The sequence below is a fragment of the Panulirus ornatus genome, chromosome 1, assembly GCF_036320965.1.
Source record: "Panulirus ornatus isolate Po-2019 chromosome 1, ASM3632096v1, whole genome shotgun sequence".
NCBI classification, from domain to species: Eukaryota; Metazoa; Arthropoda; class Malacostraca; order Decapoda; family Palinuridae; genus Panulirus; species Panulirus ornatus.
The window spans coordinates 94,596,641-94,662,356 of record NC_092224.1 but is presented as its reverse complement, the minus strand read 5'-3'; the positions used below and the strand labels follow the sequence as shown (position 1 = coordinate 94,662,356).

Genomic DNA, 65,716 nt, shown 5'->3' with positions numbered 1-65,716 from the left:
ATGGGTGATCATGAAGCCTTGCATGGCATGCCACCTGACACGGGTGATCATGAAGCCCCGCATGACATGACTCGGGTGATCATGAAGCCACACATGACATGACACCTGACATGGGTGATCATGAAGCCTTGCATGGCATGCCACCTGACACGGGTGATCATGAAGCCCCGCATGACATGACACTTCCTGACACGGGTGGTCATGAAGCCCCGCATGACATGACTCGGGTGATCATGAAGCCACACATGACATGACACATCCTGACACGGGTGGTCATGAAGCCCCGCATGACATGACTCGGGTGATCATGAAGCCACACATGACATGACACATCCTGACATGGGTGGTCATGAAGCAACACACTTGTACACCGTGGTCTGCAGTAGCACACCTCCCTTTCCCCCAGTTAATCATGAGTGTAGAAATCATCATCAATCCATCACTTTAGTCGAGATAAAACAAGTCATCTTCCAAAGACCCCATGACACCACCGCGACCCATGCGCCATACTGTAACGTAACGGCACACACACACACACACACACACACACTAGTTCTACCACACCAGTGTCCACATCGCTGAGGTGTACGTCTGTACATGTTAACCCAATTCAGTTATCCAGGCAGTGTAATCTGGACGACTTTCACGAAGTGATCCTTTATCATCACAAGGGAAAACCGTATAGCTCTGCCGACGTGACGATCCAGTGAGCCAACCTAGTCGACTGTGAAGCTGCTTGTTATGTCGTTAGGTGCTGTTGTTTGAGATTGAGCCTCCCTACACCTCAGGAGGTGCGGGCCCTATGCTCTAGGGCGGCCGGCCGTTGGTGAGGGACCTATGCAATGGACCTAATGAGTTGGGCTTGTTATCCCAGCCGGTACACCCAAGAGAGCCAAGCTCCCTCCTTCCGTCGTTAGGTGGCTCCGTCCAATCCCCCACGACAAAGTGGACCACTGTCGTCACAGTGTTGCCCAGGCAGTGGCCAGTGGAGGCAAGGGTGAGGAGGACACGCGTGTGTGGTGGTGTGTGATGATCAGGCAACGCTGGCTCTGACGCATCACCACCAACTCGCATCTACGTAGCCTGCGTCAGATGCGCTCCTTCAGCAGTGCGTATGTACACTGAAACCTTCGTGTGTCGTATATGGCGGGCGGGAATATGATCGTGAGAGTGACTCTGTCTTTAGCGAAAACATCACCTCGGGGCGTAAGATCAGTGAGTAATATATGAGGAAAAAGATCAGTGTAACATATGAGGAAAACTCACACGTGACAGGTTTAGGTGGAGGGAAAAACGAAGTTGATTTCGAGTGTTACTAACATCCACTCTTTTATGGGCCAGTGATATTAGTGAATGATATAATGGACAAATCATCACTGTGATACATCGTGACTAGTAATCATTGATTATTATAGTGATTCGTGAATGATTTAGTGAGACATTGTGATATATAATAGGAATGAGAAATGACCGGTAGAATAAAGCCTTCAGAAATTATATACAAGTCCTGGATGTAGTATAACTGGAACATTGGTGAAGTGATTGATATTCTCGGAGTCAAGTGATGAGAGATTTTGGCTTCCTTGGCTTCCTACATCTGTCGGAAGACTGGAGGTAAGTAACACCCGTTTGTCCATGATTCTACAAGGGATTGTATGCGTGATATGTCCAGTGTTGTTTGGCCATATTGGTACAACTGGTTATAGGTGATGTGTCCAGTGTTGTTTGGCCATATTGGTACAACTGGTTATAAGTGATGTGTCCAGTGTTGTTTGGCCATATTGGTACAACTGGTTATAGGTGATATGTGCAGTGTTGTTTGGCCATATTGGTACAACTGGTTATAGGTGATATGTGCAGTGTTGTTTGGCCATATTGGTACAACTGGTTATAAGTGATGTGTCCAGTGTTGTTTGGCCATATTGGTACAACTGGTTATAGGTGATGTGTCCAGTGTTGTTTGGCCATATTGGTACAACTGGTTATAGGTGATATGTGCAGTGTTGTTTGGCCATGTTGTTACAATCTGGGGTCCGTGTGTACTATCACGGGCTTCGAGTGCATGGTGGCTGCGTGTTCCAGGGCTGACTACCAACTTTGTCTGTAGGTTGGAGCAACCATATGACAACGAGTAAGACCTTGGGTGTGGAAAGCCAACCCCGACCTTCCCTCATCTGTTTGGTCCACTGGGCCGTCTATGAAGTATGCTACAGTTTCTGCAGAAGTCTCAGTGGCCATGGCTGTCAAAGTCAGTCTTCTCAGGTCCTCCTACTGGAGGCCGGACATCTTGTCTCCCAGTGCTGTGATTGCGAAGGTGGCTGGCTGGTGGAGGGTCCCAATGGAGGCGGTACACTGTACCAGTGGTGCGGTGTATCCTCCGTCTCCAGTGTGGGGTGCCGCCGCTTGAAAGGCTTGGATGGCATTGGCCGCCTTGTGCGTCCAAGAGGTTCCCCCGTTCCCTGTGGTCTAAGTGGAGGGCGGCCCGAACTTTGGCCTTCGTGGTGGAGGGCTTCTCTGACCTGCAGATCTTAGCTAGAGTCGCCGCTGTCGTCTGCTTGACCCTTGCTGCTAGGGGTGGCAGTCCAGTCTCCATCTGCAGGTTGCAGATCCTAGTCCACATGGGAGCTCCCAGCATGGGCCTGAGTGCATCATTTTGGATAACCTCCATGTTGGTCACCTGGTCATCATCCCTCAGTGGTGGAGCACAGTTGTCCACCAGCGATCTGATGGCGGCAGTGTAATACGTCTTGAACGCCTCCATGTTAGCCCCGGCGGCTGAGCTAGACAGCGATCTCATGATGTGTCCTCTGTGTCCTTTGTCGGAGATACTGAAGCTGCGTCCTGAAGCTGAGGTTCCTGTCAAACCACACTCCAAGGCTACTGGCGTTCCCTAAATAGAGAGTGTCCTGTGCAGCCTCGAGGAGCACAGGGCCATCGCCCTTGTTTTGCACTCGTTCTTAACCAACTTGAGTGCGTGATGGGCGTTGGCGAATCTCATGCGCCCTCTCACTATCAGATGGAGATCATAGGCGTAGAAGCAGAGCTTAACCAATCGTAAGCCTGAAGGGGAGCTTCACAAAGTTCTCCATCAGGACGTTGAAGAGTGTTGGGCTGAGGATGCCTCTTTGTGGTGTGCCGTTTTCGAGGGGCTCGTTTGACGAAGCGACTCCTTGGAATTGTACTCGTTCTTGACGGTGCGTTAGGTAGTCTTTGATCAACCTAGAGTCTCTAATATCGCCAGCGGACTAGCTAGAATGAAGGTTATTTCCAGGTCCAGAAAGACCATTACAGCCGGCTTGTTGTCGATGGTGCTCAGAGAATGGGCTGGACGTCTGCCTTTTTCCATTACAGTGGAAGTTTCTGTGCTGTTCACGAGGCGTTGATGCCCTGCAGCAGTGCCTCGTGTCCAGCTTCTCCAGCTTGGCGTAGCATGGAGTAAGTTATTCTGTCGACCCCTCCCTGGTGCCGTGTCCCTGCTCCGTTTCATTGCTTTTCGCAATGTCCGTTGAGTCTTTTCTGCTGTTTGCTTCCTGTATGCGTTGTATCCTACCCTGTCTAAGTTGTTCTTGTGTTTCTTCTGTCAGTGTGGGTAAGATGTTTGTGGCTGCTCGGTCGGAGAAGAGACCCGCATGTCTCTCTGCCTTCTCCCCTGGGAATGCGGTGAGCCGGTGTTGGTGGTACAGTCATACCAGATGCTCTCTTGATCTGGCCCCACATCCTGCCGAGGGTGGTGTGTTCGTTCAGCTCCGAGCACCACTTGAGCTAGCTTGATTTCTTGGTGCTTCTGGTCTCTTCTCTCGTGTGCTTGATTGTGTCCTGCAGAAGGTGTTTGCCTCGGCGGGGGCGTCTCCTGTAGTTTTTTTTTTTTTTTTTTAAATCAGTTTACCTATTTGTTGACCTCCACTCAGCTGCAGAAGTACCAATGGTCTTGGTGTCGTCTGGCTGGGGGTTTGGTCTTGGGGATGGCCAGATATGTTGCTTCTTGAAGGGCTCGAACATGTTTCTCGTGTAGGCCAGCTACCCCTCGTGAGTGAGTTTGATGCCCGCCTGCTTTCTTGCTGCGTTGATATCCGGGTACTTAAGAGGCAATGAGGCCAGGTCTGTAGGGGTTAGCTATTCCCAGAGGGAATCAGAGACGTCGAAGTCGAATGTCGCAAACTTTTGACCTTCTCCATGCTGTTGGACCTGAAGTTAAGTCCGTAAGAGCGGCACTTTTTATAGAAGGACTCAAGTCAGGTCATCTATAATTACAGCGGCAGCTTTTGATCTGAAACCATGGACATCGAGTGTGGGTTTTAGGTATGAATACTGCAGGTGCAGATGTGAGGATGAGCCACCAAACTCATTCTACTAGGAGTGTTCGGTCAGGTGAAGTGAAAGGCTGTCCCTTGTAACCTGATCAAGGCGTCGTCATCACGGTGATAATTGTGGGGCGACTGTGGGAGCGCTACAATGTCACAATCCTCCACACACACTACCCTGTCATTATTCTCCACACACACACTGCACTATCATTATCCTCCACACACTACAGAGTCATCATTCTCCACACACACTATGTTATCATTCTCCACTCATTATTCTCCTGGCACCTCCTAATTGTTGAAGTATTTCGGGGTCAATGACTTTTTGGAGAACTAAGTCGCTTGATCAACAGGTTAAGCTTGGCATAACCACTCTCTTACTCTTTAATCATTCATTTCATGATTGACGTCATGGTGGTATTTTCATAATATATGATTTCAGGAGGAAGGAGATTTGTAGTGTGAGACAAACAAGACAACACATGAGAACATCGGTGAGGTGGGCAAACGAGGAAACGATAGCAAGAGACAGTGTGAAGTGAGAAGGAGGAAATAGAGTGAATTATTTTGATGAACTGTTGAATGTGTTTCATGATACGGCAGCAGATGTAAGGGTGTTTGGGTCGGATGGTGTACAAAGTCAGGGCATATGTTGTGGTGGAAAGTGTCGATGGAAGCCTTACATAACGTGAAATATGGTAAGGCAGTTGGAGTGGATGGTATTGCAGTCGAATTTCGTAAGAAAAGATGGTGACTGTTGTGTTCTTGGTTACGGTATTTATGATTTTCAAGTATGTCTGTAGATCATGGTGAGGTGTCTGAGGATTGGAGGAAGAGCATGTATCGTGCCACTACATAAAATCAAGGTAGAGGCGCAGGTTATAATGTTCGAGTTATCGAGGTGATATATTCCATTGTTTTTGTTTTCGAAGTGTAAATCATCTACCGCAGTTCTGATAGAATGAAACGAGGTGTAACTGTATGGAAGACAAGCCTGTACAATCTATGTCCCAGATACAACAGATGCACAGACAAATGAAGTCAAGAGACGCTTTCACCAAGAGTCAAAATGTGATCAGAAATAGTGAGGGAATTTATATACATACAATGTTTTGATTTTGATTCAGTAAGAAGAAGAATAATAGAAATTGTCGACCCCTTAATAAGGGAGGTCGGAGATGTCATTGATCACCCGATCATTAAGAAGTCAGACGTACAACACCGGCCGCTCAGGTCTGGCGCTGCTGCAGACGACGACGTTCAATTGCAAACTGTTCTTCAAGGAACTGCCTGAATCGCGCCCCTGAATCCTCTTCAGAGTCCTCATCGTCTGAATCCTCATCGTCAGAGGAGTCCTCATCGTCAGAGTCTCATCGTCAGAGTCTTCATCGTCAGAGTCCTCATCGTCAGAGTCTTCATCATCAGAGTCTTCATCGTCTGAATCCTCATCGTCAGAGTCCTCATCGTCAGAGTCCTCATCATCAGAGTCCTCATCGTCAGAGTCTTCATCGTCTGAATCCTCATCGTCAGAGTCCTCATCATCAGAGTCCTCATCGTCAGAGTCTTCATCATCAGAGTCTTCATCGTCTGAATCCTCATCGTCAGAGTCTTCATCGTCTGAATCCTCATCGTCAGAGTCTTCATCGTCAGAGTCTTCATCGTCTGAGTCTTCATCGTCAGAGTCTTCATCGTCAGAGTCCTCATCGTCTGAATCCTCATCGTCAGAGTCTTCATCGTCAGAGTCCTCATCGTCTGAGTCTTCATCGTCAGAGTCTTCATCGTCAGAGTCTTCGTCGTTAGTGTTTTTATTGTCCAACTTCGAGACGATTGCCTTCAAACCCTCCGCTCGCCGAGACAGGTTCTCCAAATCCAGTGCCATGTCGGCAAGTTTCTTGTAGTCGTCGTCTGAAGACTTGAACTTTTCAATCTCTTGCTCCAGGATGCCAGTCAGGGATTCCATGCTTTTCTCCAAATTCACTATATCTTGGCGAAGCTTTTCGTTCTCTTGCTCAAGAATTTCCAACTCCTTGCGTTGGTTTTCGAAATTCTTGTCAATATAACTACGAATCAACAAATTCTCTTTATGTATGGACTGCCATAGTTGGTCTCGCTTCTGTTCTTGTACGTGATCCAACCTTGCGAATTCCTTCTTGATTACTTCGCTCACTTTCTGGACGCGGGTTTTAAGTTCCTCCCGATTCCTTTCTCCTTCCTGGGCCATGTCTTGTACATGCTTGCGGAGTCTGACGCTGAATTTACGTTGTAAGTGCAACACTTTCGACGTTTCCTTGTCCTCCTCAAGTGTCTTAAGGGGTCTCAGTGACTTTTGAGTGGGGTGGGGACGGAGATTTTGCTCGACCTTATCAGAGGCTTGAGCCAGCTGGAGATCTCTCGTTAAGACTCTGAAGGGGTCGTCGAAGGATCCCTCGTCGTCGAACCTTACGCTCTGGTGGTGGACGCCTACGTAGCGGGACTCCTTGGCCCATACTACAGAGCTGAAGCACATATAGCCTACCAATGCTATTAAAAGGATGTGCCTGAAATGCATTTTTATTATTATTTATTTTATTTTTAACATAAAAGTCGTTTTAATCTGAAAAAGAGATTTTTGAAAAAATGGATAATGCATGGTCGCTGACGCCGTCCATGGTTGAGGATGGTGAAGAAGGGATGCCTGGAAATAGATGGGATGTCATTGAGGTGTGTGGTGAAGTTTTTGCGTTGGCTGGGGTGTTGGGATGTCACTGAAGTGTGTGATGTATTCTGGGTGTTGGCTGAGGTGTTGGGATGTAATTGATGTGTGTGGCGTAGTTTGGAGGTTGGCTAGGGTGCTGGGATGTCTCTGAAGTGTGTGATGTAGTTTAGGTGAAGGCTAGGGTGTTGAGATGTAACCGAGGTGCGTGATGTTGTTTTGGTGTTGGCTGGTGTGTTGGGTTATAACTGAGGTGTGTGATGTAGTTTGGGTGTTGGCTTGGGTGTTGAGCAGTAGCTAGGGAATCATGAAGTAATTGGTATATTGGGCAAGGAACTTGGGTGTTGGGTAGAATTCAGAGAACATTTGAAGTAAATGGGGTGTCTGGCTTTAGCTGATGAATCATGAATTGGGATGATTTCCAGTAGCTGGGGAATCATGAAGGAATTGGGGTGCTGAGCAGAAGGCGGAGAATATATGAAGTAACTGGCGTGGTGGGTGGTAGCTGGGGAATCAATCATGAAGTAACTGGTGTGTTGGGCAGTAGCTGGGGAATCATGAAGTAACAAGAAAATGCAGTAGTGGCCCACAGCTGACAGCAAACGTTTTATACTAACATCAGTTAGAAAAACAGCAGCCGTTGCCCGTATCTCCTTCTCAGATTTAAAACATAGATTGAGATATGAAAACTAAGGCTTTTTACTCGTATAGATACAGACATTAAGTACCTAAAGTAAGGTCAGATCAGAGACTTTGTTTGCATAAACTATTGAAAGGATTCATTGGTCACGTGGGGGAAGGTGGGGGGTGGGGGTTTTATTCCTTGGGAACCTTTTCAGTTGCAGAGGCTGCTGGCCTAGGCAAACGCATCTTTATCTTAAGCAAAGACATCTTCACCTAACAGTCCACAAGCTCATCTTCGCTACACCCCTCACAAACTCATCTTCACTATACCCTTGAAACAATCATCTACACTTCACACTCTACATAACATCAGTGCACAAACTCATCTTCACTATACCCTTGACACAATCATCTTCACTTCATCCTCTACATAACTTTAGTGCACCTTCGACAAAAATCATCTTCACTACACTTAGTGTAGTGTGTGTGGATGATAATGACAGTGTAGTATGAGTTGAGAATAATGACCTTTGACAAAAATCACCTTCACTACACACAGTGTAGCGTTTCTTTTAGGGTGTGGTAAAGCTGAGGTTGTCGAGGGTGTAGTGAAGATGATTTTTGTCAAAGGTCATTATTCTCCATTCATACTACACTGTCATTATCCTCGACACACACAATACACTGTGTGTAGTGAAGATGATTTTTGTCAAAGGTGCATTCAAGTTATGTAGAGGGTGAAGTGAAGATGATTGTATGAAGGGTATAGTGAAGATTTTGTGAGGGGTGTAGCGAAGATGAGTTTGTGAGGGGTGTAGTGATGATGAGCTTGTGAAATATTTGGTGAAAATGTCATGAAAGAACACTTGACATGTAAAAGGTCAAACTGGATGCACGTCTTATCTTTCACCAAGTACCCAGAATGAATTCATCCACCTGATGGCATCCAGTGTTCGCCAGAGTTTACTGAGAAGCATTCGTAGAGCCAAGTACTATGGTCTCATGTTCGACTCGACTCCTGATCAAGCACACTACCGTGAGCAGTAGTAAGGTACGTGGAAGTTGATTTTAAGAGGAAAGAAGTCTGTGTTAAAGAGGCCTTCCTTGGTTTTATGAAGGCAAGCCAGAAGGATGCTGAGAGCTTGGTTGAAGACGTCTTGAAACAGCTAAAGAAAGACAAAATTGAGCTACAAGATTGTCGGTCACAGTGCTATGACAACGTTGATGTGATGGCTGGGCATAGAAGTGGTGTCCAACAAAGAATATGTGAGAAAAACAAGTTGGCGGTGTATATCATTTGTCATAATTACTCGCTCAACTTGGTAGTTTTACATGCAGCTAAGTAGAATCCAATGATGGTCAGTTTTTTGTTAAGTCAGAGTCTGAAACCAGGTACAGTGGAAGGACAGAGGCGGTAAACCTCGTCAACAAGTACCTTGATGAGATACTGCAAATCCTCCAGGATATGATAGACAATAAAGATGAGACCAGTGAAAGAAGAAGTGAGGCAAGGCAGCTGCATAACCGCATGTTCAGTTTTGAGTTTCTGACTTTGCTAGGCTTTGGGGAGAAAATGCTCATTTGCATTGACCGTGTTCAAAAGAGGCTACAGGATCCTAGCTTGAACTTTCATGATGTTGCCCTGGATTTGAAAGCCCTTGGAGATGATTTTGACGAAAACGAGAAGTGTGGGTTAGTAAGTCACACGAAGAAGGACTTAATTAATCTTTGTCAAGAATGGAATTTTGAAGCAGAAAAACGTCGGAGACGAAAGAAACGAATGGCTGATGAGAAATCAAGAGACGCTGGGTTAACATAGAAAGAGGAAATTAAAAGAGTCATGAAGGTAACACTGGACCGTCTTCACAGAGAAATGGATGAAAGGTTCACTCGTTTACATGACACAGATACCAAGTTTGGGTTCCTTCTCGATGTCGAGGGACTGTGTTATAGTGTCGACAGCACTGACCTAAAGAAGAAGTGTGAAGGTTTATGTGAAATGTACAGCTCTGATATTTTTGGACAGCAGATATGTGAAGACATTTTCGATTGCAGAATGCTGCTGTCAAGTCGTACCAACTTTATATAAAGATAAGTCGACCTGAAAAAGTTCTCAAATTCATTGTTCAGTGTGGCGATGACAGTGTCTTTCCTAATCTTCGCATTTCTATTCAGATAATGCTAACCATCGACGTTTCCTTTGGCAAATGTGAGAAATCATTTAGCAAGATGAAACTACTACTTTCATATCTGAGAGCTTCTATGGGTCAAGAGAGAGTCTGTGGTCTTGCTCTGCTCTGTGCAAAGAGAAGAAACTGAGAAAACTGACTTTGAAGACATTATAGATCAGTTCACATCAGTAAAAACAAGGAAGGTTCAGTTGTAGCTCTAATTTTCAGTAATGATTTGTTAATCAATGAGCTGTTAATTTGATCTGAAAAGAAATGAAAAAAAATGATTGAGTTATGAGAGTCAAAATGTTAGGACACGTTTTTAGGACACCCTGTATTTCTATTTGAATATCTATATACATATACTCCCAAAAAGACTTTCGCGTTACTAATGCTTTTTTATTTACTATTCAAAGAACCAATGGCTTTCAACATTAATTTTATAGTGTATTTTTCATAGTTTGGGTACCTGTGGCTTAATCTATGTTCTGGTGAGTGTTTCTGCTTAACCTAAATATTAATGACTAAAGGTATAATACATGGTATTTGATATAATACTTGAACAAAAGTCTTATATAAAGCCTAAATATATATCTGAATAAAACTTTTATTCAGTGAAGGGTTGTTGGCTTTGGTGACATTTGTTTTGATAGGGGCGCAATAAGATTTTGGAGAACCAAGTCGTTTGATCACCAGGTTAAGCTTGGCATAACCACTCTCTTACTCTTTATTCATTTCATGATTGACGTCATGGTGGTATTTTCATAATATATGATTTCAGGAGGAAGGAGATTTGTAGTGTGAGACAAACAAGACAACACATGAGAACATCGGTGAGGTGGGCAAACGAGGAAACGATAGCAAGAGACAGTGTGAAGTGAGAAGGAGGAAATAGAGTGAATTTTTTTGATGAACTGTTGAATGTGTTTCATGATACGGCAGCAGATGTAAGGGTGTTTGGGTCGGATGGTGTACAAAGTCAGGGCATATGTTGTGGTGGAAAGTGTCGATGGAAGCCTTACATAACGTTAAATATGGTAAGGCGGTTGGAGTGGATGGTATTGCAGTCGAATTTCGTAAGAAAAGATGGTGACTGTTGTGTTCTTGGTTACGGTATTTATGATTTTCAAGTATGTCTGTAGATCATGGTGAGGTGTCTGAGGATTGGAGGAAGAGCATGTATCGTGCCACTGCATAAAATCAAGGTAGAGGCGCAGGTTATAATGTTCGAGTTATCGAGGTGATATATTCCATTGTTTTTGTTTTCGAAGTGTAAATCATCTACCGCAGTTCTGATAGAATGAAACGAGGTGTAACTGTATGGAAGACAAGCCTGTGCAATCTATGTCCCAGATACAACAGATGCACAGACAACTGAAGTCAAGAGACGCTTTCACCAAGAGTCAAAATGTGATCAGAAATAGTGAGGGAATTTATATACATACAATGTTTTGATTTTGATTCAGTAAGAAGAAGAATAATAGAAATTGTCGACCCCTTAATAAGGGAGGTCGGAGATGTCATTGATCACCCGATCATTAAGAAGTCAGACGTACAACACCGGCCGCTCAGGTCTGGCGCTGCTGCAGACGACGACGTTCAATTGCAAACTGTTCTTCAAGGAACTGCCTGAATCGCGCCCCTGAATCCTCTTCAGAGTCCTCATCGTCTGAATCCTCATCGTCAGAGTCTTCATCGTCAGAGTCCTCATCGTCAGAGTCTTCATCGTCAGAGTCCTCATCGTCAGAGTCTTCATCGTCAGAGTCCTCATCGTCTGAGTCCTCATCGTCAGAGTCCTCATCGTCAGAGTCTTCATCGTCTGAGTCTCATCGTCTGAATCCTCATCGTCTGAGTCCTCATCGTCTGAATCCTCATCGTCAGAGTCCTCATCGTCAGAGTCCTCATCATCAGAGTCCTCATCGTCAGAGTCCTCATCGTCAGAGTCCTCATCGTCTGAATCCTCATCGTCTGAATCCTCATCATCAGAGTCCTCATCGTCTGAATCCTCATCGTCTGAATCCTCATCATCAGAGTCCTCATCGTCTGAGTCCTCATCGTCAGAGTCCTCATCATCAGAGTCCTCATCGTCAGAGTCCTCATCGTCTGAATCCTCATCGTCTGAGTCCTCATCGTCAGAGTCTTCATCGTCAGAGTCTTCGTCGTTAGTGTTTTTATTGTCCAACTTCGAGACGATGGCCTTCAAACCCTCCGCTCGCCGAGACAGGTTCTCCAAATCCAGTGCCATGTCGGCAAGTTTCTTGGAGTCGTCGTCTGAAGACTTGAACTTTTCAATCTCTTGCTCCAGGATGCCAGTCAGGGATTCCATGCTTTTCTCCAAATTCACTATATCTTGGCGAAGCTTTTCGTTCTCTTGCTCAAGAATTTCCAACTCCTTGCGTTGGTTTTCGAAATTCTTGTCAATATAACTACGAATCAACAAATTCTCTTTATGTATGGACTGCCATAGTTGGTCTCGCTTCTGTTCTTGTACGTGATCCAACCTTGCGAATTCCTTCTTGATTACTTCGCTCACTTTCTGGACGCGGGTTTTAAGTTCCTCCCGATTCCTTTCTCCTTCCTGGGCCATGTCTTGTACATGCTTGCGGAGTCTGACGCTGAATTTACGTTGTAAGTGCAACACTTTCGACGTTTCCTTGTCCTCCTCAAGTGTCTTAAGGGGTCTCAGTGACTTTTGAGTGGGGTGGGGACGGAGATTTTGCTCGACCTTATCAGAGGCTTGAGCCAGCTGGAGATCTCTCGTTAAGACTCTGAAGGGGTCGTCGAAGGATCCCTCGTCGTCGAACCTTACGCTCTGGTGGTGGACGCCTACGTAGCGGGACTCCTTGGCCCATACTACAGAGCTGAAGCACATATAGCCTACCAATGCTATTAAAAGGATGTGCCTGAAATGCATTTTTATTATTATTTATTTTATTTTTAACATAAAAGTCGTTTTAATCTGAAAAAGAGATTTTTGAAAAAATGGATAATGCATGGTCGCTGACGCCGTCCATGGTTGAGGATGGTGAAGAAGGGATGCCTGGAAATAGATGGGATGTCATTGAGGTGTGTGGTGAAGTTTTTGCGTTGGCTGGGGTGTTGGGATGTCACTGAAGTGTGTGATGTATTCTGGGTGTTGGCTGAGGTGTTGGGATGTAATTGATGTGTGTGGCGTAGTTTGGAGGTTGGCTAGGGTGCTGGGATGTCTCTGAAGTGTGTGATGTAGTTTAGGTGAAGGCTAGGGTGTTGAGATGTAACCGAGGTGCGTGATGTTGTTTTGGTGTTGGCTGGAGTGTTGGGTTATAACTGAGGTGTGTGATGTAGTTTGGGTGTTGGCTTGGGTGTTGAGCAGTAGCTAGGGAATCATGAAGTAATTGGTATATTGGGCAAGGAACTTGGGTGTTGGGTAGAATTCAGAGAACATTTGAAGTAAATGGGGTGTCTGGCTTTAGCTGATGAATCATGAATTGGGATGATTTCCAGTAGCTTGGGGTGCTGAGCAGAAGGCGGAGAATATATGAAGTAACTGGCGTGGTGGGTGGTAGCTGGGGAATCAATCATGAAGTAACTGGTGTGTTGGGCAGTAGCTGGGGAATCATGAAGTAACAAGAAAATGCAGTAGTGGCCCACAGCTGACAGCAAACGTTTTATACTAACATCAGTTAGAAAAACAGCAGCCGTTGCCCGTATCTCCCTCTCAGATTTAAAACATAGATTGAGATATGAAAACTAAGGCTGTTTACTCGTATAGATACAGACATTAAGTACCTAAAGTAAGGTTAGATCAGAAACTTTGTTTGCATAAACTATTGAAAGGATTCATTGGTCACGTGGGGGAAGGTGGGGGTGGGGGTTTTATTCCTTGGGAACCTATTCTGTTGCAGAGGCTGCAGGCCTAGGCAAACGCATCTTTATCTTAAGCAAAGACATCTTCACCTAAGAGTCCAGAAGCTCATCTTCGCTACACCCCTCACAAACTCATCTTCACTATTCCCTTGACATCATCTTCACTTCACCCTCTACATAACATCCGTGTACTAACTCATCTTCACTATACCCTTGACACAATTATCTTCACTTCACCCTCTACATAACATCAGTGCTCAAACTCATCTTCACTATACACTTGACACAATCATCTTCACTTCACCCTCTACATAACTTCAATGCTCCTTTTACCCAAGCATTCCACAAAGTTATCTTCGCTACACCCCTCACAAACTCATCTTCACTATACTCTTCACTCAATCCTCTTAACTTCACCCTCTGCATAACTTCAATGTTCCTTTTACCCAAACATTCCACAAACTCATCTTCGCTACACCCCTCACAAACTCATCTTCACTATACCCTTGCCACAATAGTCTTCACTTCTCCCTCTACATAACTTCAGTCCACCTTTGACAAAAATCATCTTCACTACACACAGTGTAGTGTGCGTGTCGAGGATAATGACAGTGCAGTATGAGTGGAGAATAATGACCTTTGACAAAAATCTCCAGCCTCCGGCCTCTGATAAGGTCGAGCAAAATCTCCGTCCCCATCCCCCTCAAAAGTCACTGAGACCCCTTAAGACACTTGAGTAGGACAAGGAAACGTTGCAAGTGTTGCACTTACAACGTAAATTCAGCGTCAGACTCCGCAAGCATGTACAAGACATGGCCCAGGAAGGAGAAAGGAACCGGGAGGAACTTAAAACCCGCGTCCAGAAAGTGAGCGAAGTAATTAAAAAGGAATTCGCAAGGTTGGATCACGTACAAGAACAGAAGCGAGACCAACTATGGCAGTCCATACATAAAGAGAATTTGTTGATTCGTAGTTATATTGACAAGAATTTCGAAAACCAACGCAAGGAGTTGGAAATTCTTGAGCAAGAGAACGAAAAGCTTCGCCAAGATATAGTGAATTTGGAGAAAAGCATGGAATCCCTGACTGGCATGCTGGAGCAAGAGATTGAAAATTTCAAGTCTTCAGACGACGACTCCAAGAAACTTGCCGAGATGGCACTGGATTTGGAGAACCTGTCTCAGCGAGCGGAGGATTTGAAGGCCATCGTCTCGAAGTTGAACAATAAAGACTCTGACGATGAAGACTCTGACGATGAGGACTCTGACGATGAGGACTCTGACGATGAAGACTCTGATGATGAAGACTCTGACGATGAAGACTCTGACGATGAGGACTCTGACGATGAAGATTCTGAAGTGGATTCAGACAATGAGGACTCTGAAGAGGATTCAGGGGCGCGATTCAGGCAGTTCCTTGAAGAACAGTTTGCAACTGAACGTCGTCGTCTGCAGCAGCGCCAGACCTGAGTGGCCGTTGTTGTACGTCTGACTTCTTAATGATCGGGTGATCAATGACATCCCCGACCTCCCTTATTAAGGGGTCGACAATTTCTATTATTCTTCTTCTTACTGAATCAAAATCGAAACATTGTATGTATATAAATTCCCTCACTATTTCTGATCACATTTTGACTCTTGGTGAAAGCGTCTCTTGACTTCAGTTGTCTGTGCATCTGTTGTATCTGGGACATAGATTGTACAGGCTTGTCTTCCATACAGTTACACCTCGTTTCATTCCATCACAACTGCGGTAGATGATTTACACTTCGAAAACAAAAAAAAAATGGAATATATCACCTCGATAACTCGAACACTATAACCTTCGCCTCTACCTTGATTTTATGCAGTGGCACGATACATGCTCTTCCTCCAATCCTCAGACACCTCACCATGATCTACAGACATACTTGAAAATCATAAATAACGTAACCAAGAACACAACAGTCACCATCTTTTCTTACGAAATTCGACTGCAATACCATCCACTCCAACCGCCTTACCATATTTCACGTTATGTAAGGCTTCCATCGACACTTTCCACCACAACACATGCCCTGACTTTGTACACCATCCGACCCAAACACCCTTACATCTGCTGCCGTATCATCAAACACATTCAACAGTTCATCAAAATAATTCACTCTATTTCCTCCTTCTCACTTCACACTGTCTCTTGCTATCGTTTCCTCGTTTGCCCACCTCACCGATGTTCTCATGTGTTGTCTTGTTTGTCTCACACTACAAATCTCTTTCCTCCTGAAATCATATATTACGAAAATACCACCATGACGTCAATCATGAAATGAATGATTAAAGAGTAAGAGAGTGGTTATGCCAAGCTTAACCTGTTGATCAAGCGACTTAGTTCTCCAAAAAGTCATTGACCCCGAGATACTTCAACAATTAGGAGGTGCCAGGAGAATAATATGTGGAGAATGATAACATAGTGTGTGTGGAGGATAATGACAGTGTAGTGTGTGTGGAGGATAATGACAGTGTAGTGTGTGTGGAGGATAATGACAGTGTAGTGTGTGTGGAGGATAATGATAGTGCAGTGTGTGTGTGGAGAATAATGACAGTGTACTGTGTGTGGAGGATAATGACAGTGCAGGACAAAGAAAAACTCCTCTTGTAGAGCCTTTTTTTTTTTTATAACAAAAGCAACAGGACTTTCCATACAAAAAATGTTCAGAGTTTATGATTCATGAAAGGAAATTTGCGTTTCCCCTCCACGGAGGAATACAGTCGAAAAGAAATACAAAATATCTAAAGCAGAAAATTTTAACCCCCTTTCCCCCAAACTCTTTCACTCCCTTCCTATACCAGACCAGGCGGTCATGTACCTGTCACGACCTGGTCTCTGGTCTGGCGGCCATGTACCTGACGTGACCTGGTCTGGCTTGCTCAGCTGTCGTCCACTGTGCCGGCCAGACTGTCGGAACGGAAGGCCTCCACTTGTGCCTGACTGTCACCTCGCATCAGCCGACGTAAATCGGGCTGTAAATAAGACAATCTTACTTTTGAATAATGAACAAGAAAAGTTAAACAAGTCTACAACAAATGGGTTTAGTCTCCAAGCTTTTTGCTGGCATAAAGTGGTAATAGACAGTATCTACTGAGATATCTTACAATCTTTGAGTCTTAATGCACTAAAAACATGTATGAAGCTTCGATTCCTTGTGGATTTTAATAATAGATGTAAACTTGACGCATCTGGAGTCCTTGGTTTTGTAAGGTCTGAACAGGAGTCATCGGAAAGGAACTCAAAGGTTCCTCTTCTCAATGCAATGTTTGGATGATTTTCGAACGCTAGTCTGTTTACCTTGTGAGCATGAATGTTTCCAGGAATGGCTGCGTCGAAACCTTTTCACCTCGCGTTCATGAGAGGGTAGAACCCTAAGCACTTCTCACTCTTGGGGAGGTATGATTAGAACTGCTTTCCCTCGGGGAGGTTGAGGGAAGATACGCCTCATCTTGTGGAGGTAAGGATGGCATATCAATAACCTTGACACTGGTAAAGGTGAGGTACTGCTCACCCTCAGGGACATTCAAGTGAGACAATTCTTGCTTTATGAGTGGTGATTTGAGACTACTCGCACCCTCAAGGAAGATGATATGGAACCCTACTCAAAGTGGGTGGGAGGAAGGGGCAAAACTCACTCCTGAGGAAAGCGGAAGTGAGGAACTAGTCCAAGGACAAGAGCAAGTTTATGGGATACTAAAAAACCTGATGGTCTATAACGAGGATATCTGCTGTAGGATAGAACATAGAGAGGACAGACAACAGAGGACCTGATGGTCTATGACGAGGCTCTCTGCTGGAGGGCAGAACATAGAGAGGACAGATAACAGAGGACCTGATGGCCCGTGACGAGGATAAACTGCTGGAGGAGATAATGTTGGAAAGAGGGATGGATAACAGAGGATCCGAAGGTATATGTCAACTTTATTTGGTGGGGGACTGTAATTACTGTTTTGTATTCGTAATTTGTCTACGTGTAGAGAGGTTAGTAAAACAGATGGTTTCTGCCCACTTTCCATTATAGATGGAGACGGGATGCCAAAGTAGAAGGCTCCTCCCCACCTACCACTAAGGTGGAGATAGGAATGGTAAAGCAAAATTCTCCTTCCCCCCCCCCCCCCCCACCAACTATAGCTAGAGACAGGACAGTAAAGCAGAAGACTCCTCCCTACCTACCACTATAGATGGAGACAGGATAGTAAAGCAAAAGGCTCCCCACCCACCATTATTAGATGAGGACAGGATAGTGAAGCAGAAGGCTCCTACCCACCCACCACTATAGATGGAGACAGGATAGTGAAGCGACACACTGCCATCCCTACGGAAGGCTTGACCTACCTTGGGGTGCATGAGGACGAAGGGCAACTCGGCGGTGACCTCTCCTCCCATGGCTCCCAGGTACAGCTTGACCTTGACGATATAGGAAATGAGCATCCCGAACATGTCCCGGGTCTCGGGGTTGGCCAAGCTAGGGAGAAAGGGTGGGTTAGTTATGTCCCCAAGCATGTGTGTCGGGAGAAGGTGTGAAGGAGAACAAGAAAAAGGTTAGGCAATATATAGAACGACATTCCACTGTCAATATCAACAAATTACTGATAATTGCTCTAATGTTAGTTACTCTCAATGCTATAATGTTACTGACGTTATCAATCTTAGAATATTCTATACGAAGGACGCAGCAGTCAAGGTGAGCAAGGCAAAGATTTCACTTTAAGAATGACCTTATTGATATCAAGGAAAAAAATATGATCTCGCAGGCAAAACATGAGATATACTTTACAGAACACGAGGTGATGAATAACGATGAAGAGAACAAGATATAAGAACTTACAGCGTGGAGGAGGCCAGGTTCGTGTGGATGTTCTTCAGGTGGCCGTCGAGAGCGATGCCACGGCGGTCCATGTTGGAGCTGAGGGTTGGGGTGAGGGTCAGCTGCTTCTGAAGGTTCGAACCCGGTCCCACAGGACATCCCTCTCTACGGAGATGATATATGAATGAGTCTCTCTCTCTCTCTCTCTCTCTCTCTCTCTCTCTCTCTCTCTCCTCATTATTCACGTTTGACAATCACGCATGTGCGTCAAGCGTAAAGCGTACTTACTGCGTCTCGACGCTGGCGACGGTGCTGCGGTATTGACCACCGCTGAAGAGGCAGATGTCCACGGACTGCTGGACGGCCGCCTTGATCTTCTTGACGGTCTTGTTGCTGTGGTTCCTGATGATGCACCAGATGGAGATGTTCTCGTAGTGGTGGTACAGCTGCTTGTCCAGGGTCACCTCCAACTCCAGCTCGCCTGGGCTGAGCATGAAGTCCTTCCTGACGATGGTGCACGGCTGACGACCTGTCTTGCTGGGTGCGAACTGGATCCGGCGGATGTTCATCAAAATAGAGGACCTGGAGCGAATGTAAGGATTCTGGATAAGGCCGAGTGTTGGCAAGCAAGTGAGAGGAAAGCATCGTTAACTACGCACCGTCCGGGTTCCCTAAAAGGCTTATGAAAAAATATTTTTACTAGGCTGTATTGTCTTCTTCCCAAGGACGTCGTGAGTTCCGCTGTGCGTTATAGCAATGGCAGTGATACGTTAGCGTTGATGGAAATGTAAGAAAAATGTCTCACAGAGCAAATTAATGACAGAAAAAAAGATATGCAAACCTAGACGACAATTATTACGTATAACTTTTAAAGATGTCTTCACTTATGTCGTGATAACTTTATGCTATTTCGTAGAGGCTTATCACTGACTAGTTATAAATGAAACTTCCTTAAAGCTAAGTACTTAAAAGTCAATGTTTACATTAGACGTCAGGTCGGCCATCTTATATCATGACGTCACTTACCGCTTATGACTAGGATCCTCTTCTTTCTCCCCGACGAAGACTTTGATATAGTACTCGACACCGCAGGGATGGCCTTCGTCCTCTGGCCCGGGCTGGATGGTGACTGAGGGAGGGGCGTTCATGGGCATCTTGAAGGAGAACGGATATGCGTTCCCGCCCAGCTTTTTCATTAGCCGCTCCTGCAGCCTAGTTGTCTCGACGTCTGCGCTGGGCGGGAAGATCTGTCGCGAGTCAAGGAACAAGTCCTTCTGGAAGTTAAGGCCCATCACCTCGTCCTCCTCGCGGCCATATCTGAAGCTGCAGACCAGCTGGCCGAACACCTTGCGTCCCTGCAGGTAGTCTGCGTCCAACATCAGCACGCCGTCTGGAGGCCATAACCAACAGACCAACATTTATCATTGGCTGTCATGGGCGTTAGGAGATAAGATCTTACAGCTGAGGTGGAGGAAGATGTAGGGATAAGATCTTACAGCTGAGGTGGAGGAAGATGTAGGGATAAGATCTTACAGCTGAGGTGGAGGAAGATGTAGGGATAAGATCTTACAGCTGAGGTGGAGGAAGATGTAGGAGATAAGATCTTACAGCTGAGGTGGAGGAAGATGTAGGGATAAGATCTTACAGCTGAGGCGGAGGAAGATGTAGGGATAAGATCTGACAGCTGAGGTGGAGGAAGATGTAGGGATAAGATCTTACAGCTGAGGTGGAGGAAGATGTAGGGATAAGATCTTACAGCTGAGATGGAGGAAGATGTAGGGATAAGATCTTACAGCTGAGGTGGAGGAAGATGTAGGGATAAGATCTTACAGCTGAGGTGGAGGAAGATGTAGGGATAAGATCTTACAGCTGAGGTGGAGGAAGATGTAGGGATAAGATCTTACAGCTGAGGTGGAGGAAGATGTAGGGATAAGATCTTACAGCTGAGGTGGAGGAAGATGTAGGGATAAGATCTTACAGCTGAGGTGGAGGAAGATGAGATATTTAAAATGAAATGGAGTTGCTAGTTGCGGAGACAGAAAAAGTGATAGAAGTAGGGAAGAAATAAGAAGAAAGTTGAATCGAGTAATGAACGAAAGAAATGTGAAGTAGTGATTAAAGAAATTGTCTAAAGGAATGGAATAACGGACAGCAAGAAACGTGAAATAAACGAAAAGAAAATAACAGAAAAAGACCATAAGAGCAAAGTATAAAAAGAGAAATTCTAAAACATGAGTGATATAAGGAAAACAAACGGGTGTATTAAAAAGAGCAGTATTACACGATGGGAATTTTGTTTCAACTTGTGAACAGAATTGAGTTTACATTTTTCATTTTATTAACAAATTTATCAGTTCTTTTCTGTTGAGTTGTAGCCAGTAAGGAAAAGACGCAAAAATTCAAGGACATATATGAATGGATCCGCAAAACCTTCATTATTACCAGTTTTACTTTGCCAAGCTGTGTTAATACGTTAATGTATTTGTATCTTAATTCTACCTTTATCATCAGATATGTTATGGATTCTGGATTGGAAAGTCTTATTTGGGTCAAACATGAAAGACTATAAGAAATGATTACGACAGAAAATGTAATCGAGAATGACTATAAGATATGATTACCACAGAAAATGTAAACCATTCGTGAGTTAAACCTCAATATTAGTCTGGCCACCGATCACCTGGTTTACAGTTCAAATCATCATGTGTAATCAATTACTTATTTGCTAATACTTATGATTTATTGGAACTGATGCAGTATCAGTCTTACAAACATATGAAGTAAGTTCTTCGATCATTCCTTCCTAAAGTAGTCCCGATGAAAAACTGGTACTGCTATTTATAAGTACATGATAATAATGCTAAGCACTTAGGTTCATTCTTTCACAAGATTCGGCCAGACGGACAACAGACTATCCGATGAAGGATCAGCCAAATGCCAAGCACTTCCAGACATAATATGACACTCTTCAGATTTCTTTTCATGGGAAATTACCCCTTCAGAAAGTGTAATCTAAGACCGGTTGCACTCAGCTAATACTGTATAAAGAAAAAAAGAGGGTAAAACAAATACATATTCAGCACTTGGATATTTTGTGGAAACCCTGATCCACTTTTACTGACACTCCTGGCTAAACACCTGACTGCAGCGGAGGTAGATTTTCGCATAGACCCTCCCCACCGCTCGCTCCTCCGCATGAAATGACAGTGGCATACTTCCTATAGGCGTGACATGGAGACGGTAACGTATTACTTCACCTGACAGATCCACTTTCTCAACCGCTGGAATACTTAGGTAACGATTGCAGGCATTTGGTTGGATATATCATCGGCAACCGATGGACTCAAGGAATTGGCTACTTAAGAAGAAAATTATATATAGGAGTCATGATCACATGCTCACGTGAACAATATGTATCGCTGTTCACTTCCTCAGGTCGAAGGACGCAACACTACAAAACTAGGGAGGAGGAGGAACTCGTTGGTACTCACCCACAGGATCGACAGCGGATACGTGGTCGACAAAGTCCCGTCGGCCGAGGTAGATGGTCAGCTTGCTGTTGGGCGACGCCTTCTTGAACACCTTGAACTGGACTACCATCTTGACCGATGTGGCGGGAGCGTGCTTAATGGTAGTCGTTACAGAGCTGGAAACTGTGACAAGGAATATGCATATAAACGTATAAGTTCACGAAGCAGTGGAATAAGTGAGGGAAATATTTGTACAGAAGGAAATAACTCGATAAAATGTATAAACACAACGAAACGGCGACAGATGAGGCGTGTTGTTGGCTAGGCTACGTACTCTTACTCGCCCAGCGTTGCTCAACCGGAGGCTAATGGAATTGTGACCTGCATTGCCATGTTACGCCTTATATACACACACAGGGGGTTGGGCTGTGAGGAGCTAGACTCCGAAGGTCAACCGTGCCTTTCAGGGATCATCTGAGACACGGGATCAATATTTCGACGCTTATGCAAACAGTTGCAACCTTACAAGCGAAAGAAATCAATTAAACTTTACCCAGTAACAGTGGCGGTGGCATAGGAGGGCAGAGAAGCTGAAGCCGCTCCAATTTGTTTAGACTTATTTGTATAGAACTGCAGTATGATGCTGCATCGTCGCCTTCAAATCACTGGATTTTGCTTCAGTGATCCCCCCTCTAATACTTTTAGAAGCTGCGAGAATTTTAAATTTCTTATTGTCGTTGTTTGTTAGCAATCATTTGTGGTCATGTGTTCTCAGCTGTTTGGCTTCTTAAGCCTGGCTCAACCTAGTTTTCTTGGCGACAACCAGGTCATAGCCTCTACTGACCCAGAAAAAAAATCCTTAGAACTACAACAGATTACTATTTGTGACACCGTTTATGGGGAAAGAATTTTATACTCAAGTTGCGGTATACCTGCATGTATGCTACCACGTCTTTAATCCTAGGTGTACTGTACATACACTCAGACCCAGCTTCGACTAGGAATCCATTTATCGACGATGAAAACCTGGGTTGTATGTGGCCAGACCAATGCGCCCAGGAGCCGAACCGTGAACAGTGATGCTAACCACTTTATATCCCTGGACGTGAGTGTGTGTAATTACCTATTGTAACTACCTATTCGTACCGTAGGGAAAGGACTTTCACACCTGTGGGGCCCCATCTCTCGAACGATTTTTAGACTGTCAACTCAGATTCAAATAGGATGTCTGCATTAACCATATGCTCAGTCATCTTTTATTCACCCGGTCCTTTTATACTATAAAAGCACTTCTTTAATTCTATAAGGAATATTTCGTAAAAATCGTGTTATGTCCTCTGGTTGCTCTATCCCTACATCTCTCGAAGAACTTTTCACTAATTGCGTCTGCAGTTTATCTAAAAAATCTAAACGTGGTGATGAGGTGTGTGGGTATGTGTGTATGTGTTGAAGGTTAACATAATCTCTACACGAAGTTTAGGAACTGCTGTCATAAACAAGATGAAAATCAGGATGAGGAGGTATCATCTAGCAAATGTAATTCATTCATCCACTGTGAACTGAATAAAGAAGTCAGGATGACAATTGAGAGTATTATAACGTACATATTCCAAGCAAAATACAGACCATGAATACAATCAATCGTTCGGTAAAAACCACTTTATGTACTATTTTACTACTAGGGGGTATGTGATGTCCCCATGGTTGTTTAGTTTGTTTATGGATGGGGTGCCTCGGGAGGTAAATGCAAGAGTTTTGGCGAGAAGGGAGAGTATGCAGTCTGCTGGGGATGAGAAGTCCTGGTGGTTGATTCGAGTGAGAAACTACAATAGTTGGTGACTGAGTTTGAAAAAAGTGTGTGAAAGGAGAAAGTTGAGAGTAAATGTGAATAAAAGCAATGTTATTAGGTTCAGTAGGTTTGAAGGACAAGTTGGAATGCAAGTTTGAATGGAGAAAAATTGGAGGAAGTGAAGTGTTTTAGGTATCTTGGAGTGGACATATAGCAGCGAATGGAACCGTGGAAGCGGAAGTGAGTCACAGGGTGGGAGAGGGAGCGAAGGTTCTAGGAGCGATGAAGAATGTGAGAAAGGAAAGAACGATATCTCGGAAAGCAAAGATGGTTTTGTTTGAAGGAAAAGTAGTTCCAACAATATCATATGGTTGCGAGGCATGGGCTATAGATAGGTAGATAGGGTTGTACAGAGGAGGGTGGATGTGTTGGAAATGAAATGTTTGAGGGCAATATGTGGTGTGAGGTGATTTGATCGAGTAAGTAATGAAAGGATAAGAGAGATGTGTGGAAATGAAAAGAGTGTGGTCGAGAGAACAGAAGAGGGTGTGTTGAAATGGTGTGGACATATGGAGAGAATGAGAATGAGTGAGATTGACAAAGAGGATATATGGGTCATCATATGTCCTCTTTCTCAATCTTTCCTCAGAGGTGGAAGGAACAAGGAGAAGCAGGAGACCAAAATCGGGGCCTGAACATGCAAGAGGGTGAAAGGAGTGCAAGGAATAGATTGAATTGGAACGATGTGGTATACCGAGGTCGACGTGCTGTCAATGGATTGAACCAGGGCATGTGAAGCATCTGGGGTAAACCATGGAAAGTTTTGTGGAGCCTAGATGTGGAAAGGGAGTTGTGGTTTCGGTGCATTATACATGACAGCTAAAGACTGAGTGTGAACGAATGTGGCCTTTGTTGTCTTTTCCTAACGCTAACTCGCGCGCATGCGGGGGAGGGGGTTGTCATTTCATGTGTGGCGGGGTGGCGACGGTATGAATAAAGGCAGCAAGTATGAATTATGTACATGTGTAAATATGTATATGTCTGTATATATATATATATATATATATATATATATATATATATATATATATATATATATATATATATATATATATATATATATGATCCCACTTGTCCGTGATGATAGGCTGGTGAAATCGCACTTCAGTAGGATTTCATGCAATTTTGTTTAACATGTAATTTTCCTATACTTGTGGCACAACATGTTTTGTGGAGAAAATCCACCTCATCACTAGGTGCCAATACTTAAATTTATCTAAATACCAACATCACACTTGATTTCCGCCTCCAACACCAAGCTGTATAGACCAGCCACTGTCTGTTTTGTCGAGCCGTAACCATTGTGAGGGAGAGTTATTATGAGGGTCACTTGGTGGGGGTTGACCTGGGTAGATGGGTGTGTCTTGAACAAATTATTTTATGTTTTCGTGTTTTGTCAATTCTCTCATAATGATTTGGTTAATGCTTGGATAGGCTTTAAAACTGTCTGGGGACAGATTAATGTTCTTAGTATTAGCAATTAAGACAGATTCAATGACACTGCGTATGGCATAGTCAGCAGAGGGGTGTAGAATAACGGGAATTTCAGGATCTATGGCCATGGTGATCATTTTCATGACAATGTTTAGCGATCGCATTTTTGTGGTCATCCCTGCGTACTGCATGACGGTGCCAATAACACCTCTCCGTTACAGTTTTCCCCGTCTGGCCTACATGAATATCCTTTGCACGCCTTACATGGGACGGCGTAAACACTACCAACTGTTGCATGATGGTGTTATTGTACTGGGAAGCAACATTAAAAGAACTGTTTTCTAGAACATGTCTTTTGTCTTAGATAAGCTAAGTTGGGAGATTATGGCAACAGTGAACATTTAGACTTATCCATATTTGTCACATTTTTGTTACAAGAAGCATAAAATGTCTTCCTAGCTTTTCAGTAAGCTTTGTTCACAAACCAAATGGGATAATATGATTGACTAAAGATACATCTTATATGACTACATTCTTCTACCAGGCCTATGGGATCACATATATGTAGTGCTCTTAAAAACATAGACATAAGTATGAATATTTTAATAGAAGAATCATGCACTGAGAAAGCAGAGAGTGCTTGGTCTATACAGATTGGTGTTGGACGGCGGGAAGCAAGTGTGATGTTGGGATTCAAATAACTTTGTTTGTTACTGACACCTGATGATGAGGTGGAATGTCTCCACGGAACATGTCGTGCCACATGTATACAAAAATTACATGTTAAATGAAATTGTATGAACGCTTATTGAAGTGCGATTTCAACTTCATTATATATATATATATATATATATATATATATATATATATATATATATATATATATATATATATATATGTATATATATATATATGAGTGTATGTATGTGTGTGTGTGTGTGTGTGTGTGTGTGTGTGTGTGTGTGCGCGCGCGCGCGTGCGTGTGAACTAAGACCACAACATTCCCTGATCCTCCGCCACGTTAGGTTGGTACGTCTTGCCTCAGCACATGAGTCACGGCGTTGAAATTACTGCACCTAACTCCCTTGGGAGATGTTACGGTGTCGCTAGCCGCTGTAACCTGCTTTGGGAGGAGGCACTGGACGATTACGCCTCCCACGCCGCGCCCCCCTCCACCAGGCCGGTGTTGCCTTCACGAACGGATCACAAGCTTGCGCTGACGTCATCGGGAAGCTCCAGGAACGCGCGAACGCCAGCGTTAATCCGGAGGAGGAGGAGGAGGAGGAGGGGAGGTGTTGGAGGAAAATCTAAATAGAATTTATGCCGTTTTCTGTCCCACACACTATAACAACCTGTGCTGAAATATTGATGAATAAATCGCAGAGTCTTGTGGTGACTAAAGCGTTTCATTGGTGAGTCAATTATTGACTTTTGGTGACGAGATGAATCCTAGCGAACGTTATCGGTCCGATGTTGTCCAATGAGAACCGTGGCCGGGTGCGGGTAGATAATCCTCCACGTCCTGACAGTCTCAGTCCTAGGGCATCTCTGTCTCCTGTAGTGAAGTATTACGAGAGAAAATTCTAGAATGAACACCACAAAAACGAACACCTTGTGTTATCAGATAGCAGAACTGCATCCCTATATATATATATATATATATATATATATATATATATATATATATATATATGATAGGCATATGATAGAGTTGATAGAGATGCTCTGTGGAAGGTATTAAGAATATATGGTGTGGGAGGCAAGTTGTTAGAAGCAGTGAAAAGTTTTTATCGAGGATGTAAGGCATGTGTACGTGTAGGAAGAGAGGAAAGTGATTGGTTCTCAGTGAATGTAGGTTTGCGGCAGGGTGTGTGATGTCTCCATGGTTGTTTAATTTGTTTATGGATGGGGTTGTTAGGGAGGTAAATGCAAGAGTTTTGGAAAGAGGGGCAAGTATGGTCTTGATGAAGACTTTGGCAATACATGGTCGGCTGTCGCTGAAACAGCCATGTGTTGCGGATGTGTGTAGAATACTGGGAAGCTACGATTTAAGTAAAGTGTTGCTGAAGAAGAATTTGATAGTAAATGCTAATGGAGAATTATGGAACAGTAGTTTAGACTTCAGTTCAATTTGGTACATGAGTTAAATGGTGAAAAACTAGGTAGTATTAGATATTGTTGACAACAATGGTAAATGATGGTAACATGAAGCGTAATGGACATAGTTGGGCTACGAGGGCGTAAATTGGGACAAATAATGTGTGTGAAAAACATAGACATAAAGAAAATTATTTAATGAAGGAATAGTATTCCGAAAATGATGAGGTTGCTGAAGTGGTGGTTGGAGAGTTGGCGAGGAAGTGGATGTTGGGAAAATAATTTTTAGACTGAATGTGATGAGGTGGAATGTTCATCGAGAATTGTACTGTAAAAGTACATGTTAAGATTGTGATGAAGTAATTGAGTGGATTTCAAGCATATAAGGTTTATATTTGAATAGTTTGGCACATATAAATGAGTAGTAATAATATATATAAGGATATATGTGGTGTATGTGTGAGTGTGGAATGAGTGGATGCTATGGTGTGTGTGGCGCGCGCTGGTGAACAGAAAACATTCCTGACCTCGCCACGTTAGGGTACGTTGTGATGTCAGGCGTGTAAACTCCCTAATGCCTTGGGGATGTTACGGTGTGCTAGTGTAACTGTTTGGAGGAGGCTACAGGGGTTGATTCGCTCCAGCGCCACACCACCATGGCGTGTTGCTTCAGGAACGGATAAGCTTGTGCTGAGTCGTTTTGGGAGTCATGGACGCGGTAGACAGTGTTATCGGGAGGGGTGGGCGATGAGTGGTTTCTTGAACTAAATAGAATTTAGCCGGTTGTGCCCAAACTATAACAAAAATAGTGAAAATATGATGAATAAATGATGAGATATTGTGTGACTAAATTAATTGGTAGATATATATGAAATATTATTATTAGGTATGATCGAGAAGAGTTAATTAGGACAGAGATGTTTCGTCGATGTGTTGGTCAATGACAGGTGTGGCGTGCGTGTTTAATAATTCTCATGTGAGGTTGTTAGGTATGGGCATTTTGTTAGAGGAAAGTATGAACGATGTTTAGGAGTGAGCTACGGAAAGGAACACCTTGTGTTATCAGATAGCAGAACTGCATCCATTATATATATATATATAATATATATATATATTATATATATATATCTTTTCTTTCTTTCTTTCAAACTATTCGCCATTTCCCGCATTAGCGAGGTAGCGTTAAGAACAGAGGACTGGGCCTTTGAGGGAATACCCTCACCTGGCCCAATTCTCTGTTCCTTCTTTTGGAAAATTAAAAAAAAACGAGAGGGGAGGATTTCCAGCCCCCCGCTCCCTCCCCTTTTAGTCGCCTTCTACGACACGCAGGGAATACGTGGGAAGTACTCTTAATCCCCTATCCCCAGGGATATATATATATATATATATATATATATATATATATATATATATATATATCGAGGATGCAAGGCATGTGTACGAGTAGGAAGAGAGGAAAGTGATTGGTTCTCAGTGAATGTCGGTTTGCGGCAGGGGTGTGTGATGTCTCCATGGTTGTTTAATTTGTTTATGGATGGGGTTGTTAGGGAGGTGAGTGCAAGAGTTTTGGAGAGAGGGACAAGTATGCAGACTGTTGTGGATGAGAGGGCTCGGGAAGTGAGTCAGTTGTTGTTCGCTCATGATACAGCGCTGAAGGCTGATTCGGGTGAGAAATTGCAGAAGTTGGTGACTGAGTTTGGTAAAGTGTCACAGGGTGGGGGAGGGGGCTAAAGTTCTGGGAGCGTTGAAAAATGTGTGGAAGGCGAGGATATATGTGTCAGAAGTGGAAGGGACAAGGAGAACGATGAGACCAAATTAGAAATGGAAGGATAGATTGAAATAGATTCAAAGTGCACGGGGCGTGGACATGCAGGAGGGTGAAAGATGTGCACGGGGTAGAGTGAACTGGAATGATGTGGTATACAGGGGGCGACGTGCTGTCAGTAGACTGAACCAGGGCAAGAGAGTGAATAAAGCCATTTCTTCATGTGCTCCCACCTTTACTTTCCTTAACGCGGGAAACAGCGAATAGGTATGAATGGAGAGAGAGAGAGAGAGAGAGAGAGAGAGAGAGAGAGAGAGAGAGAGAGAGAGAGAGAGAGAGAGAGATACTAGAGAAGGTCTCCGGCTTCGTTCGGTTTATCCTGTTGCTATATTCTAAATAGTCAAGTATAGAGAAATCCCCTTAGACGTACAAAAGCCGTTAAGAAAGGTCTGCAGATTTTAGAATTATAAATTGTCAAATACCCAGTGTGTGTATGTGTGTGTGTGTGTGTGTGTGTGTGTGTGTGTGTGTGTGTGTGTGTGTGTGCATGTGTGTGTGCGTGTGTGTGTGTGTGTGTAGTCAAGAGATCTCTCAAACATGTTTCATCGAATGTGAATTCTAATTCTGCATTTGATCAGTTTCTTACCGATGTTCTGATCTTGTCTAACGGCCCTCTTACACTGCTCAAGCAGATTACTAATCGTAAGCTTGGCAAAGTTCATAGTAAGGGTAGATCTCTTGACTACACACACACACACACACACACACACACACACACACACACACACCAGTGGTGCGATTTTTCTTAAGTATACACTAACACAAAGTTTCGTGACTCGTGGGACATCTCAACGTGTGAGGAAAGTACAAGGAAGTCCAGGTATATATATACATGCACAATACGAAGATCAGGAGAGAAATTAATGATCAGTGAGAAATGAATGAGGGAGACGGGCGGCTACTCCCTCGTCTGACCAATGATCATTGTATTGACTGGAGTAATGCCATCTCAGTTATTAACTCTAACTCCTGTACCAGGAGATATATCCTCAGGCACTTCACCATGGTCCATACATACATTGAATATCCTTACCAACCAATCAAAGAGTTGTAACATTAATATTAGTGAAGGTCTATGCAAATTAGATAGATCTACTGTCGAGAGACTTTGCAAACAGTTCCCCTTCTTGTTCACATAATAAGTTTATGATACTCTTGTTGCCAGACTCGAACGCACCCGACCTACATTTGGGTAGTCATTCGTTTATCAGGTGTCGTCCTAGTTACGTCTCTTCGTTGTATATTACATAACTGTTATATTTCCTTCTTGTATCTCCCCTGATGTGATTATTACACGAAAGGGCACTTGGGGACATAATGTGTTTCATTTCAGTAGGTCTATATCTGAACGAACTTTTGACGCCCCTTTGTTCCTAGCTGTCATAGAGGAATATTTATATGGTTTGATGGAGAGAAGAGGTATTGAAAGCTTTGCGGACGATAAAATCCGGCAAGGCGGCGGGTTTGGATGGTATTGCAGTGGAATTTATTTAAAAAAGGGGGTGATTGTGTTGTTGATTGGTTGGTCAGGATATTCAGTATATGTATAGACCATGGTGAAGTGCCTGAGGATTGGCGGAATGATTGCATAGTGCCATTGTGCAAAGGCAAAGGGGATAAAGGTGAGTGTTCAAACTACAGAGGCATAAGTTTGTTGAGTATTCCTGGGAAAACTTTTGGGAGGGTGTTGATTGAGAGGGTTAAGGCATCTACATCGCATCAAACTGGGGAAGAGCAGTGTAGCTTTAGAAGTGGTAGAGGGTGTATGGATCAGGTGTTTGCTTTGAAGAATGTGTGTGAGAAATACTTAGAAAAATAGATGGATATGTATGTAGCATTTATGGATCTGGAGAAGGCATATTATAGGGTTGATAGAGATGCTTTGTGGAAGGTTTTAAGAGTACATGGTGTGGGAGGTAAGTTGCTAGAAGCAGTGAAAAGTTTTTGCCAAGGATGTAAGGCATGTGTACAAGTAGGAAGAGAGGAGAGTGTTTGATTCCCATAGAAAATCGGTCTGCGACAGGGGTGTGTGATGTCCCTGTGCTTGCCTTCATCCATTCCTAGCGCTGCCCCTCCCTAAAGGAAACAGCCGTCGACCTAGGTATACCGAATTGTTCCAATTCACTCTATTTCTTGCATGCCTCTCACCCTCCTGTATGTTCAGGTCCCGATCGCTCAAAATCTTTTTCACTCCATCCTTCCACCTCTAATTTGGTTTCCCACTTCTCCTTGTTCCCTCCACCTCTGACACACACACACACACACACACACACACACACACACACACACACATATATTTTTTTTTTTTTTTTGCTTTGTCGCTGTCTCCCGCGTCTTGCGAGGTAGCGCAAGGAAACATATATATATATATATATATATATATATATATATATATATATATATATATATATATATATATATATATATATACTAGCGAAAGCCAGGTATCCATGTTATTGACCATCACCAGGGGTTAACTGTGGACCGACCGCCGAAACCAAGGAATCGAACCTAAGCACTCGACCCCGGGCGGCCCGTGATATCAACGCCACCTTTCTTTCTCCACCTGCATGAGAGAGTGGCGTTGTAGTAGGCGCTCAGGAAACCATTTGGCTGAAAATACATTGATGATAGATTGCATATTTCGGGGTCATAATGGAACGTCGTATATTACTCACATTGGTTGCATTGCTGTGATATTGGGTTGACATGTATCATGTATTTCAAGTGAGAACATTAATTCATGTATACTTTCACGTTGATTGCCTTACAGTGATATGATAATTGGCACACACATAGCTATAGGAAGACAAAGTTGTTTGCTTGCTCAGCTGTGCACTTGTTCATGGATTGCTTATGCCATTCACGGTGGTGGGGTCTATGAAGGAACGGGGCATGCAGTGGGCGCTGGAATTCGCGTATGACATAACTCATCTAGAAAGTCGTTGTTCTTGATGTCAGATGGCTTCGAACAGATGGTGAAATCTCTTTTTCTGGTCTTTGTGGGTTGTCCTCAGGTTTCTCTGGGTCATGCCCTTAATCATACGTTCATCTCATTTGTCAGAAGTGAACGTGATGGCCTTGTGGTATAGACGGATGAGGTCAGAGGGCACTGTCTGATTTGGGGGCGTCTGGTTCTGCGGTATAGTCTTTCTGTATGGTTCCTTGGGTTTCATCTGTTCAGGTTCTTCCGAACAGAGGCGCAGATTTCCCTGTTTGAGTATCTATTATTGACCAGGACCTGAGTGACTCCAGGGTCCGGTTCTATAGATTGGGAGAGGACCACGGTGAGAAGTGAGATAGGGCTCTCCTCACACAGGCATTCATGGTGGAGTCCTCCTACCGCTGGGTGCACTCACTCTTGCCACTCGGACAGTGTCCAGGGTTGGTGGCTTTTGACGTCAACGGTGGTGTCGAAGTGGTAACCGGATTGCTTCATACATCCACGAAAGGAAGGGCGTCGTTGGCGCTGTTTTCTGTTGTGAGATTTAGGTCCGACTCCTCCATAAACCTCCTCCTCCCTCAACTCCTGCAGCTCCTCTATGACAGACTGTAGCAATGAGGAACAAAGGGGCGTCAAAAGTTCGTTTAGATATAGACCTACTGACACGGAGGGTGTGAGATGGTTCCGGCCATCACTTGAACACCCCTTCGTCAGGAGGAAATTACTTCCCTAGGCCCAAGCTGCTGTCTACAACCTACTGACACAGAGGGTTGTAAGATGGTTTCGGCCATCACTTGAACACCTCCACGTCAGGAGGGCAGAACGTAGGAGGTAATTTTCCTAAGAAACAGAAAAACTCTGGGGGTTAAAAACAAGGGTAGGTACGGGAGATGGAGGGCGTGGAGGTCCCTAGTAAAAGGTCAAGTTGCACGAGCCTTCCAGTTGGCGGGCTTCACCTGACCCCAGCTGACTCAGCCTCGACACTTCCGCAGTGCCTCGCCTGCGTCAGCTGCCTTCATCCTCTTAGCGCCGTCGGGCCCTACATAAGCCCGGGGTCCCTCCTGCACGCTGTCAGTCTCCGGTGCGCTCTACGTCTGCTGCGGTCAGCCCAAGACATCGGTCAAGATGGTGGTACAGTTCAAGGTGTTCAAGAAGGCGGCGCCCAACGGCAAGCTGACCATCTACCTCGGCCGGCGGGACTTCGTCGACCACGTATCCGCTGTCGATCCTGTGGGTGAGTACATGCCTGCTTATGGCCTTCTAAAGCCGCAGACTTTTTACGTTTCTCTCCAGCAAATTTCGTCAGGTTTGAAAACTTCCTTTTTTCAAACGAGTCCATTTCTCGTGGTTACTCCCTCAACCTTTGTCCTCTTCGTTCTTCTCTGAAGCATCGGACCGTAATGTTACCGTCCTGGCGTTCTTGAAATTGAGTTTAGATATGTAGATGATACGTGAGGTAGAAGAACTACGTGGGTTCATCTGACAGTGACTGGCGGCCCTAATAGGCAGACCAGACTCTTCAGAATCTCATGTTCTTAGTCTTCCATGCCTGACCACTAACACCCACAGGCTAAAGACCGTTAGAAACCCACTTATTCACAACCCTCTGTATGTGTGTGTGTGTGTGTGTGTGTGTGTGTGTGTGTGTGTGTGTGTAAATAGTCATGACAGTCTACAACCCTATGGGTATAGGAACACCTATATTACATTCACTCTAAAACACAGGTCATTTATCAGACTTGACTTGGGAACTCGAAGATACCAACGCTTTTAAACGTATTTGTAAAGGGACGGACACAGTTGAAGCATCGTCATGTATTGATTGTGGCAGCCTTTTGGAATTACCTTAGAACTCGACACTCATTACTTTGGACATAAACACTAACGCTCATATATCTAAACACTCAGCTCCGGACTCCTTTCATAGCGTTCTTGCTGCCTCAAGACTGCGTTACGATTAGGAGCACGGAAAGGAGGGACTCCCTTGGAACAAGAGCGAGAAGTTTGTCTTTTGAAGAGATTGAACAACTGTGCGTCCACTGACGATGATAGACTCTCTCCATTCTCGTCGCCATCCCGCCACACACGAAATAGCATCCCCCCCTCCAGCGAGGTAGCGCCAGGAACAGACAAAAAGGCCACATTCGTTCACACTCAGTCTCTAGCTGTCATGTGTAATGCACATTATATATATATATATATATATATATATATATATATATATATATATATATATATATATATATATATATATATCCCTGGGGATAGGGGAGAAAGAATACTTCCCACGTATTCCCTACGTGTCGTAGAAGGCGACTAAAAGGGAAGGGAGCGGGGGGCTGGAAATCCTCCCCTCTGTTTTTTTGTTTTTTTTTTCCAAAAGAAGGAACAGAGAAAGGGGCCAGGTAAGGATATTCCCTCAAAGGTCCAGTCCTCTCTTCTTAACGCTACCTTGCTAACGCGGGAAATGGCGAATAGTATGAAAGAAAAAAAAAAAAAAAAAATATATATATATATATATATATATATATATATATATATATATATATATATATATATATATATATATGTGTGTGTGTGTGTGTGTGTGTGTGTGTGTGTGTGTACATATATGCGTAAATTGATAGGATTACTGACTACGTGAGAATTTGTTGAGACCACGAATCAACTTTGGTGTGTAAGTATAATCCCGCACGACATTAGGAGTCAGATGCCAGCCACTGATCACAGTTAGTCACTTCAATCATGAACACGGACTAACTCGTATGAGGTTCTCGTTATGGAGGGGGGCGACGACCTCTGTATGGTTAACAAGTCAACAGTTCAATAATCCGTGATACTCAGTATCTACATAAGCCTTTTGCCCTCCCGATGGAGGCTCCAGTCACAGACTATAGTCCACATCAAGGCTAGGCCTTCATAGAAATATATAGAGAAGGGAAGAAGAGGAAACTAACGAAAGTACAAAAAAAAAAATTTGGAAGTGAAAAATCTGTCTTTTAAAAGAATGTGTCAGGTCATAGTCATTGGGAAAGACGTGAGAAGGTAGAGAGTTCCAAAGCTTCGACGTTTAGGGGAAAAAAACAGTTATCAAAGCGGCCCATCCTTCAGTTACCAAAGGCCACACAGTAATCATGTGACACGGCAGCTTGAATATAATCTAGCTGGTGTTAGGGGGCACACAAGCAGCCAGCTCTGGAGAGTAATACCTGTAGAAAAGGAAAAGTGAACCAACACTGCAACGTAGTTCAAGCGGGTGTGAAAGATGGGCAGAAACTGGGTCTTGAAGGCATTAAACTCAACCAGATTTCGTCTACCCTACTGATATATCCTGTCCAAGTCTGAGTTTATTGAGGAAGTTATGTCGAGACGAGATGCAGATCGAGTGAGAGAAGTGAAAGCAGAATTGAAAGATGTGGAGGAATACAGTGTTGTATCGTTAGCGTGTAGGTGCATTTAATTATTCGTGGAAGATAAGAAATCATTGATAATAATGAGAAAAAGTATAGGAGAAGGAACAGAACCTTCTGGAACACTGCTGTTAGTAGATTAAAGCGGGGAGCGGATGATTCAAGAACAGCCACGGAGATAGATCGGCCAGAGAGGAAGCTTGATATATGAGGGAGCAAAGTGAGGGAAGGAAGCCAAAAGTTAGCTTCGTTATGGATGTATATGTCTAGTGAACACGTAGTTAAAACTACCATTACACTTTCGGAAAAAAAAGAACCAATTCTGAAGTAATAATTTGGATATCCGTCTTGAACTGGAAAAACTGTGTTATGATGTTATGACGCACTCTACAGTAGCCAACACCAGAAATATATTCCTTCACTATGTGTCTTTAAGAGGTGTGTGTGTGTGTGTGTGTGTGTGTGTGTGTGTAGCCTACTCTAACCCTACTATGGGTGTTCTGCTTTACAGATGGCGTGCTGGTGCTTGACCCATCCTATCTGCAGGGTCGCAAGGTGTTCGGCCAGCTGGTCTGCAGCTTCAGATATGGCCGCGAGGAGGACGAGGTGATGGGCCTTAACTTCCAGAAAGATTTGTTCCTCGCCTCACACCAGATCTACCCTCCCGCGGCTGACGACGGCGAGCCGAGCAAGCTGCAAGAGCGCCTCATGAAGAAGTTGGGCGGGAACTCTTACCCCTTCACGTTCAAGATGCCCGAGCAGGCTCCTCCCTCAGTTACCATCCAGCCAGGGCGTGACGACGAAGGACATCCCTGCGGTGTTGAGTACTACATCAAGATCTTCGTCGGTGACAGCGAGGACGACCGCAGTCACAAGAGGTGAGGCGTTACGTCACAGTGCAAACAAACTTCTCCATTTGTTCCATATATCTTTTTTGTCATAGACACATAACAAGGTATATGGAGACTGCCTGTGTGTTTGTCTAATGAAAAGACATTTGAATTACATTTTTAATTTAGTACAAAGAAATGAACAGAGATTAGTTACTCCCTCTATATATGAATCAAATGGTAGGATTTTATTTTCCTTAAATCTGAATCGTGTAATAAGGTTTCCACATTTTCAGCTACAGTGAAAGACGCAATTCAATTTTCCTGATAAAAACGAATTCCATATTTTTTTTTTTTTCTGTAAAGAATAAACTTATACCCATAATCTAGAATCGATACCCAAAAAACGCGGACACTTCGACCTTGAAGTAAATCTACACACACTTGCTTAGATATCCTCGTACACACACACACACACACACACACACACACACACACACCTGAATTAGGATATCAAAAGTACTGGCGCCATCGAGAACTTTTCCACCCAGACTGAGAAAATTCCCTTTACAAGATCTGCTGAAAACTGATGAATTCAGTTGCTTTGCCAATGATATCTTTCTAAAGTTAGATTCGTTAAACTGGTAAAGTTATTTGCGAAAGTAAACATTTTTCCTGAGTTTTCTGTAAGCATGTTAGCCTACTATTACTTCTTGTATATATCTATTTCCCTTCAAAACTACCTAAATTATCCCTGTGCGTACATAACTCAGAACCAGGGAATAGTTACTGAATTTTGATACAAAAGAGGCGGATTTAAATGCATGGCCGTTATTTCTTCATACACCAACATTTTTTTGAAAAATTTGCCTATGTTCACAGACATTTATGTACTGCCACAAGTACACCACATCTACCACTTCTATACTTAATCAACTGTTCTGCATAGTTTCATCCATTGACAACTGTGAAATGAGCTAATTACAGAAAATATGTACTGTATTCAGTAATGCAGCTATGAAAACATAAGTTTGGCACCCGATATTATTTTTTTTTTTGTAAAATTCACCTTATCATTACATGGGTATTTTCAGTGCATAGGAAGCGATGTATCGGCATAGCTTCAGTTTAACCTAAATCAGAACGAACTTAAAAACACTAATGGACAGGAGGAAGGAAATATATCCTACTTCAATCTTGCAGCTAACCATAACACAAGATTTTTCAGCTAATGTGAAGATCATTGAAATAAAATGAAATTGCACATATAATATAATGAGTAGATGACTTACGCTTATGTACACGGGTTGGAGGAGAATACATTCAAAAACGAGAGAGTGATTCCATCTCTTAGGTCGACTGTTCAACTCAACATCCGCCGGATCCAGTTCGCTCCAAGCAAGGCAGGTCGGCAGCCGTGCACCATCGTCAGGAAGGACTTCATGCTCAGTCCAGGCGAGCTGGAGTTGGAGGCCACTCTGGACAAGCAGCTGTACTACCATAATGAGAAGATCGCCGTCAACATCACCGTCAGGAACAACAGCAACAAGACCGTCAAGAAGATCAAGGCCGCTGTCCAGCAAATGGTGGACATCTGCCTCTTCTCTGGCGGCCAGTACCGCAGCACCGTCGCCAGCGTCGAGACACAGTAAGTCCTGCCCCCACTTAGTACAGTTTATCCTTACTGTGTGACTCTCTGGGTGGTGATAAGCTACTGCCAGTGTAAGTAAAAGTAAAGTGCCAACTCTTGGAGGGCTCATTAGATCTGTCAGTAAGAACCAATGTCCGTGAACAAGGACACACCCCAGGGTTTACTGTAGCCTAGGTGCAACCTGTTTGCTGTTTAGGCCTGTCAAAACTGTGGTTTTTTTTTTTTTTTACCCCAGCAGAAGTTAGTATGCATTTATCTACAAACCAGAGAGGGGATGAACAGCTTGATGGGCCTTGCGATTGGAGATCGAATCCGGACCAGTGGATTAGTGATAAAAAAAAAAAAGGCTTACTATAACGCCTTCGAGTCGCAGGCGCAAATACTAGAACAGGCGAACTAGTGATACAAAGAGAAGACACTTTCCACATTCTGGTCATGCAGTGTTTTGACGAACTATGGGTTGAACAAAGACCTCCACAAGGAACTTACACAAACCACCATTAACGTTACTTCTATCTATCTATATACTATATATATATATATATATATATATATATATATATATATATATATATATATATATGTATATATATATATATATATATATATATATATATATATATATATATATATATATATATAAATTCAACGTTATTCATATATGTAATATATCTCCCTATTAGGGACGAAGCTCAGTATACATTCAACGTTATTCATATATGGAATATTTCTCCCCACTAGGGAGGGATGTCCAGTCAACCCTGGGTCAGCCTTGCAGAAGGTTGTCTACCTCACCCCAACCCTCAGCTCCAACATGGACCGCCGTGGCATCGCTCTCGACGGCCACCTGAAGAACATCCACACCAACCTGGCCTCCACTACACTGTGAGTTGTTTCATCCTTCGTGTGATCTTCTCCAGCTTCCTTCATTTTGTTTGCTGATTGTCTGTTAGCTTCTTTCATTCTATGCTCTGCCTCTGTTTACTTATTTTTATCCAATGCTCTGCCTTTGTTAGCTTCCTTCATCCAATGCTCTTCCTCTGTTAGCTTCCTTCATCCAGTGCTCTTCCTCTGTTAGCTTCCTTCATCCCATGCTCTGCCTTTGTTAGCTTCCCTCATCCAATGCTCTTCCTCTGTTAGCTTCCTTCATCCAGTGATCTGCCTTTGTTAACTTCCTCCTCCACTGCTCTGCCTCTGTTAGCTCCCTTGATCCTATCTCTGCCTTTGTTATCTCCCCTCATCGTATGTTTTACCTCTTTGTCTGTAGACATGTTCGTTCGTATATTCATGGTCTGCTTATCTGCATGTCTTGTATTTTCCCTCTTTGCTAGCTTCCTTCATCCAGTCTGTTGGCTACCTTCTTCATTCTGAGTTCTGCCTCGTTTCTCCCCTAGTACCAATATTACCTCCTAAATTACCTGTGTCTACTGGCAAACCTCTCCATGTAATCTCCTCTTGCCTGTCATCACTTTTATCTTATGCTTGGTCCCTTATCTATTGGCTCTCTTCATATCCAACCACTCGTGTGGCCTATCAAGGCCATGATTTGAGTTGTCTTCATTTACAGAGCTTTGAGTACCCGTATGTGGCGACCACAGTTCACCGGAGGTACAGCGTTATTAGCTTCGTTCCATCCAGTCAATCCGTTCAAATAGTGTTCGGCCTTTTAAGCAGAACGCTTTAGCTTTAGTTCCACACTTGCTTTCCTCCCTGAGATGGGAATCGCACAGGACTTTTTCCTTAAAGTCGTGGTGTTACGAAGAGTTCGCCTTCTCTGTATAGTTTACGAGACGGCTTGAGGTTTAAGATGAAAGTCTCTAGCATTGGATGTTGATGAGGTAGGTTGCCAGAATTTCAAAACAAATGTGACTCTAGGAAGAATATAGAGAGTCATTTGTAAAACGGAGAAATGTGGGGAATAACTTTTCAAACTTTGGCGCAAGTTTGGTAAGGGTTGAGGAACGTTTCAGACTTTGGCGCAAGTTTGGTAATGGTTGAGGGACTTTTCAGACTTTGGCGCTAGTTTGGTAAAGGTTGAGGAACATTCTTAAAAGAAAATTTTGTGGCAGTATCAAGGTGAGGTGCCTTAAACCAGTAGTACTCTCAGGGGCATTTGATGGTTTCAAGGTGTTGGAGGATAAGGTTGTAGGTGAATCGCGATCCCAGTACACAGACTTCTGCGAAAGAAACTTTTAATGTTAACCTGGAGTTAGACTGCAGAGAATCTCAGTAGATTACGAAAATATCACAAGATTACAACCAAAGATTATTATGTTCAATCTGTAGTCCATAAAGTGTTGTTAGCAAACACTAGGAAATGGAGAGCAGTTCATTACTTTCCAAGACGGGTTATCGAACGCTGTGCTAAACTGCCTACTGTGTCATACCAAAAACACTTTAGATTCATTCAAGAGGCTGGACGATTGTTTCCATTTGGTAAGTTCATTGAGCTTGATATACTTACAGATCCTGAGTTCTTGCATTACCTGCCTTCGTGACGAACCATCAGGTCTGTTTCATGTTTGCTTTACTTTCTCTTCTTTCAGGTCTTTGTACAGTAGGTTTTGCTCCCTGTATAAGCCAGAGGTGTTAAGATGCTACAGTGATATCATTTTTCATCTTACCAGTTTCTAAGTAAATGTCTCCATACACGACACATGGCTAATCGCATTTTCGTTCGTCCTCCGATAGCTTGGCCAACCCCGAGTCCCGGGATATGTTCGGGATGGTCATCTCTTACACGGTCAAGGTCAAGCTGTACCTGGGAGCCATGGGAGGAGAAGTCACTGCAGAGCTGCCCTTCGTCCTCATGCACCCCAAGGTAGGTCAAACCACCCCAACCCCTCTGTGAGCCGTGGATGACAGGGCTCAGGTATGTTGCAGGCCAGTTGGCATATTTATCTTATCTTAAGAAAGATAATTCAACACATATTGGTTAGAAAGTGTACTTATATTTATCACACGATCGTGTGTCTAAAATTAGGCCTCATCCCTGCCTTTTACTCCCAACAGCCCGACCTCCGTCGCCTGATGCGTGCCGACAGCCAGGCACAGGTCGAAGCCTTCCGCTCCGAGAGTATCGGCCAGTCTGTTGACATGGACTAGGCTTCAGGAGCTCCAAAGTGGCGGCAACGGACGGCCTAGCTTGGCCGTTCAAGGATAAACGAACAAAAAAAAAAGTTCCCGTTCTTCTCCAGGGAGCGTTCTTTGAATCACCGGTTTGACTCCTGACAATGCCGTCCATTTCTGGTGTTTGTGGAGAATTTATGGATCATTCTCGCGCGCATTTGCTGGACGGCTAGGACACAAGCGCGCCCGACCATCGACTAAGCACCAAGCAAGACCGAGAAGAAGCATTCGAGTTTCATAACTTTTTCTATGACTTCTAAGGCCTCCGTCCGCCAACTCGTTCCCTTAAATAATTAGAACAGTAAAAGAAAACTAAAAAAAAAAAGAACGCGAATGAATGTGAATTAAGGTGGGCTTGGGGTAGTAAAATTATAGTCTCCAAATATTCTAATCTGTAGAGAATCATAGGGTAATGTATAGTTTGTAGTAAACTCACTATATTCTACCTTATTTAGCAAATACCTACTAATCCCTTAAAGATATGGAACGTTCAACCAACCTAATAATCAAGTAGATCAATGTGTATTTCTTTTTCTTTGCGGGAAATGAAGATTGGAAGAAAAAAAAAAGCGGCATCTGGCAACCAAGCAATGGGACGTTCGCGTATTAATTTTTTTCTGTGATATTAAAACTAGATAGATTGTGCAGCCATAAGGACTACTGTGGTGTGTGAGGGAGAGCAGAAGTGGACTCTGTCTCCCTCTGGTGTAAGAGACCATTGATTTAAAAATAAACCCGGCCATATAGACCATTGAAATAAACCTCTATTATAGAGACCACTGGCCATTAAGAGACCATTGATACAAACAACCTCGGCGATATATGGACCATTGATACAATAACCTTTTGGCAATAGACCATTGATAAAACACAAGCTCAGGTGAATTAGATAGTGCTCGTCTGATTATGCAGTGTAGTGAAATTCGTTTGGAAAAGTCCAGAGAAAAAAAAAGGAAAAATGCCATCACATAAGGTGTAACTGGACGGTTATAAAGTTCGATAAGAAGGAAGAAATTATATGAACACTTGTCAGTTATGACTGATAGTCTGTCTAGTGGTGTGTACTAGGTGTTTTGTTGCATCCATTCCATCATCCTTGTCTGGTTAATAGTTATAATTCCGTTCTCCACAGGATTTTTATTGCACTGGATTGTAAACATTGGCATTTATGAAATTTCAGGTGAAGAAATAAAATTGGTCAATTGGCAACTGTATATCTCAATCGTTCCTCTTTTGTTTACATGTATAGTTTTCATGTTTCCCATCTTGTTATTGTATATAGTGACCGACTTGGTGTGAGGGTAAAACTCAAAAACGCCCCACTCAAGGCCATCTCATATACAAGTCAAATACATAGAAAATAAATGAAAAAAATATCATTCATCGCTCTGCAGGTGTTTAGTAGACCTTACTGCTAGAGGTGGAAAGGTTAGAGAGTGAAAGACCAGTGAAGGAAGTAACTTCCACTGCTCCGCTGTTAGAGAGAAGGTATCATAACGGTCGATCCTCATGTTGTTGATCTCCATACAACCTACTGGAAGCAGCATTCAGAGGTGTGTCACAGCCAAATCTGGGTGACAGGGACACGTGCAGTACAACTCACTGGAGCCAGTAACCAAAAGAACGCCCGTAAGCCAGGGAGAGGGCGAGAAGATCACAGCGGACAGAAGGAAGCGTTGGAAGGAGGTGAGAGCTAATGAGACAGAGGGCATTTGATTCCACTCTAGCCTAGGAAGAAGTGGAGGACGAGTCATCCAGATCTGTAAGTACTATTCTATGCTATATATATAAAACATATGCTCACTAGAAAAGTGATTGCAGCACCTATACAACACCCCCAGCTTTCGGGGAGGAGATTTTGATACACTGATTATGTGAGATTTCTATGACTGAGCAAAGGATATAGTTCTGCCCAGCACGCATATATATTATCATAGGACTGATACTATTGTCTTTAAACGGTAGGGAACGAGCAAAGTTCAGACATTTGGCAAATAATGCGTTTTGGCATTTTTTAACTGAACTAGGTTAGGGCTTTCTCCTTCCAAAGTGCTGTACAGGACTGAATTAAGAGATAAGACATTTTCCGTGCGAGAAGAAACGAATGTAGATTAAAAAGAGGAGGGACAGTGAGCGTAAGAGTGAACGGCGTTAGAGGCTGAAGAGCGACCATCTTTGGAGAGACGAAAGAGAGCGAGGGATGAGATTAAACCCTGAGGAACACCGCTGTTGGTAAAGTGAGGGAGACGTCGCTTCCTCAGTGACTACCGCAAATAGTCCAGCCAAAAAGGCAGCTACGTATGCATTAGAGAATACAGAGAAGCCAAAGGACGTATGGGAAACAAAGGCATGGAACACTCTGTCAAATGCTTGGAGGTGTTGAGGGTTGCTGCTGAAGATTCTCCACATTCCCCGAGAGAGACGTACCAGAGGTGAGTCGCATAGGAAAGATCACCAGTACACCCTTGTGCCATGCAGCCACACTGGTGTTCTGAGCGTAGGGAATGGACTTCAGAGTGTTTAAGAAAGTGAAAAATTGAGAGTTTCAAAGAATCTGGAGGCAGCACAAGTAATGGCGATCAGTTAGAAGGGTCAAAAATGGTCTCTGAGAGTTAGGCTGTGCCAGGATATGTATCCAAGACGAAGGAAAATGTTTTCTTACAGACGAACTGAGCCAGCTGAGGGGCACACGCCCCTAGAACTTAAAAGGAAGTGTGTCGTCCTGATCACACGCCTTGCCCTGTTGTACCTGCGAGAGCACTTGGTAGAAAGCGGCTGAGGTAAACACAGGGAAGAGCAAAGGTTCAGTGGGAGGAAAATTGGGAATGGGGACTACATGTGGAATCATCGGAGGCAGAGGAGAGTGAGGTACCGACAAGAGATGATTGATCAGTAAGAGAGTAAGCTGTAGATTGATCAGTAAGAGAGTAAGCTGTAGATTGATCAGTAAGAGAGTAAGCTGTAGATTAATCCGTTCGAAATGGAGGAGGAGGAAAAGGGAGAGAGTGGGAGACGGTACTGCGCTACAGGTAAAACAACTCGTTCAAGCGCCCAGCATTCACAGGTCTAGAGTTCCTGTAATATTTTGGCGGCCGTTTGAATCTCAGGGTTGGAAGTATGAACCGTGTTCTGTGGACGTGCGTGAGTTGTGCACTTATTTCCAGAGCAGACAGAGCCATCTGCGTGACGTCAGAGTGTCAAGATAGATGCCACGTTATGGATTTTGGGGCAAGTGGCGAGGAATTTTAAGAAGAATATGAAGGACCCGTGTTATTGAATCGTTCACCTAACTCTATTACATCTACCTCACTGGGGATAGTCGGTCCAAAGCTGACCTTACAGAGGCAGCTGTAACGAGGCGAGACACAGATCACACATAACAGAACAGATTTGGAATTAGAGGAGAAATTCAGCGTTGAGTCGTGATTACATGTATATACTGGGTAGTTTGTTGAAGGAAATTGATAGATTATACAAATGAGGATGGGGGTAAGAGGCGAGACACATACTCGAGGGGCGCTGGGACAGGAAGTGATACCAGATCTTACCACCCACAACCCAACGTACTTACTCTAGTGAGGATCTTACCACCCATGACCTGGTGTACCTATCCTGGACAGGATCTTTCTACCCATGACCATGCCTACCTACCCTGGTGAGGATCTTACTCTGGACAGGATCTTACCACCCATGACCAGGTGTACCTACCCTGGTGAGGAGGATCTTGCCACCCATGACTAGGCGTACCTACCCTGGTGAGGAGGATCTTGCCACCCATGACCAGGCGCACCTACCCTGGTGAGGATCTTGCCACCCATGACCAGGTGTACCTACCCTGGTGAGGATCTTACCACCCATGACCTAATGTACCTACCCTGAGCAGGATCCCTCCACTATGGAATAACAAACCAAGTTCTCTGTGATGTAATGAAAATCATAATAAAAACGTGTGCAAAGCTCTTTACAGAAAGAACGATAAACGACCGAGGACATTACATCAACCAGAAGGCACTCTTAAGCGGAAAAGTGGACAAATTTTAAATCTTAACACTTATTACAGTTCTTTGAACTTTACGAAGTGTCAACATAGTTAATGATCATTCATAAGCATAAAAAAAGCACTTATTACATTTCTTTGAACTTTACAAAGTGTTAATATAGTTGATGATCATTCATAAACATTTTAAAAAATTTATTGGATAGATCAAAGCTTGAATATCTGACATAGTACTATAGCATCTCTCTGATTCACTAGGATGGAATCCAAAACCTTTCGTCTCATTGATTCTCTTGGCATAAACCTCTCTTCATCCATCCCTTTATGTACAGCGAGATATGGCTGCTGCTGCTCTCTCTCTCTCTCTCTCTCTCTCTCTCTCTCTCTCTCTCTCTCTCTCTCTCTCTCTCTCTCTCTCTCTCTCTCTCTCTCTCTCTCTCTCTCTCTTATTTTGCTATCATTTTGCCAATGTTCTCGTGATGTCTCTGCTTATGTGCCCCACGTCCCCAACGCTTGATTGAGTTCGAGGTCCACACGTCGAAACCGATCACTCGAGAATGACTGTTATGATACCTCCTCCTTCCCTCGGACTTGCAGCTAAACTGTGGAATTCTCTTCTGCCTTTCACCTTCTCGTCTTTCTATAACCAATCTACCTTTATGGGTTAGGTCTTGAAACGCCCTCGGAGCCCTGGTAAATTTCTACATTCTCCTTTTCCCCCTCTCACTTTATTCCATTCACCTAAAATGGCCTTTGATTAGGCATGTATGTTATGCCATTCCCATGTCATATCGGTCACAGTTAAGAGTAAGTAAGTAAGTAACTTTCAAACATAGATCATACCCATCAATACCAGAAATGTTACGTTACGATCGCTTAAATGTCATTCGTACAGAGTTATGTAATCAATACAGATACAGACGACACTGTATCCTATCTGCAGCAGTCAGTTCCCTTCTGTACTACTGCAACCCTGAACTGGGCCTCTCTGGGGTGGCGTTCATAAAGTCCTCTCCAACAGCGCTAGACTTAAGCTATACTGAGAAAAAGAAACTGACAAACCTTACACAACTTCACTATAGAGCCCCAAATTCAACATCTGGATCATAATAGCCTCATATCAACCTGGCTGACTCTCCACACTTGAGTTCCAACACCATAAGAGGAGAATGCCTCTGACTGACATTAGCTCTGTAAGTATTCTACGTGCTACATGAGAGGGAGATTAAGCCATCACCAGTCATGAAAACAGACCGACAGCGGAGGAAGCTAAACATGAGTACAGAGAGGGAAGCTATGCGAAGGGAGCTTGAAGATCAGATCCCAATACCCCATCTTATCCAAAGACTTTCAACCATAGTGATGATCAGAATGACTATGGGTTCATGATTCTTAAGGGAACAGGGGTTATGAAGAGATCGAATAACTTTGGAAATAGTTCAAGTCACAAATACAAGACGATTGTTAGAATGGTTAAAGCGGTCGTCTTTCTTTCGGACATGCTTCACTGATGCAAGCTGCTTAGATGAAAAGCTCTTGGCTTTTAAGACAGAGGTGAGAAAACCAAGCAAGTATGGGTATAAGCTAAGCAAGCACGGGTATAAACTAAGCAACACAAAACAGAGAGAGAGAGAGAGAGAGAGAGAGAGAGAGAGAGAGAGAGAGAGAGAGAGAGAGAGAGAGAGAGAGAGAGAGAGAGAGAGAGAGATATTGCTTTGTCATTGGGAAAGACAGCTACTGTATTGTCGATGGAACAGAAAAGCGTAAATGAAGGCAAAAAGACAGAATCCCTTAGAAGTACCTTTGGCCAGAGATCAGAAAACCCGTTAGTGGAGCAAACATGAGAAGTTGTCACACTTCCCTTGGATAAAGGAACGCTCCAACTCACGAATATGTGTAAGGGCATCGGGTGGAAATTAAAGCTAATTCCACGTCGAGAGGAAGGAGTCTTTTCTGATCCGACAGTCATAGTTTTTGGTAAGATGGCTTCAGAAACATGGGTTGCACGAGGAGATATTCTTTGAGGAAGAGGGGGATATATGGCCTTCATGTACACAACCTTTGCTCTGTGCAGGACACAGACAAACGCATCGTCTAAGGGAAAAAGAATATATTCTTGAAAGAAAAGATGCAAGATTATCCGCTTAGTGTTATCACTGAAAAAAAAAAATTAGAAATGTATTTTACGAGACTACAATGACGTAACAGAATAAAGAAATACGAAATAAACACAAATGAGCGAACAAAAGTAGGAAGAAAACGAAGATAAACATGAGGGAAATCTGGGTCATATGTACGGGTTGTGTAGTCAATAGCCCTGTGACGTGACAGACTCGAACCCTTACACAACGATGTCACTAGCAGGTGTCCATGTTCCTGACGCCAGAATGGCACTTTCCCAAGCCAGTCATTCATCATCGTCGGAAGGCGTTTACACTACCATAACTAAACACCAGATAACCCCTTACGAAACGGTGTTCTAGATGTGGTACGTCACTTGTCTCTATATATATTTCTCTCCCTGAATGGTTCGTTACCGCCATAAGGTTTACAGGTCTCAAGCCTCGTAGCCTAGCCTTCCTTCCGTCTCCCGGACCCTCGAGTCGCCTAAGCCCGTAGCTGCTGCCTCAGGGAGCCGATCCTCACACCATCAACCCAGCTCTTGGTCAGGCCAGCCATGTGGCTCCTGCTGGTGGTGGTGGGCCTTGTGGCGGGCCTTGGCCACGCCCAGGTCATATCCTTGGAGAAGTGTCCGGAGTTCATCCCGAAGGTGGATTTCCAAGTGGAGAGGGTGAGTAATGACGCTCCTGGGAGGTGGAACGTGATAATAGGGACAGTGAAGGATGGGAAGTAAGGATGGCGGAGATTGAGGATACGAACCCTTGGCCATAGTGCACGGATATAGAGATACGTTGCTGATGGATAATAGAAAATACGAAGGATGAAGATTTCGAGGTTAGACAGAAAAGATGTTTTTGTTGTACTGATGAATTACAAATTAACTAATATTTTCATTCCGCTAAGAAGAGTGTCCAGCCTTTGCTGTCAACTAACATACGCACAAGAAGTCTTTCCTTGAGACCTATTTTGGTGAAAGAAACTAATTTGATAACTTTTAATCACAAGCATTCATACTCAGAATCATTTGCTTGCTTTGAGAGCAAAACAGATTTTACTTTATCTCATTCAATGCAAAAAAATTTAAGCTTGAGACTTGTTTGCGAGGTGAAGTGCCTAGCTGTTAACATCAGTATTTCTCTCCTGTTTCAGTACTTGGGCAAGTGGTTCGAGATTGCCAGGTTCCCAAATACATACGAAATAGGCCAGAGGTGTAATTACGCCGAGTACAGCGATAACGGTGAGTATGGCAGCCACTTTCATTTGGGCTTTGGGAGAAACAATAGTAGTAACAATACAATAGATAGGATGCTGATGGTGAACAACTTTGACAGCAATACTCATTGGGATTTTATGGGTATAATGTACAATATACAAAGTAAATTATAGCTAAATAATGCTTGCTCACATATTGGTTTGTATAAGTTACGATCTTGAGTTCCATAGTGCCAATTTATGTTCCTAGATGGCAGCCCTCATGTAAAATATCAGATTACGCAAGAGTTTACAGTCATTCTTTCCTTCCTTTGTACGTTTGCATAGGAATGATTTTTTGTGATATGCTATTAAAAAGATATATCAAACTCCCACGTCCCTATCATTTTCATCGCTTTCCCCTAGCTCTGTTATTATAGCGGTTTCTCTTTCAGCGTAGCTAAGGTGGCTTCGATGGATTTTAAAGAAATAAATAGTCCAATATTTCAATCTGATGTCATTTCATAGCATATTCTCTCATGTTTACATTCAATAAACTATTTATGTTTCTGTTTTCACTTCTGGATATGATAATGTCCATGTAAATAAATTTTTTTTTTCCAAGGATGAGCGAGAGACTCGTTCAGATCCCCCACCATAGCTGGAGTTCGTCACAGAATCAAAAAGACTGTGTTTATCATCCACAGGGCTGAACATTTTCCCTAAACTGAGGTTATATTCTAAGTCTTACCTCACCATCTATACACAGACTTAGTGATGGTGTAGCTTAAGCCTTTGAGCCAAAGGTGTAGTATGGTGAGGTTTGACTCAACCCTCAAGGATCAGGGTGAAAGTCAAACCGTCGCACAAGGGTCGTGTGGTCGTACTCGAGAGTCGTGCGGTCGTACTCGAGGGTCGTACTGACAGCTTAGAGTTCGTACCGTCGTCCTCAAGGGACAGAATTAATATTCCTGCTATAATGGGAACGATTATGATTCAAATGTGATCGTCAGTGGCAGCTAAATAGACATCATTCAATTTGATAACAAGAATTAAACTATCTAACCAAAGTTTGACAATAAAAGATGCATTGATTATCAATTTTAAGCTATATCATTGTTATAATAGGCTATACTCACCGTCTTTTGAAGAGTCTCAATGTATTACTATACATACAGGCTACAGCTGTTGTATTTGTTGTATATGGTATACAGTGTGTGTTGTCTGGACGTGGCAAGTTATGTTCGCCTTACCCACCAGGGGACGGGACAGTTAAAGTGCACAACGGAGGTCTGAACGCTGACGGTGTCTTCACCGAGATCTTCGGCTACGTGGAGCAGACTGATGTTCCAGGTGCTCTTCTCCTGCACTTGGATGGTGGTGAGTACTTGTGTGTGTGTGTGTGTGTGTGTCACTGCCTATTTGTACTATACGGGGAGGGAGTTTTACACTCGTGGAGCCCCCGTCTCTTGAATTGTCTCTATCATACGATGTTCTTAAACTCCACAGTTGCATCGTTTAGTATATTCTATTCATCCATTATTTTCGTATGGTGCTTCTTTATACATTTTCTAACAAGTTTCTCGCTTCATTTCATGTTATGGCCTCTGGTTGTTTTATCTTTACATCTCTCGAAGAATTGTTCACTGGTTTTAAAAGCTTAAAGCTTGTGAGCAACACCTGAGAAAGGTGTTCAAAGATTTTTGCACGATTGGGTATAGCTTGACGTTGACGTCCTTAATGACCCTGATAATGGATAGGCTTAAGCCCAAAATGACCCTGATGATTAATAGGCCTAAGCTCAAATTCCAACGGACTAGCTACCGGAAAAGCAATCATATTTGTCCCGTGCAGAGCAGATCCATCTCGGATCGTTTGTATAAATTTTTAAAAGTCTCTTGACATCTATCAAACTTATGATCTAGCAACCAAAATTGTGATAGATTTTCTTATTATTGTGTAGAGGTATAAACGAAGGCGACTGAAATAATGAATATTCATTCATGTACGTTTTCTTGTGAGTGTCATAGGATATCGTTCGACCATCACCAACGAAATAAAAAAAAAAAGTGTGATGATGTCTAAGTCCCTCTTTTCTCCCACTAGTCCCGTTCGTGGGCCAGTACAATGTCCTGGAGACCGACTACACCAACTATGCAACCGTGTACACTTGTACGGACATCTTTGGTATCAGTCACGTAGAACAAGCGTGGATCCTAGCCCGCACTCCTTCTCCCACACCGCAGGCGTTGCAAAATGCCTTCGCCGCCTTCGCCAAGTGGGGCATCAACACTGAACCTTTCCTGTATACTGCGCAGGAGGACTGTGCCAACCTGTAGAACGTCCTGCCCTTCCTATACACTTACGGAGGAGTATGAGAACCTTTTTTTTTTTTCCAACGTCCTGAATCCCTCGTCTGTATCCAGGAGGCTCGTATTTCCCGAAGATCGTACCAATAGTCGTTCTTTTGTTTACAACCTTGATCATCAGTGACTATTATTTCTAATTCGCCGTCGACTTTGGTCTGAGAATGACCGACTGCTGTCATGAAAATGGTAGGCCATGAAGTACCCTTGGGGAACAACAGAAAGTCTTCCACATATTGTTTACAATGGCTTCCAAGCTACGCTGTAAACATCGATGAATTTCACTAACAAAACTCTCACCCGCTTTTATTTGATACTTCATATGGTTATAAGACTTAACCCCGGTGTTTATATTTCCTTCATTTAATGCAGAGCCTTCCCTTAATAACAAAGTATGTTATAGTGATAAAAGCATGTCTGAAATAGTTAATTTCCCAACATTCACTCATTTTTTTTGTCAATTAATCATTTATTCTCCCCTTAAGTAGGTTTGTACCTTTCACCTGGAAGGCCTCACATTTTGTTTTCTGACTTTGTTTCGAGTAGTTACTTGTTGTCTTTGTAACAAAATTGAAATATAAAATGTATAAGAAACCTAACAATGTAACAAGGATTTAGTGGATAGTTTCTTTGTTAATACTGTATATCTACCCTTCAGGATCAATCTTGATGATATATTGTTACTCCCACTTGTATTTTCCAGAAGCACAGTGTCATTTATATGAAGATAGTCTATATCTCAACCATGTAATGTAATACACATTATAGCTTAGATGTAAATACTTATTGAGGAGTTTTACAAACGCATCCACGCGGCCCCACGTAACCTCGTACTGATAATCGCAGATGAAATATGTAGAGGTAATGTTTTGTTGTGGATTTAACTAGAAAACCCGAAGAAGTGGAGCTAGGCGTGCATGAGTCTAAAATCCTCATTACATCTAGCAGACGCCATGCATCAAACAAGCATAGAAAGTGGATTAGGTTCACTCGACCGAAGTGCCCAAAGCCATCTTAGTTGTCTGCTGTATCTTTCGTACATCGATTAAATCTATTGATTAATTTCGTTGACACTGTACCATCTTCAATCTTCCCTTCTCTCTCATGGTCCCGGATCTGTACGTTAGGGGGAGGCAGTATGGAGGTTTTTTATAAGAACTCGCATAATGCATCCGAGATTTAGGCTTTATGTGACATCGTTTTTATGTATTCAGTTTATAGGATGACGCGTCAGATATCATACATTGTAGAATGCTGATGGTAACGAAAGCGTAATTTGTTTATATTCCGTTACTGATTACATAATGGACAACATACAGATTTTTGATCACGAGATTCCATGCTCAAAGGACAACCTGTGACAACGTGATAAATAAATCTACTCTGTACTACCTATACAGGAGTGGAATGGTAAACACAGTGGTATGACTAGGATACATAAACATGTAATAAAAATTATTGACATTTATTCTCTGAAATGTCGTACAACTTGGTACATTATTTATATAAAAAAAAATTCTTTGAATAGTGAAAAAGTTAACTATACATAAACCAGATATACATGAGTATAAAGATCTGAAACATGAACATCAAAACACTTTCTCTCGGTACAATCCATAACACCTCCTAACTCCTTTTGAAGATCCAAGTTCCCCATTCTGACCCACCATGTATGAGGCTCATTCACTCATCCATGGGAACAAAGTCAGCAGACGCCGGAGTCTTTTACTTCGCTAAGTAACATGAATCTTCTCATTTGCCAGTTTTCTTGGCCACAGTAATATTGGAGATAAGACCACAGCTAAACAGCCCCAGGAAGAGGATCCTGTCAGCAATATTCACAAGTTCTCGCATCAAGAAAACTTCACTCACGTCTTCATTTTACTGATTACTCCCTCATTACACCCTTACTTGTAGAGTTCCCATAGTGTCTTTGACCAGGTTCAACCAACCTCATGGGCTTCCAAACCAAAATACAGCAGCATAAGTACTTTAACCCGGTCTTGTGTTGCCAGTGAGCCATCTTTCGCTGACCAAGCTAGGCTTCCTCTCTCACTTCATCGACAGTGTTGCAGACTACACACACGGCATGAGCTATCAGTCAGTACACTCGCACACAGGCTAATCCTACCCCATGGGTGTGGAGGAAGGACATGGATGATCTAATGGACAGTACAGCCATCCTGTGGAGTGGAGAGGAAGGGCTTGGTGTTGATGCCCCACTTGGCGAAGGCGGCGAGGGCAGTATCCATCTCCTGCTGTGAGAGGGAGCGGCCTCGGCCGAGGATCCACGCCTCCTCTGCGTGAGTAACGCCCAAGATGTCCACACACGAGAACACGGACGCGTAGGTCGTATAGTCGGTCTCCAGGACGTTGTAGTTGCCCACAAATGGGACTAGTGGGAGAAAAAAAGTGACCTATCATCTCAACGTTCCAGTTGAGGGATGATACAGTTGGGCTTATTGTAATATAGCAGTCTTGAAACAAGGAAGGTGCTTTCAATAGAATAGGATGCAGTATTTTTCATTGTTCGGTATCATACTACACAACAATACTGTAAACTAAGAATAAAGTACAAGGATAATAAGGAAATTCTTTACGATGATGTTTTGAGAAATAGATAACATATGGTACAATGCAAAAGTAAACAGAGGTTAGGCAAGGGATCAGGCATATCGGGCTTGGAAAGACTTTCCTTCCTCTGACTCCCATTCAGCTTTTATCACTGTCCGTAATCAAAGCAAGCACGTTAACCATGAGGCGAAGCGTTCCTTTATTCAAAGGAGTTGTGATAACTTCTCCCCGTCATCCACTGATAGGTCTTTCTGGTCTTTAGTGAAGGGCATCTCTAACAACAACTGTCGCTCTACCCTTCCTTCACTTTAACAGCTGTCTTTCCCGTAGACATAACAACTCTGGTTCCCGTTTCTCCCCTCTAACTCCACCTTGGATGACTCTAACATTCCTTCATCCCCTGATGCTCCTCTTATTAATCCTATGCCTTTTCCCTTAATCTCTTTTCTGACTCTGAAAAGCGTTCTGACTCTGAAAAGCGTCTCTCTGGACACAAACAAGGCTTATGGTCCTGATGACATCCATCTCCGAGTAATGAAAGAGTGTGCCTCTGAACTTGCAACTGTGCTTGCTCGTCTATTCCGTTTGCGCTTAAAAACCCAGAACTTTTCCTTCTTGGAAGTATGCGTTGGTGCATCCCGATTTCAAGAATAGGGTTGACCGTCCTAACTTATCTAGCTATCTTCCTGTTGCTTTAACATCTACCATTTCCAAAGTACCTAAACTCCTCCTCAGCTCCCATATCCTTAGACATCTTGAATCACGCGGTCTTCTTTCTGAGTACCAGTATGGCTTCCTTAAGGCCAGATCCACATGTGACATTCCTTCCTACGTTTCGTATGTTTGGTTATCTTCCTTGAAAGACTTTGTGGTGCACTATGTAGTTGCCCTTGACATATCCAGAGCTCCTGATTGGGTATGGCATTTGGGTCTCGTCTTGAAGCTTCCTCCCAGTTACGGCTTCCCTCCCACACTTTGTTCCCTCCGGCCGATCTATCTCCCTACGCCGCAATGTTGGTATAGGTATTACTTTGGTTTTTGCTCCCAAGAGCTGCCATCTTGTGTGCCCCCGCCACTAGCTAGACCACGCGATACTCGGCAAGCTGCTGCGTCACATTAATGTGTAGCCGTTGGCAACTCAAGGGTGGGTCGTTTTGATACCTGTTTCTTTCCCTACGTAGACCTCGAAGCTTTAAAACCCTACACTTTCTCATGTCTTTCCCAATGTCTTCTGAAAGATCTACGAGGGTGGGGGGCTCAGTCAATGTCTTCTGGAAAGATCTACGGGGGGGGGGGGGTAGTCAGTGTGATCATTTACACTAAACATAAGATGTCAAAGAGAGAGAGAGAGAGAGAGAGAGAGAGAGAGAGAGAGAGAGAGAGAGAGAGAGAGAGAGAGAGAGAGAGAGAGAGAGAGAGAATGGGAGGCATTACTTGCAGCGGTGACATTCCATTCTTAAACTGGTGTCCAAAGACATAATCAACTTCAAAAATGAATTGTTCTAGACGTCTTTTTTTTTTTTTGAGAACTCTGACATGCAAACCCTGTGGATGTGTTCTACTTTAAATGAGATGGGGAACTAAACGTAGTGGTCGTTATCAACAGCTCACCACCAACAACAATAGAATTGGATCGTGTTGTTCTTTGGGTCGACGCGAAACACCACATACTTTTAGACTCTTACAGAACAGCTGTTGGTAAGGTTACCGACGAGGGCAGGTACCCTCATGCGACACAGATTTTGACGAAAACCATTTCTTCAAGCTGGACTCGACCTAGACATTAACCACTTACCGCGAGAGACGACGCCCCGAGACCACATGCACCGCTGCTTACCACCCCCACCAGGAAGCCAACAATATTGCCTAAGCCCATGTTATTTGCGAAGCCATAAAAGGGCTTCACTTATGACCAAGAGAAATAGGTCAGAGTACCTGGGTTTCAGTCGTTCCTCCAATACACGAGAGTTCATTTGGCGTTGCTCCGTAGCAATGCAAACAGTGACCCTAAACCGACTTGATGGGCGTAGACGTAGAGGTAGTTAAGGTAGTTAAGATGGGTAGAATGATGATGCGTATCTTAAAATACCTTTTTGTAGGGTCAGGGTAAGTTCGTAACTTCAGAGATTTGACGTAACAAGATTTAAAGTTTTTTAGAATAAAGGGTAATGAGAGGTACATGTGGTGGCGTGTTTATGTACCAAATGGAGAGAGTTGGTGTTAGAGGAGTTGATGCCAATGATGTGTATGTAAGAGAGGGAGGAATAAAGACAGAAACGTGGTCCAGGGAGAGGGAACTTGACGGCCTCTACTGTATAGCCTGAGTGACGACGACTCATTGCATCGCTGTCATTATTCCTCCCCCGATACCCGGGCGGGATGTGCTGTCTTAGTCGGTGGATGACTGCCTCCCACCGCCTGAGAGAGAGAGAGAGAGAGAGAGAGAGAGAGAGAGAGAGAGAGAGAGAGAGAGAGAGAGAGAGAGAGAGAGGAACACAGGAGGCAAATGGATAGGATGGAGAGGAAGGGTATGAAAGAAAAAACTGAAGAAGAATGGGAAAGAGAAAACGGATAAATGGGATAGAGAAACTTAAGCAAATAGATGAGAAGGAATGACACGGATACATGAATGTACAAGCACGCTTATATATATATATATATATATATATATATATATATATATATATATATATATATATATATATACACAAATAATGGTGTATATATGTATAATTACGTGCATGTGCGGGGAAAGTTTACATTCGTCGGTCCCCGTTTCTTATATCTATCTATCTATCTGTCTATCTATCTATCTATCTATCTATCTATCTATCTTGTACTTTGAACGCCGTCTCCCTCGTTAGCGAGGTAGCGCAAGGAAACAGACGAAAGAATGGCCCAACCCATCCACATACACATGTATATACATAAACGCCCACACACGCACGCACATATACATACCTATACATTTAAACGTATACATACATGTACATACACAGACATACACAGAAATACACATGAACATATTCATGCATACTACCTTCATCCATTCCTGCCGCCAACCCGCCGTATATGAAATGACTCCCCCCTCCCCCCGCGTGCGCGCGAAGTAGCGAAAGGAAACGACAACAAAGGCCACATTCGTTCACACTCAGTCTCTAGCTGTCATGTAGAATGCACCGAAACCACAGCTCCCTTTCCACATCCAGGCCCCACAAAGCTTTCCATGGTTTACCCCAGACGCTTCACATGCCCTGGTTCAATCCATTGGCAGCACGTCGACCCTGGTATACCCCATCTTTCCAATTCACTCAATTCCTATCTATGTAGATAGATAGATAGATATTCGCCATTTCCCGCATTTGCGAGGTGGCGTTGAGAACAGAGAACTGAGCCTTAAGAGGGAATATCCTCACTTTGCCCCTCTCTGTTCATTTCTTTTTTTTTTTTTTTGAAGTCAAAAACGAGAGGGGAGGATTTCCAGCCCCCCGCTCCCTCCCCTTTTAGTCACATTCTACGACACGCAGGGAACGCGAAGGAAGTATTCTTTCTCCCCTATCCACAGGGATTAAAAAATCTATAGGTTTTTAAACCAGCTTAATGACTTTGACAGTGAATTTTTTATCGAAAGATGTAGGGACACACACACACACACACAAGTACTCACCACCATCCAGGTGCAGGAGAAGAGCGCCTGGAACATCAGTCTGCTCCACGTAGCCGAAGATCTCGGTGAAGACACCGTCAGCGTTCAGACCTCCGTTGTGTACCTTGACTGTCCCGTCCCCTGGTGGGTAAGACGAACATAACTTTTCACGTCCAGACACACACACCATAGTCAACAAATACAACAGCCGTTGCCTGTATGCAAAGAAAGGCAGTTCAACGGACGGTGTATGAATGATAATGTATTTTCTTCGTAACTTAATCACAGTTTAAATGCGATGGATTCCCCCTCCTCAGCCATCTATGAACAAGTGAACGAATGAGATCGGTCGTGCTGGCTCCTTTATTTTGAAACGCCTAAGATTACCGTCATTATCATCGTCAATCACCCTAAATCTCCTGTTAATCGGTACAATCGTTATTTTCGCCTCCTCAATGTGTGAAATCGCTATTATACTCACCTTTATCACTGTACTCGGCGAAGTTGCAACTCTGGCCGTATTCGTCTACAGTTGGGTACCTGCCTATCTCGTACCACTTGCCCAAGTACTGGAAGGTGGAGAAATACTTCATGTTAGGATGATCATTCTATTTACGTTCAATTCTACCGTCTAAATGTTCGTTTAATGCCTTACAGTCGATGAGATATGTTTATTTCTGTCTGAATTATGTAATCAAAGCTTCAAATAGTCTGTTTCTGCGCATGTTAGAGTCAGTAAAGTAATAGATGGTATGGATACTCGTTTTAGATAATAAAAAAAAGAGAAATAAAGATAATTCATACAAAATAACACAGGAAACTACAAACTACCATCCAGTAACAGACTAGGCTGTCCCTATTATCCCATTCCACCTCCTAGGAGCGTCATTACTCACCCTCTCCACTTGGAAGTCCACCTTCGGGATGAACTCCGGACACTTCCCTATGGATATGACCTGGGCGTGGCCAAGGCCCACCAGCAGCAGCAGGAGCCACATGGCTGGCCTGACCAAGAGCTTGGTTGATGGTGTGAGGATCGGCTCCCTGAGGCAGCAGCTACAGGCTTAGGCGACTCGAAGGTCCGGGAGACGGAAGCAAGGCTAGGCTACGAGGCTTGAGACCTGTAAACCTTATGGCGATAATGAACCATTCAGGCAGAGAAATATATATAGAGAGAGACAAGTGACGTACCACATCTAGATCAGCGTTTCGTAAGAGGTTATCTGAAGTGTTTTTAATCAGAGTTAGTCAAATGCACCCCGACTTTGGTAGAATGATTGGCCTGGGAAGATCCCATGCGTTACCGGGAACATTTACATCTGCTTTATATGATTACATAATTGACACATGGTTTTTAAAGAACTCCACGTGCTTGAGGATACACCGCGTAAGAAGAGTGTCGGCTTTGGCTAGGCTGTACCATTGGGATAACAGTCTAGTCAAGTAGCTCACTCCAAAGGAGTCCACATTTCACCTATACTGGAAGTAGCGCAGATCTGGGCTGCAAGGGCCTGTGGAAAGAGGTCGTGAATAACATCAGTTCTATCTTAGCGAGGGGCCGTGGGGTAATTATAAACAAAGCTTGCTACGTCACATGGGAAGTAAACATCACCCAACCCGTACATCTGACAAGTACTTCCTATGATTATTAATATTCGCGATAATAACATTTCCGTGTTAACCTCCTTCCATCTCTTTTAATCCTTTCATTGTCTTGTGCTGGATAATGTTACGGTGTTTCTTATCGACAGTCAAGCCTCAAGGTGTAACAAGTGGAGTGCCAGAGAGATCAATCTTGGGACCATATCTGTTTCATATACATCCATAACGGCGATTTTATGTGCTGTGCTGTACAATTGCAAAAATCACACACGCCACAACGCTGGGAAGTAGGGCTACGAAAGTGAACGTGTACAGCTGTAAACTGACACTGATAGACAGACGTATTGGGGCCACGCCACGAGTAGAAAATGAATATTGACATAGATAAGGCTACAGGCGTACACGTCGGTAGCGTAAACAAAAAGATAAACTATAGTATCGATCTCTGTTGACCCACATAGCGTAAATGAAGAGATGGACAACGGCGTGAGTGATTTATAACGATCTCACATCAAGTAAACATTGCATAGAGGTAAAGGAAAAAAAAGCAAAAGAATGACTAAGGATTCATAGAGGGGGCGCTGGAAATCAGATCTAAGAAGCAAATCCCCAGTCCTTACCTTGAATACTATGTTCGGATTCGACGCCCACCTTTGAATACTATGTTCAGGTTTGACGCCCAACTTTGAATACTATGTTCAGGAGTGGACCCAACTTTGAACACTGTGTTCAGGTTTGACGTCCAACTTTTAAAAGATAAACAGGGTAGAGTGGTGTGCCACTGAGATGATCGAATTAGGTGCTCTGAAAAAACCTGCTAGACGACTTTACACTATTTATATAAGACAGAAGTTTGCAAACACCTCTTGGAGTGTTACTCTGAGCATCAGGTGTTGAAGACTACAACAGTTTGATTTCACTCACAGTGTGGATATGAACCCTAGACGAATTACGTCAAGTAAGGGAAAGGGTACTTTTGAACTTCAAAAAGTTTGTTAACATTAAGAATGATGTATCAACCAGTGCGATTGAAATCAACACTTACGCATATTGTAGATGATACACTGGATGAATATTTCACCTCAAATCCACCACTCCTAATTTCTTAGTTATCGTATAGTTTACAGATATATCTTAAATAATTTGTCTACTTCTCTTTCCTCACCCCATTAGTATCGAACCAATCTCTCATACTATCGTAGGCAGCCTCGACCTGATCCAGTCATCTGTTGCTGTTTGCAATCCTTCGTATTCCTTCAAGCTGGCGCTTTGCTACATGACCAGCCAGACCCCCACCAGACACCGTACTCAAGGTCCTTGTGACATATTGTAGTACAGCGTCCACTACGGCCCCTTATCATCGTCCTGGTAGGCGCTGTAGCGGGCGGTAGGGGAGAGTCAGGGGCACGAGATATAGGGGAGAGACGGGTGCTAAGGTCTGGGGTGTTTGGTGTGGTAGGTGGGAAGGGAGTGTTAAGGGAGAGGGAGTTGGCGCACTTACTTGCTCTATAGTCTTTCATACCTGTTGGATGTTTCCCGCCTCGGCGAGGTAGCGTCAGCAATAAGCTGACGGATCGTTAGAGGAAGGATCCGAGCTTGGCATTGTGTCGGAACATGATAAAGGAGGGAAGGCTTCCAACGGCCCGTTTTCGCCTCTCTTATGTGTATTCTTCGACACGCAGTATGCGTTCTCGCTATACCCAGATTTGAAATATCTATAGATGAACACACAACGTAATAATTTATATAATCGATATGTAAACTATTTCACCTAAATACTCCGGGTCGAACCTGGGATCATCTGAATAATTACCGTCAACACCCGTGGTCAAGGTCCTCATAACTAGACAAAAGTCATCCACCTCATACAGTCAACGGGGAGGCAACAGAGGATCTTGTTCACAGAATACGTGGCCTGAGGTGGATTACTTTTGTCTGTCCAGGGTGCAGGGGTTGAAAAAAGAGAGCAAATGAGACTTGCGATGAGTGGAAAGTAGCAGTGTTGAGGGAGAATAAAGATGCTTTTGGGGAAGAAGTTGATGGTGTGAAAAACACAGGAATAATAAATGGGGACATCGGTGAATGGGGGCAAACGCGGAAGTGGTAACAATTAGTATGAAGAGGTGAAGAGATTGAGCGAGTACTTTAAAGGATTGTTGAATGTGGTAGAGTAGGGCGTTTGGGTAGGGATGGCATGCGAAGTGAGAGTCATGGAGAGTGGTTTGGTGGAACAGAGGAGAGATGGTGAAAGCCTTACTCAAAGATCAGTTATGTTCAACTTATCGTTGAGGATGTAACAATATTACGTCGTTCATTCTAGTTGTGCTTACGCAAAGCTATGTTGATTTGTTTTAATGTTGAATTTGGCCACAAGAGGCGCATTATGGTGATGGATTGGAGCGAGAATACAAGATGTAGAGGAATATCTCCTCTTTTTGATTCATCCTGCCTGGTAATCATGAACGGACAAGAGGCACAGTTATTGTAACCTGGTGGCAGCAGGACATACGCGCGTACGCCAGCGATGACTATAGAGTTGTAGTGGTGAGTTGTTCTGGCGCTGCATCGAGATTCAAGTCGAAGACTCCCCGTTTGGGTCAGCAGTGGGAGCGCCACGGCCCGATCGCCCATGACCGACTGGCCTACTGCTACTCTCGCATCATCGTTTGTGGCGGACGGTCAACATGATGAGTTCCAGGGACAGTGTTTCCGAGGAGGAGGAGGAGGAGGAAGTGCCTGGGGACGTCCGGAGCAGTGGCAGTGCACCAGGCCCGACCGAGTGGTGCACTCCACGACAGGTTGTTACCGCGGTGAGAATCCCCAGTGTTTATGTTGCCCCACCCGCAGCCATAGATCGTCCAGTGTGGCTGAGGATTGGCTCTTGTGGATTCAACTCTTCAGGAATGATCTGGAACTGTCTAGGATGGACCCGAGATCTGAGTCGTGTAAAATTAAACATTTTTTTTTTTAAAGTTGTATAGGCATTGATGGCCTTCGCTTTGTGAATTGATAGCTTACAATTCTCTATACTTGAAAGTAGACATGTACTAAATGACGTCACCAACAAATTTGTAAGGGGTAATAGTTGGTGAACGGAAAGAATTCTTTCAGAGGTCCCAATTCAATAGACGTAACCAAGGGTTAAAAGACAGTATTAGACAATATATGGCTGGTCTCAGGCATACGGCAAAATCCTGTGGGTTTTGTGGCTGTATATATGATAAGATGCTAATGGACAGGTTGATAATTGGTGTTAAGAGATGATAAGGGGAAAACTCATCTCTCAACAGAGGTTAGACCTACAGTCGGTCATATACATTTGTACAGCCATGAAGATGGCAAGTACTCAGATGAAAGTGTTGACGGAAACTGAGGAGGTAGTACATAGTGTTAATGTAGGCAAGAGCTTTGATAGTGCTAGATACAGTCAGAATTTAGGAAATAATGCAGGATACAGTCAGAGTTTGGGAAATAATGCAAGATACAGTTAGAGTAGAGGAAATAATGCAAGATACAGTTAGAGTTTAGGAAATAATGCAAGATACAGTCAGAGTGTAGGAAATAATGCAAGATACAGTTAGAGAGTAGGAAATAATGCAAGATACAGCCAAAGTGTTGGAAATAATGCAAGATACAGTTAGAGTGTAGGAAATAATGCAAGATACAGTTAGAGTGTAGGAAATAATGCAAGATACAGTCAGAGTGTAGGAAATAATGCAGGATACAGTCAGAGTGTAGGAAATAGCGTTAGGGAAGCACAGCAATGGCATGATTAAAAGTACACATTGAACAAGTTTAATGAGAAAGATAGGAGGCCATGTAGCCACAGATCTACTCCCAAGACAGTTACCTGTAGCAGCATCTCAGAACTGGGACAAAATCGATGGCGCTGAAACGCGATGTTCCCACTTACATGATCGGTAGGCTGTTTATATAAACGCTGGAGCTAACCCTCGGGAGGAAGTCAGCGGCCACATATTTGCGCACGATAAGCGAGAAGAAAAAGAACGAACGTGCTCATAATCTCTTGAGTTACTCCTTGGATTTATGGAGTTTCTTTGAAATAGGGAGGAATCGATGACCTCGAGGACCAAAGACAAAGTCAAATGCATAGTTTTGACGTTGGGATGATGTAGATGGTTATCAACGCTGGGACACCATCGATACTAAGAGAAGAAAGAGGAAGGAAAAGCGAGAGACAGGACTGGAGAAGAAGAAGAAGAAACAGAAGGACAATGTGTTAAAATGAACATAAGGAAGAGAATAAGGTGAATAACAGAACTGAGAAAGAAAGAGGAATGAGAACTTAACTGCAAAGTGTCAGAGAGAGAGAGAGAGGACAACACATTTCCCACAGAGATGATACCATCTGTGTGGCTGGCTCGGTCACGAACCAACGTCCACACCTGCTGCTGGAGAGGACTTTGACCCGGGTGGAGGAACTTAATCCTCAATCTTTCCATGATTCCTGCTGGAGCAACACCACCTTATTAAGAAAACACCACAAACACTACGCTACATCCCATCCTCATGCCGGGCAACCGTTGTGACCCTTCAAACTATCGTCCTGTTGCTTTGACTTCTATCATTTCCAAAGTCTCTGGATCCTTCCTCAACTTACCATCTCCTCAGACATCATGAATCTCACTGTCTTCCTTCTCTCTGATCATCAGTGTGGTTTCCGTAAGGTGAGATCCACTGGTGATATTCTTTCCGATCTTACTAAAGTCTGAAATATTTTGAGGTATCCTGTGCAGTTGCTCTTCATATATCAAAAGCTATTGACAGGATGTGGCATCGGAATGTCGATCTCCAAGCTTTTCTTTTATGGCTTCCTTTCGTCACTTTGCTCCCTCATATCTAGCTTCCTCTCTGGCCGATCTATCTCCATGGATGTTGATGGATCAGCCTCAACCTCTTTCTGCTGTCTTCTACACTCTTCCTCTTTTCTCTCATCAATTTTCTTTCATCAACAGATAAATACATTCATACGCTGACGACTGAGTTGTATATTGGAATCAATGACGTGAGTGAATAAGGTTAAGAGTCTGAGGAGAAAGGTCATTTAGGGACAGAGGAAAGAAGGTAAGTGAGAGGATAACGTGTAAAAGACACGCCATCAATGACCGCTGCATTAAAATGACTGAAATGCCGCAACATCTATGCATTAGAGTACAGAAAGAAACAGAAACGGCAAGGAAAAGAAAGTAAACAGCAGAGACGTGTACCACACTCCACTGAATGCCTAATTAGGGTAGGTCGAGGACACGACAAATGATTCTCCCAAATTCCTAAGAGAAGAGGACCAAAGGTGGGCAACATAAGATAAATCACCAGTCCGTTGATGGTGGTACTAAAGAAGGAAACTGAAGTCTATGTTTTCAAGAAAGTGAGCATTAAAGAGAGTAGAAAAATGAGAGATGGTGAGACAGTTAGAAGGCCTAATCAAGGATTAATTAACTGAGGTAGGAGTTCAACAAGAAGTAGTTTGGGTTTACAAGCAGACGAAATAGGCGAGCAAGGAGGTGAGGAGGTAAGTCAAAGGCATACTTCAGGCTATGAAAATGCTTGTCATCCTGTTCTTACGCCATGTCCACCTGGAGCTGTGAGAGAACTCGGAAGATCCTCCGGCAAGAAGGAGAAGAAGAGGACATAAGCTTAATGAGTAGAAGGAGAAAGCAAGGGAGATGGACGAGGTATGGAAACATCTAGAAGAGGACCGAGAAGCGAGGCTACATCAGTTGGAGTGTTAGCCATACATTGATCAGGTCGGAAGAGAGGGAGGGAAGGTTGAATTGCAAAAGATGTTGGATCTTTATTAAGGATCAGAAAGATGTATCAGATGAAGAAGATGTCAAAACAGGAACACTCTTTTTACAGAAGCTTTGCAATGATCCCAAGCAGAAATGAAGGCAAAATGGCCCAATACACCAATGGGGAAAGCTCTGGAACAAGGAATATAACCATCCCATGAATATTTCGTTATATTGATTCAGTAATGAATATGTGAGCCGTTGTGGTAGTTCAATCAACTTCATAATTCATTACTGTAGATAATCCACGATGTCCTTTACCTTCATATGGAAACATTCTGTCATGAACTGAAATTTGAACAAGACGCGCCAATATACCTAGCATTATTAGATGAGAAAGGAATACACTGGGAATTTATGAACTGAACATACTGCCAAGAATGTCTCATTTTTGCCTTTGCATTTAATACGTCTCTTTCAGTAAATCCAGTTAAATAATTGACTTTATCTCTTTATGATATAAGAAAGTACAAATCTAGATAGTAGACATCATCTAATATCTGACTTTGTTCTAGTAATGGTATGGATGATATGCACTAGAATGATCATGGAAGCAAAATGATATATCAGCATAATAAGGAAATCAATATCAGATTAATTTACCGACGCCTATGCATTAATTTGTAACTTGAACTCAGCATCTCGTCCACCCTCGGGCAGTTGCCACTCCTGTAGTTACACAAGTCACAGCCTCCTCTCGCTAGGAACATCAAGGCCACAGCAGGAACTTATTATTTTCACGATTCTGCAGTATATCAAGACTGTCATGGCATCAAGAAGGTCTCTACACTTCGTCTACAAAATAGGCGACAGGAAGGCCACGGCTAGATTCTACAGAGAAATTCTTGGGATGAAGGTAAGGATGTTAGAGTCATGATGGGCTGGGCGGCCTGCCTCCCTCGGGGTCTCTGACCGGTATTAACCGTTGATGTAGGTTATTATTTTCGAAAGTAATTCTTGTTTTTATACAACTGATGAGTAATTAGTAGGGCCATGGCTAGAGATTTAGATCATAGTTAGTGTGTCGAAGGAGAAATAGAGGTTTGGTAGTTAAAACAGCCTGTGGGTGCCAGTCTTAGAACTCCCAGATGTCATGAGAGATTTTTTTTTTATCGTCATAAAATGTTTGACGAATTCCTATGCTCAATATGTTGAGAATTCTTGTAGAATATTTGTGTTGATTTTATCATTGGGAAAACTCAATGGTAAATTTGTAGTTTAGGGTTAGGTAGGATAACATAACTTTGAGATTTGAAGGAAAAACAAGTAATATACTAGTTTAGGGACACCATGGAA

General features: G+C 43.4%; 6 protein-coding genes across 6 annotated transcripts in view; 3 read left to right on the top strand and 3 right to left on the bottom strand.

Moving 5' to 3' along the window:
- Positions 1-5,430: 5,430 nt before the first annotated feature.
- LOC139751178 (uncharacterized) lies at positions 5,431-6,883 on the bottom strand. Its single transcript, XM_071666305.1, has one exon. It carries the CDS (start codon positions 6,850-6,852, stop codon positions 5,512-5,514), a length of 1,341 nt encoding a protein of 446 aa, XP_071522406.1. The 5' UTR covers positions 6,853-6,883; the 3' UTR covers positions 5,431-5,511.
- A 9,391-nt stretch (positions 6,884-16,274) lies between these two features.
- LOC139751171 (arrestin homolog) lies at positions 16,275-22,327 on the bottom strand. Its single transcript, XM_071666293.1, has 7 exons — positions 22,276-22,327; positions 21,963-22,124; positions 19,498-19,861; positions 18,760-19,053; positions 18,493-18,636; positions 18,000-18,129; positions 16,275-16,636 (listed from the first exon to the last, which is right to left on the bottom strand). Exons 2-7 carry the CDS (start codon positions 22,069-22,071, stop codon positions 16,544-16,546), a joined length of 1,134 nt encoding a protein of 377 aa, XP_071522394.1. The 5' UTR covers positions 22,072-22,124; positions 22,276-22,327; the 3' UTR covers positions 16,275-16,543.
- Positions 22,328-33,149: 10,822 nt separating this feature from the next.
- Positions 33,150-42,319, top strand: LOC139751163 (arrestin homolog). The gene is made up of 6 exons (XM_071666279.1): positions 33,150-33,324; positions 36,012-36,378; positions 37,685-37,978; positions 38,723-38,866; positions 40,673-40,802; positions 40,994-42,319. The coding sequence occupies exons 1-6, from the start codon at positions 33,216-33,218 to the stop codon at positions 41,084-41,086; spliced, it is 1,137 nt and encodes a 378-aa protein (XP_071522380.1). The 5' UTR covers positions 33,150-33,215; the 3' UTR covers positions 41,087-42,319.
- A 5,314-nt stretch (positions 42,320-47,633) lies between these two features.
- On the top strand, positions 47,634-51,403 carry LOC139751153 (apolipoprotein D-like). The gene is made up of 4 exons (XM_071666253.1): positions 47,634-47,898; positions 48,378-48,465; positions 49,680-49,799; positions 50,526-51,403. Exons 1-4 carry the CDS (start codon positions 47,785-47,787, stop codon positions 50,756-50,758), a joined length of 555 nt encoding a protein of 184 aa, XP_071522354.1. The 5' UTR covers positions 47,634-47,784; the 3' UTR covers positions 50,759-51,403.
- Positions 51,404-52,653: 1,250 nt separating this feature from the next.
- LOC139751161 (apolipoprotein D-like) lies at positions 52,654-58,137 on the bottom strand. Its single transcript, XM_071666265.1, has 4 exons — positions 57,902-58,137; positions 57,487-57,574; positions 57,027-57,146; positions 52,654-53,180 (listed from the first exon to the last, which is right to left on the bottom strand). The coding sequence occupies exons 1-4, from the start codon at positions 58,001-58,003 to the stop codon at positions 52,948-52,950; spliced, it is 543 nt and encodes a 180-aa protein (XP_071522366.1). The 5' UTR covers positions 58,004-58,137; the 3' UTR covers positions 52,654-52,947.
- A 6,940-nt stretch (positions 58,138-65,077) lies between these two features.
- The window catches only part of LOC139751137 (glyoxalase domain-containing protein 4-like), a 48,747-nt gene continuing 48,108 nt past the window's right edge, over positions 65,078-65,716 (top strand). Inside the window, exon 1 of the mRNA XM_071666236.1 lies at positions 65,078-65,276. Within this exon, the coding sequence (XP_071522337.1) occupies positions 65,187-65,276 (90 nt within the window). The 5' untranslated portion in view covers positions 65,078-65,186. The remainder of the gene's footprint in view (positions 65,277-65,716) is intronic.

Excerpts from the sequence above, each read along its gene's own strand:
- LOC139751178 (XM_071666305.1), bottom strand. The coding sequence starts at position 6,852 with ATGCATTTCAGGCACATCCTTTTAATAGCATTGGTAGGCTATATGTGC.
- LOC139751171 (XM_071666293.1), bottom strand. The coding sequence starts at position 22,071 with ATGGTAGTCCAGTTCAAGGTGTTCAAGAAGGCGTCGCCCAACAGCAAG. Across the intron at positions 19,054-19,497 it reads GAGGATCCTAGTCATAAGCG|GTCCTCTATTTTGATGAACA; the intron begins GTAAGTGACGTC and ends CATTCGCTCCAG. Across the intron at positions 18,130-18,492 it reads AACCTGGCCTCCTCCACGCT|CTTGGCCAACCCCGAGACCC; the intron begins GTAAGTTCTTAT and ends CTTTCTCCCTAG.
- LOC139751163 (XM_071666279.1), top strand. The coding sequence starts at position 33,216 with ATGGTGGTACAGTTCAAGGTGTTCAAGAAGGCGGCGCCCAACGGCAAG. Across the intron at positions 36,379-37,684 it reads GACGACCGCAGTCACAAGAG|GTCGACTGTTCAACTCAACA; the intron begins GTGAGGCGTTAC and ends TCCATCTCTTAG. Across the intron at positions 37,979-38,722 it reads GTCGCCAGCGTCGAGACACA|GGAGGGATGTCCAGTCAACC; the intron begins GTAAGTCCTGCC and ends TCTCCCCACTAG.
- LOC139751153 (XM_071666253.1), top strand. The coding sequence starts at position 47,785 with ATGTGGCTCCTGCTGGTGGTGGTGGGCCTTGTGGCGGGCCTTGGCCAC. Across the intron at positions 48,466-49,679 it reads CGCCGAGTACAGCGATAACG|GGGACGGGACAGTTAAAGTG; the intron begins GTGAGTATGGCA and ends CTTACCCACCAG. Across the intron at positions 49,800-50,525 it reads TCTCCTGCACTTGGATGGTG|TCCCGTTCGTGGGCCAGTAC; the intron begins GTGAGTACTTGT and ends TTCTCCCACTAG.
- LOC139751161 (XM_071666265.1), bottom strand. The coding sequence starts at position 58,003 with ATGTGGCTCCTGCTGCTGCTGGTGGGCCTTGGCCACGCCCAGGTCATA. Across the intron at positions 57,575-57,901 it reads TGGACTTCCAAGTGGAGAGG|TACTTGGGCAAGTGGTACGA; the intron begins GTGAGTAATGAC and ends TCCACCTTCCAG. Across the intron at positions 57,147-57,486 it reads CGCCGAGTACAGTGATAAAG|GGGACGGGACAGTCAAGGTA; the intron begins GTGAGTATAATA and ends CTTACCCACCAG.